A 72,089-nucleotide genomic window follows, 5' to 3' on the forward strand; every position below is an offset into this window, starting at 1 on the left:
ATTTGTATGTGGCATCTCTTGTTGCAAAACTACGGTACTTTGGTGCAGAGGGTAAATTTCGCAATCAAAATATTATATATGGAGATTAGTTACGACAATTTTTATTTTGTAATGAAATAAACTTCTATTTAAATGATTAATACCGTTATCTAGAATCGTAACCAAAGTTTTTAGCCTACCATCCGCCTTCCCTGTTAATGTTGTTATCAAGAGAAAAATAATTAAAACTTAATATGAAACAACTTGTAGAATTGAATTTTATGTGAGCATGCGCAGAAAGAAGTAAAAAAAAAATGTCGGCCAGTTAAAATGAACATTTTGCATTTCAACTTTCTAACATATGTCTGTACGCGTCATGTATCGATCAAAATAAAGATTTTACCTGTTATAAACGATCCTTCGTGTATAATTACTATTTCCTGTTAATTTTAGTGTTATGTGATCCGTAGTTTAAGAGTTTACCGGTTAAATATTTACACACACATACATCTACTGTTTTGTTTATATATGTACACACACACACACATATGATATATATATATATATATATATATATATATATAAACACAGACATCGAGATATAGATAAATATATATGCATATAAATACATTTGCAGTAGACCAATATATTAAATATGAACGTTGCTTCATATAAAAAATTATACAAGACCACACATCAAGATAGACTAACTATAAAAAGATATTTTGTCTGTAAACATTTAGTGATAAATTACCTTGCACTGTCGAAAACAACCATGTACAGGCGCACAGCCTTATTTATGATACTCTTTACGTAATTTAATACATGTTTCGAATAAAACACAAAAACAACGTACACTTGAGTGAAAAGGCTGTACTGTTTAGACGCAGTTTCAATACGTACAAACTATCGTCAGACAATAATCATCTTATATCTAAAAAGGAATGGATTGTATGATACGAAATACTAGTATTAAATCAATGTCTACACATGCGTACAAAAATAATAGAACTGGATATTAAAGGTAAATAAACGCAATTAGTTACAGTTACAGTGGATTTTTGATATGCATAAATATATATCTGTTTGAAATGTAAATTTTTATAGATAGCGAAAAATACGGTTTTTATCTCCGCTAAGGCGTAATGATGTTTTCGATTGAGTTTTCGAGTTTGTTTGTTTATATATATATATATATATATATATATATATATATATATATATATATATATATAAAATAAAAAGCTGAATGTGTGTGTGTGTCTGGTCACGAATAGGCTTCTATATGTTTGACTATTTTAAAAAAACTGATTACATATAATGATAGAAGATGTATCGAGACACAGGAATGGGCATGTTTGATCTGGAAGAATGGTGATTCATTAAAACTGTGGGGTCTACGTTCGCGCCTGGTCCACAAAGTATGGAAATAAAAAATTTAAAAAAAAAACGTTTACAAGTATTTTTATATAGATGTACATAAGAATGCTTTGATAAGTATGTTTTAACTTTAATAGGGATAGTATAATAAAATTGTGGGGTCTACGTTCACGCCTGGCCTCCATAGAATGGAAATAGGCACAAACTTTAATAAAGACTTTTCATATCTATCTGTGTAAGTATACTTTGATAATTATGTTTCAGTTTGAAGAAATATGGTATAATAAACTTATAGGGTATTCGTTCGCGCCTGACCTTCATAGACTGGAAATATGTCACAAGGTTTAACAAGGTGTTTTAATATAGATCCACGGAATATTGTGATAAGTGTTTCAGTGTGAACAGGTATGGTATAATAAATTATGGGGCTTATCTATTTTATTTTTACTTTCATCATATTTTGCTTTGGTTTTGATACCCCTAAATTCAACCCAAATTTACAACCCTTCCTTTTCATCATACTTTCATAAAAGAGTCCATTTTCTGTAGGCTGTTTTTGAACCAGTCAACGACGGGTACTTTTGCTAGTATATATATATATATATATATATATATATATATATATATATATATATATATATACACGCATTTAAGACCGGCGTATCCCGGGTGTTGGGGGGTGTATGTTGAGCATAAAAATAATTTTTAAAAAGTGATAGTCGGAAGGCAGACTCGAACCCGTACCGCGAAGGAGGAAAAAACGTGACGTCTTTGCTGTTACGACCACCGCCAAATTAATTAAGGCTAGACAATCGCACAGAGGGGATGACTTTCGACAATATCGCCGAAAAAAGCGACCCATCCCTGTAGAAAAGTGCCCAGTTGAAGGTGGAGATATTAATGTTTTTAGCCAATTTTTATATATTTATCGTCAGAAAGGTCGAGCTTAAAAACGATACTGATCTTGTGAAAATCCGTCGCCTCTGTCAAACGTTTTAGGCAGACATGCAAACATACATACATACATTTATATAATGGTAGCTAAAATTTTCGACCCAAACCGATTAAAAAGCTTGTCCTATCTCTGAATACTCTTTATGTGAAATTTAAAATGTTTAAACCAGAAATTGTCTGAGTAATTTGGTAGAGACTGCAGCTGTAAACTTTTTTTTAACTTTAACCCCTATTATGACCCCTTAACATTTATTTTTTGGGGCTCATGTCAAGTTATTAAGTTAGATCTATGTTCAAGGCACCTATATCTAAAATTTTAAGTGTTTAGACCAAAAATTGGCGGAGGAGTTTAGTAGAGTTCTCAAAGGTCAAATCGTTGAACTTTGACCCCTTAACAGCCAATTTTTCTGACTGAAAACGGATTACTAAGATTTTCTCAAATCCCAATACCAGATATATCAAATTTTGAATCTGTAGACTTAAAATTGACAGAGATATTGTGTAGGGAAATGTACACAGACAGACACACACAGACAGACAGACACTTTCACTTTTATATATATATATATATATATATGTATATATATGTTATAATTGATAGACCAATCGTAACAGTGGTTGGTCAAAATATTTGCCATACTAAGAACTGTTATTAGTCTAGATCTAAAGGTAGGTTATTGTTCAACCTGAGAACGGATTTAAACTCAGATTAAATAGCAAGATCGATAGTCTACCGAAGAATTTCTTTAACTTTAAGTCGAATAGTAATATTAAGTTTTCATTAAATTACAGGTCAAATTTCATGATCAACTTTCTACTGTAGAACTGTTTTAACCCTAAGTCAAATTGCTACAAGAAAAAGTTGCCCCCTTTTCCTGTAAATAATAAGAAGATTAGATCAGTGGAAAATGAGATTAGGATAAGCCGAGACTCAAACCTTGTAAGCAAGGTTTAGAATAGATTCAGAAATTGGAATGTTAGAATTTTGGAAATAGTTAGATATTGTTTGTATTGTAAAAAGAATTTAATTGTTCATTCTATTATGAAAACTGAATTAAAAAATAGATTAATTGAGAATTCCTGTTGTCGAAAGTGTGTTTGGAAAACGTGTGCTGAGCACGTGAGTTGGCCACGTTTTGGAATCACACATCTGACGTCATTGCAAAAAGGCAATTCTTAATAATAGGAGCTAGAATACGCAGATTAGAAGAGTCGAGAAGCCGGGCAGTCGGTCGGAAAGGGCGGAAATGGTTAGAGGAGGGTACCCTCAGAGGCGAAAGGGTAAAAGTTTTACCATGTAGAACCAATGTAAATTCCTGACGTCAAATCAGTCGACTGATGAAATGAAATAAAGAACATCATCGATTTTTGTAAATGTTGTCTTCGTGTCCTCATTCAACAATTGAAGGTAATGTGTCAATCATCTTAGTATGAACATTACGTAACCCTTCCAATAATAGGTATCTCTACTCCTCTCTATATGTGCTAAAAGAAATATAAGAACTGTGCATCTATCACCTTATCACCCGCGCTATATGTTTTCAGAAGAAACATTCCACAACTGTAATATTATAAACGTCTCTCTCATCATCGTCAATCCTGTATTACATGTACTTGATATATGATCACCAATATGAAACCCTGTTATACAACAAAAGTGCAAGGCTAATATTCTACTTTCGATTTGCTTTAACTCTAGCTCAAGTTGAAGTGTAAATGTTCTATTTAAAAATTAATTTAACTTTAGGTCGAATAGCAAAATAAGGTTCTAACATAGAACTGCTTTAATTCTAAGTCAAATATCATAGTCAATGTTTTACTAAAGAATTGTTTTAACTCAAAGTCAAATGGTAATAGTTATGTTCTAATTAAGAACTGATAAAACTTCATGTGAAATTTCAAGGTTAACATTCACCTTAGAACTACTTTAACTCTGGGTCAAATTTCAATGTCAATATTCTACTTAAGAACTGCTCTAACTTACGGTCAAATAACAAGGAGACTGTTCTACTACAGGACTGCTTAAAGTCCATGGCATATTGCAAGGTTGATGTTCTACATAAGACTTTTTAACTCAAGGCCAAATGGCAAGGATAATGAGGGTTGCTTGAAAGTCAAGGTCAAATGCAGGATCAATGTCACAGAAATAATAGCTTACCTTTTCTCTTTACTTCATCGATGAAAATTGCCAGGGAAACATATTGTATTTAATGAAATACCGCATCTTATATAAGATTGAGTTGGCCCTATAACTTGATCATCAAGAGTTCATTTATGAACGAACATTTTCTACTTCCGAATTATCTTAAATATGTACATGGACTTGGTGCTTTTGATATTGGAGTAACCACTGTGGAACGGTAAGGTTGGACCAGATAAATAGATTTTTTTTTCAATTTAACAATGCTTCACTGGCATTATTTCGATAATATTTTACGCTGTAAGGAATACTTTGACATACTCTTACATATCCAGGAAAGAGTATACCATCTTAAAACTGAGTTTTCTCATGTTACTATGAAAATATATTCACATTAACACTACATAAAAACTAGTTGAATGAAAGTAATATATACTCATAACTATCCGTATGTAAATGTGAATAAAAGAAGGAAAAATTCCTCCCTTCGCATTGCTTCTGTGTTTGACTGGTCCTTTCTAATAGTGCAAAGCAACAATATATCAGAAAATTGACTTGGGGATTGTACATTTGCTTGAAAAGTATTTCGTCGTTGGTTGCAGGCATAAACTTAGCAATTAACAGACGAGCAAAATCATTTGATCTGAGCTCACCATATTTAACAAGAAGCATCGTCAGAATGTTGGAAGTGTCTACTGCTATTACTACCTCTACAACTGCACAGGGACTTTCAAACTACTGGCAATAATTGCAAAAGGTGTTCATCGTCTTTCTCGGGAACAGAGGCCAATTAACATAGAGAAAATATAACCAACTTCTTAACAAAGTTCTTAATAAAGAAAAAAACGGTTGAAAAAACTATTTACAACGTTGATACCTCAAACAGCGAATATAAATAAACATCAATTCCATTCAAATACGCCCAATCAAAACTCGTTTTGCTATCTGCGTAAATTGAAGTTCGTATACATTGTGCAAAACTCCACATGCAATTAGTTGTATGCTTTTAAGACTTTAATAAGAGAAAATAAGTCTGTGCTGATAAGATGATCATTGCTAGTGGAATTTTGTTTGATTAACCTTATTATAGTTTGAAGAGGGGAAAATGATTGCGTTACATTAAGCAAGGAAAACGTCCACGTATCGCAGTTTAAAGTGAAACTCTTTCAGAATTGGTTGAAAGACAATGTAAAAACATCACTCCTTCTCCAAAAGGAACAAAAATAAATGGATTATTTAAATAAAGCACGAATTTCTTGTTTTTATTTGTCACGTGTTGAGCTAATATACACGGTCATTTACAAAACGCCTTGTAAATGGTTTTATATTATACAATTATATCGCATTAAAGAGAAAAGAGGATCGCCATATTGGAAACTTAAATTCAAGACGTCTCTGCTTAGGAGTTACTAGTGAGAATATCCGGTGGATTGTTGGTTCCTAATTACGAAAAAAAATCTTGAAACAGTTTGTATATTATTCGATCCGGACCATTAATATATTTTCACCACAAGAAAAGAAACACTACTTTAAGTATACAGCATTTTACCAAAATTATTCCATTATACATCTTTGTAGTTCTTACATTAAACCCTTTACGCTTCGTCATAAAACAGGCAATATTTGCCTTAGGTTTCGGGAATCTATAATCGATTATTTTATTATTCATTACACTCAAGAGACAAATATTTCCTCGAGTCATTCTTGGCTTTTTTAAATGGAGAATAGACACTGCATTGTGGATGCGTTGTCGGCAGCTCTCGTCACTCTCGCTTCTCTTAATGTCTCTGTCAGACCTCGTTTAGAACGAGTGATTTTTCTGACAAAGTTAGAAAAAAAGCTGTATTCTAAGTTGGTAGTATTTTTGCGAAAGCAGTTGCTTGAGATGTCAGAAATTTTCTATTTCCATTCTTGTAACCATGTCACCAAAATGGTGCTGAAGGTAGACGTTTTACTGGGCTGACGTTACCTGCCTAATAGTCAGGGACCAGAAACTTGGACTAACCACTAATGAGGCTGTAAAGTATTATAGCTGCTGTATTGACATTTGGTGAATAGATTAAGAACCATGCAGTAAGTTCTGATGGGGCTTCTCGATGCCATATTAGTGGGTAATTGTTACGACTTTATCTTATCATGGTCTGCAAAAAATATATTTCTTTATTACTTTTTCTCCCTTAATTTCCTTCTCTGTCCTGCTCTAAACAAGTCTGTCGACTTATTCCTCAAATCCTGACACTTCATCATGAAAAGTCTCCAGAAAAAATACAGGGTTAAAGCCAGACCCCCAACATCCAATTACAGTTGACCAAATAAGACCTATTCTTACAAAGCGAAACTGACATTTGACCGACTATTTCCCTAAATGAGATTATAATTAAAGGATATTCTACTTTAACATCCAAGTCTGACCCGCATGATCGCCACATGTATGGAATAGGTGCGTACATTAGAGATGGCGTTCCGTGTGGTAGAGATATCTCAGTAGAAGACCCTAAATTACCCTATATATCCTTTCGGATTGTACTTGCTCACACCATAGCGTTTATATTTGCCCTCTATCGCACCAATAACAATGGAGTCATTATCTTTAAGAGTACATGTCCAAAAAATTGACCACATCCTGTCCGCTCATCATTAGGCTAAGATCCACGTCTATGGAGACTTCAAAGTTACCAATGTGGAATGGTTAACCCACTCAAACAAGACAGCTGATGATGGTAAGTTCTGTCACGATTTCTCCATTGCTTATAACCTAACTCAGATTATTCACGAACCCACCCGTATGCCCAACACTAATGGTCAGTATAGGAGTCTCCTAGACCTTTTTCTCACAACCTGCCATAAGCTATGTTCATCATCCGTTTTGTTCCCACTGGGATCTTCCGACCACTTGGTTATATCAGTTAAGATAAAAAAATAAAATATAATAAGTTCTCCGACATACCTCTCTATTGTTCAGTCTATCGATACTCTATGGTTGACTGGGATATCTTTCATACATTTATATTAGACTTGCTTCTGCATTTAATGCTTAAAAAGAACGTGTCCTCTATAGTATCAAACCTGATGGAATAGTTAATTGTAGGTCTATACTTACAATAAACCATTCCATTCATACCCTCCAAAAACATTCCAGAAAAAAACTATAAACCAGCGATGGTTCTCCCAGAATGTGATGCTGCTATTGCGCACAGACTCACGTTTCCATTGCTTTCAAAGTAATCGGTGTACTGAAGCTAGAACCGCCTTAAGGACTGCCAGCAACCACTGTAAAATAGTAATGAATAACGCAAGAAAGTTGTATGATCAGTATTTAAAATCAATAGTAGCTGGGAAACAGCTTGGTTCCCGCCAATTTTGGCAAATTACAAACAGGGTGCTAAACAGAAATGTGTGCTCTATTCCAACCATCATCAATGGACCTGGGGTAATCTCGTCAGTATCGGACAAAGCCAAACTCTTTGCCAAAAACTATGCAGCTAATTCTACCCTATGCGATCAGGGCTGCCAATCCCCGGTATTTCCTACTGTATCTGAAAACACGCTATGCGACATACAAATATCAGTGCGTGATGTTGCCAAATTTTCACCCTAACTCTCGATTCCAATAAAGCAACTGGCTCCGACGGCATCCCTATTATAGTGTTGAAAAAGCTTTAACAATAACTAGCTCCCATACTTACAAAGATGTTTAAGCGTTATCTTTAGGAGAATTCCTTCTCAACACCCTGGAAAACCTCATCAGTATGTCTTGTATTTCAAATTTCAGGTGATCAGTTATCTCCCTCTCAATACAGACCGATCAGTCTCCTGTCCGCCATGAGTAAGTTGCTGGAACCTGTGTTAAATAGAGAAGTAGTCATCTATCTCAGCAAAAATAACCTTAATGGCATGCAAAATGGCTTCCTTTCTGCTAGATCAACAGCAGATGTGTTAAGTTGTATCTCATAGGATTAGCGAATCTCTCGATGGAGGCTTCCTTTCAAGGGCAATTGCTCTTGACATATGAAAAGTCTTTGATAGAGTATAGCATAAAGGTCTACTTCACAAAATCTCCAGCTACGGTACAGCTGGAAATGTCTTTTCAATTAAATCTTTCTTTCTGATAGGTTCATCATATGAGTAGTTTTGATAGGCAGAAATCAGTTCACACTATTAATGCTGGAGTTCTTCAGGGGTCCATCTTGGGGCCAACTCTATTCTTGATCTACATCAGATATCTCCCAAATCGCATCCTAAGACATTACGTAGACATTTATGCTGACGAGAATACCATCTTTGGAAAAACTGCCAAGGCCGTAATCGACCATGTTCTCTCTGATTCTCTCCTCTGGTCTTAATCACCTGGTGCAATGGGGAAAAAGGTGGCTGATTACTTTTAATGCATTTAAAATCTAGTTTCTATCTTTTCAATCATCTATACCCTGATCACAGTCTGGCATCAACTGAAATGAATGGCTCTCGTCTTGGAAAGGCCTCATATTTTGTTATCAGTTAAAAAAAGAGACTTCGTAACATAGTAAGCGATGCTCTTTTCTCTTCCCTGCAACACTTTTCCCACAGAAGAGACATTGTGAGGCAGTCTATGCTTTATCGCTATTTTACTGCAAGTGTTCGTCTGATCTCCACTCTATAGTCAACCCTGGCCTTTCACGAAAAACACCCGTCTATCTGAAACAACTATCAATAATTTCGCCCACTTATAATCTGTGCATAAACCGAAACGTAGATTCCATAAATTCAGCTTCTTTCTTAGAACTGCATGCTTGCGGAACTCTGTTCCGTTTGCCTGCTTTCCAACCGACTACAATATGGTTGTCTTTAAGTACAACGTGGAAAAGTAGTTGATTAGCTGCCCCCTTCTTTGTATATATATATATATATATATATATATATATATATATATATATATATATATATATATATATATATATAATATATATATATATATATATATATATATATATATATATATATATATATATAAATATATATATATATATATATATATATATATGCAAACGTTCTCGATCCTGTTTCGAGCAGAATAAAATTTGGCTCTAGCACTCGGACTTATGGTTAGTGCGTGCACCGACTTTAGTTGAAGGGTAAGGAACGTTAGTACCGAAGATGCGACCACTGACTGATTCGCTTTAGATATTTGATCCCTCGGTATCGAGACACTTAGCTGACTTCAGTTAGGTCAAGGCAAATACGGTGCTTTGCTTGTATTCCATTATAATCCTCCGTGCAAACGTTAAACTAACATAGCGAAAACAAAGAGAAGAGAGTCGACAATCCAGTAGGAAAGCGGAGACCAGCTCAAAGCAAAAGACACAAAATAGCAATAATAACTCAAAATCAAAATAATTAAATTGTCCTATTAATTTTTTTAATCCGAATTATTATTCTTTTTATAAAAGCAAATGACACTTGAACAGCGCTGAGATAAAAACATATAATCAACAGACAGAATAAGGATAAAATAAAATACCACAAGTATCAAACTGAAAGAGTCTTTCAGTTTTCCCTGGTCATTAGAAAGTCCGATCATGTTTAAGCATATAGAATTTTTCTCGACTGAACGTTCAATGGGAAAACACAATCGGTTCCCGGAAATATGGGAAAGATGAGGGTTTAAGCGCAGAGACGTTTTCTCGACTGAATATCCAGAATATCTGAATGTGACTTAACGAGCCCTTAAAGAATATTGCAAAGTTTTTTTTTTCCTTTTCACATGAGACGCAGAAAAGAATTTGACATGAATCTGCTAACCAAGGCTAGCAAAGAAAATATCATCGACCTGTTTCCTTTGACATAATCTGTTATCGTCTCGATATTCTGCGAAGATATGTTGGTTCGTTGTATAAAAGTTCCAGCTTACAGAGATTGTCACACATCTCTGATTCATCTTCGCCATAATATCCAATGAGGGACCTAGGGCGCCCAAAGGGCAGGAAGTAACCATCTATCATTGCTCCATGTTCGATCACCGCGATTAGTTACCTGGCTTTTCAATCACAAAAAAAAAAACGCGTCATTTCACGCCGACGTCAACTGAGCGAGAGAGAATATCTTTTTTTTCTTTTTTCCCTTTTTTGTTTTTCTTGATACCGATCGGCACGTGTATGACGTCATTTGCCTCTTGGCTTCAGTCGTGTATCATATTTTTTTTACACAGGAATTACCACTTATCGAGGCCCGGAGGTCACTCGAGGATAAGGGTTAATGGGTATACATTAGTCAATGTGATTATAGTGTAGTAAATATAAGTAGTGGGAATTTTGTAAATTACATTACTTGAGGGGACGGTTTATCAATAATTTGTTCATATTGGACTTGAAGACAATCAGGTTGTTGTCAGCCGCAAAGCAGGCGATCGGCAGAGAGTTCCACAGGCGTGCAGTTCTAATAAAGAAGCTTTGTTCATGGAATCTGCATAATGTCTGGCACCTGATAGATTTCTTGTTGCTTATGTTATCTCTAAGTCTGAGTTAATGACGACGCTTACGGCTGCCACATTAACTCAGGCAACCGCTTCGTCACTTCTTCCTTTCTCCGGTGTTGCTAAGGCCCTCTTCGTCACATCCTTTCCCTTTGAGGAAAGAAAATCACGGCGAGTTAACGAATTCTGACTTGTTTACCGTTAGCAGTTTTTTTTCTTTACAGATCTTATATCGCTTGTATATCTTCTCCATTCCACATCTTGTTCTCTGCCGAGCCTGTTTTCCAGGATACATCAGAAATTAATCCAGCGTATTCCTCCGTCTGCTTTACAGCTCCTTCAGGCTACTATCGTTTGTCTGCGCTTGTGTCAACTCCATTTGTGCCTTTATCATGAGATGGATCCTCTTCCTCTTCTCTCTATCTCTCTATCTCTCTCTCGCACTCTCTCTCTCTCTCTTGCTACTTAGTTCGACTTAGCAACTTGTAACCTCGCTCCGCAGCAATTCGCTTTTAGTTTAGTCCTTGCTTTTGTCCCCACCCTACTGCACCTTCTCTTAGAAGTAGCGGTTTTGTCTCCGGCATCATTTCTCAAAAGTAAGGATACTCCTTTAATTGGCAGTTGTTTCACGACCCCTAACTTGAATCTCCTAGGTCGATATCAACGTAATCCATTGTAGCTGTAATCTCATCACCTTCCAACAGACTCATGGCATTGCCAAATATCCGTCCGATAATCTCGCTCATCCCAGTGGCAATTTTTCTTTTAACAATAGGGATTGCGACGATCAAGTGTCCCTTAGCACTGTCACCTGTATTGCCTCTGGTTTTCCATTCTTAATAACTCTACTCCAGAGAAACGGTCAGTACACTTCCCTTTTCGAGCTTACCCTAACCGCTCCTTGTGGTTTGACCTCCGTTGCTTAGCTTGTCTCCGGTCCTCGCCTTGGCGACATCTGGATGCTATGTGACCCAATTTCCCGCATATATATATAATATCATCCGGCTACTCTTGACCGGGCGCCGTGTTTACCTTCTTCCTTCGTGGTAGGTTTTGTTGCGTAATTCCTTCGCCCTGCGGGGTTGACCCTGGTCTCCCGCCTTTATGTGGGATCACGTACTCGTCTGTTAATGCTGCTAGCTCGTAACCCGTTTCCATACTTTTCCACACATATACACCCGTGAATCCTCTGGTACCCCCATTAAGGATTTTTTCGATTAAGATCAGTTACTTGATTTTCTCTGCGTCGTTTTTCGCTCCCTTCGCGGTGCACCATTTTCTGAGCTGTCGTCCCTTATCTTTTGTGAATTCGATATAGGATTTTGTGTCTGTTTTCTGCTTGCTTCTGAATTTTTTGGCGAAAAGCCTCTGGTAACAATTCGATATTTCGCAGAATTGCCTTGTAAGCCTCGTCATAGTTCGAACAGTCGCCCGCTGTTAGTGTTGCATACACTTTCTGTTCTCTGCCTGTTAACATTGTCAGCAGCAACATCGTCCTATATCTCTTAGGTCACTTCAGATGTGTTGCCGTCCTATCAAAATGAGGGAAATATTCGTCTATATTCTCCTCTACAATTTTTAGTACCAGTCCGACCTGCTTTGTCAAGTCAAATTTCTCGCGTTTCACTTCTCGTTCCATGCTGATCAGTGTTAATTCTTGCACTCTGGTTTCCCGCTCTACTCGTGCTAATTCGATTTTGGCCTGAATCCTGATTTCCACGAGCTCTATCTGTTCAGCTGTCGAGATCGCCGCTTCCCCCGGTAATTCGTCAAAGATTTCAACCTCGAATACCTGCTTGTTCATCATGTGTTCTGCAATTGCTCTCATAAAAGCTCACTTTCTCATCAATTTTCTGACATTCAGCTCTAATTATTCGCCGATGATAAGTAGTTCGCTTTTCGTCATCGTTTCCATCTTCATCGACCTAGGTTCAATTAAAAAGTCAACTACTCCCTCCAGTCCTCACCTCTCTGCTTTGCCTTTAAAAGTAACTGTTTACTCAAGGGCCCGACTGTGTTTAGAAGCTTAAATACTTCAACAGAACAATAACTCATTGGGAATTATAAGCTGTTTCTATTTTAATTAAAATTGTAGCTTATGAGCCCGCGTATTACGTATTATCCCAGACAATAGCCCAATATTACATCCTCGATCCGGTTTCGTGGTTCAGAGTTAACTTTGGTCCAAGCACCGGCTTTTGTTGAAAGGTAATGAACTTTACTACCGAAGATGCGCCAAACGATTGATTCCTTTTAGATAATTGATCCTCGGGTATCGAGGCTCTTAGATGACTTCAGTCGGGTCTAGGCGTGTAGGTTGCTACGTGTGTTTTCCTTATCCTCCGTGCAAACGGTTACGCAAACATAGCGAAGATGAAAGAGCATAGAGTCGGCAATCCAGCAGAAAAACAAGGAGACAAAAACAAGAAGAAAGAGAAAATGGCAATGATAACTCAAAATCCAAATAATTAGATTGTCATATATTTTTGTAATTATTTATTTATGTTTTGGTCCGGATTTTATTTATTTATAAAAAGAAATCAACACTTGATCGGCGCTAAAATAAAAACATAATCAACAGAAAGAATAAAGATAAGATATAATGCCACGGGTATAAAACATTTCAGTTTTCCCCGGTAATTAGAAAGTTCGATCAGGTTTATGCATAAAGACGTTTTCTCGATTGAATGTTCAATGGGACAAACCGACGGGTCTCTGAAAATGGAGGAAAAATCAGGATTTAAGCACATAAAAGTCTTCTCGACTGACTACCCAGTGGATGACTTAACGGGCCTCGGCCATCTCCACGAGCCCTTAAAGAATATGTATTTTTTTTCCTTTTCACATGAGACGCGGGGAAAAGTATTTAACATTAATTTGATAATCAAGGCTGACAAGAGAAAATATCAATGACCTATTTCGTTTTGGCATAATCCATAATAACTTCGCTACTCTAGGAAGATATATTGATTCGTTGCATAAAAGTTCCAATTTACGGAGATAGTCACGGATCTCTGATTCCATTCTCGCCGTAATATCCAAGAAGGGAACTTGTGCTCCCCAGGGCATGAAATTGCCCTCTATCATTACTCCACGTGCGATTACCACCATTAATCCCCTGTTTTTTGGGGGGTTTTTAAGCACAAAAAACTGCGCTTATTCCCGCCAACGTCAACTGAGCGAGAGAAAAGAAATCTTTTTCCCGCATTTCTTTTTGTTTTTCCTGCTACTGATCGACACGTACATGACGTCATCCGTCCCTTGGTTTCAATTGTGAATCATATCTAAAAACAGAATGTCTTGCCTTCTGATAGATTTCCCTTTTCCCTACGTGATCTCTAAGTCTGAGTAAATGGCGACGTCCCTGGCTGCCACCTTGAGTCAGGACACCGGTGTATCGCTTATTCCTTTTTCCGGTGTTGCTCAGGCACCGATCGTTTTTTTTTTTTTTTTACAAAAGAGTCACCAATTATCAAGGCATGGAGTCCACTTGAGGATAAGGGTTAATAAGCATACAGTGGTCAATAGGACAACGTCGTAATAATTGTTAATATAGTGGAAATTTGGTAAATTGGATTACTTAAGGGGAACAGCTCATCAAGAACTTGTTTACGTTGGACTTGAATACGACCATATTATATATATATATATCTGTATATATATATATATATATATATATATATATATATGTGTGTGTGTGTGTGTGTGTATGTGTGTGTATGCGCGCGCGTTTGTTCATATGCTTATATATTTGTATATGTTATGTACACATTTTATTTTAAACTGATTAAACGATCATTATGAACTTTGTAAGACAACTTAAACGCGAAAATAATCACATATTTCACTATATTTAGTTTGAAAATAGAGAAAAGAGGTCGAAGCAGTTCGTGATAATTCAGATAATTCTTTTTTTCTACTGAAATACAAAAAATAAGTATTAGACGTCAATTAATAAATATTCGTCAACTTTTATTTTATCGTTGGAGTATTTAAAGATGTTAGGGGGCATAATGTGTAGAATCTTGTTCATGAAAGATAAAATATTTCAAAATTATATAAAATTTTAATTCTCATATAACCATTGTGCAACATTGTCTGCATTTCAGTTTCATTTTACGACGCCTTATGCGCAAGCCTAATATTGAGACAATCACTAGATTCAAAGTCAATTAATGATTTTGAATCAAAATTTAAAAAGAATGTATTGTGGAATGAACAAAGAAATTGTAATCTATATTCACATATAGTTAAGTTTTGCTCTCTCTCGTTCTGGCATCAATATTAAAAGTCTACGTAAAAAAAATATTGAAACAAGCTTCTATACTACATCATAGATATCCGACAACTCTATGAAAATTTTATATTTTTTCAAATTCCTATGATAAACTGAGCGTTCATTAATGAATTATTCATTTTGTATGCTTTCTTTTTAGATAATAGGTTTTATGTAAGTATTAGGTTTAATTATTTTAATGCATAGTTTTACATTGTGCATAATGGCGAAGAATTTAGAATGTAAACGTTCTAACAAACAAACATGATTACATATATAGATTATCTATAACATTGTTCTATATATATATATATATATATATATATATATATAACTACTTCATTTACTCACATAAAATTAATATACGAAAGTATAAATTCATGCGTAAACTTTAATTATTTACTTCAAAACTGCTCAATACGTCGGTAGAGCTAGTTAGTAAGTTATAAAATATATATGGCGATTAAGCTACACTGAATATTCCGCGTTTCATCCACTCTAGGACTCCTCAGGATAAAATATATATGGCGATTAAGCTACGTTAGATATTCCGCGTTTCATCCATTCTAGGACTCCATATATATTTTATAACTTGCTATATATATATATATATATATATATATATATATATATATATATATATATATGATTTATCAAAACATGACGAGACAGGTCACACTGCTTGATACGGTTAATAACAGGATGAAAACATGTTCAGATACATACTAACCTTCTATTTCTTTCAATAGGTCTGACGAGATGCCAACCTCCAAATTATTTTAACAAAAAGTTTAAAATTGTCTAGTTGATGTTGAAACAATTGTAATATTCGAAAAAACATATAAATACGATATGATCTTTTTTGTTGTTGTTTTGGTTTTTGCAAGTATATATGAATGATCGATTACAGAAAGGTAAATCATCTTGCTTAATATTTGAGTCAATTTACCTGGCTTAATTTTTATTGATATATGCACATTGCCTATGGCTAATAGATTTTAATATCTTAAACCTTTTGGGAAAATGTTCTAATATATATATATATATATATATATATATATATATATATATATATATAAAGTGAACTTGTTTGTGTGTGCCAAACATCTCTAACAAACTCTTCTCTTTAATCTACAGACATGAACATTGACATTTGGAGTATTCAGCCATTGTGAACACTTTTGATTATGATTTTAATTTTAATGATTTAAAACATAGCCGCTAATTGATCAAAATCGAAAACAAACAGTTGACCTTGAAGGAGTAAATCAGTTAATTTTGAAGCATGCGCACATATACATTTTTAGCTTAACGTCACTTAAATTTTGGCCTTTTTTATCTATCTGTTGATAGCTTAAACCGTAACGACAAAGGTTGAAGACTAAAACTGGAGCTCTGCATGCTAAGGTTACGATTTAAGCTGATGGCACTGTATTCCTTTTTTAAACTTTTAAAATCATTACTATATACATTAGGTATGATATAATAATCAATAGAGGATTTACTCTATAGTAATAAATATGAAATCTGCATATATTAAGACATTATAATATATTTTACGACCGGATAACAGTTGACGACCTGCTAATAAGATCTAAAATCTCAGCTTCAAAAAAACATAGGAAATGATTACATTTAACCGTTGCGCTACGATAATGATTTAATCATATAAATATTATAATAATGTCGCACTTATCCTCTGTCATAGCTGACGGAACCAAAGCAACATGGGAACAGAAGGTTCTTTCTTTTATATTAAGACGAAACACACGATGGCACATCTTTTATGAATGGCTGCGGAGATTGTGACTTAACCCTAGATTGAAATATGTTTCGAAACGTAGATTTAAATTCTCTTTTATGATGGACTAGCAGTTCAGCCCGGCTTTGCTCAGGTCCTATGTACTGTTCATAACGTGGCCTACGTGTGAATACACTCTATGTAAGTTTTCAAATGTTTAGACTAAAATTTGTTTGAGTAATTTCGTAGAGACCGCAGAGGTATTCTTTTTAACTTTGGCTCCAATTTTGAGCCCTCAACTTTTATTATTTTGGTCTCAAATCAAAATAAAAAGGTTTACCTATGTCCAAGTTGAATACAACTCAAATTTCAAGTCTTTAGACCAAAACTTGGCCGAGGGAATTTGATAGAATCTGCAAAGGTCAATATTTTCTACTTTGCCCTTTTGGCAGTCATATTTTCGTCCCAAAACTGAGGAAAATGCTTGCCGCATGTCTGAATACCCGTTATGTATAAATTTCGAGTGTTTAGACTAAATTGGCTGAGAAATTTGTTATAGACGTCAAAGGTCAAATCAACTTTGACCCCTTGCCAGCTCACATTTTCGACTCAAACCGATTAAAAAGCTTGCCCTATCTCTGAATACACTTTATGTAAACTTTCAAATGTTTAGACCAGAAATTCGCTGAGTAATTTGGTAGAGACAGCAGAGGTCGATTTTCTTAAGCTTCGACCACAATTTTGACCCCCTTAACATTTATGTTTTGGGCTCAAATAAAATTGAAAAGTGTGACTCATATCCAAGTAACCTACATTTAAAATTTCAAGTGTTTAGACCTAAAATTGGCGGAGGTGTTTTGTAAAGTTTTCAAAGGTCCAATCGTTAAACTTTGACCCCTTGACAGCCAAATTTCTGGCCGAAAACGATTTTCCCAAATCTCAATACCTATTATGTAAAATCTCGAGACTGTAGATCGAAAATTGACAGAGTAGTTTTGTAGAGACATAGACACACACACACACATTTTCACTTTTTATAGATTTAAGCGATGGTTGACGAAACGAGAACAATCTATCTAATGGGAATTAAATAAAGTGCTCAAGTAGAACTCCCGTATAAGTTTTCGAGTTCGGTAGAAAATTTCATGGTCCGAAAATATTCACCTGAAAATTTTCGAAGGTTACATCAGCTGACATCTTGAGTAAGTAACCATCAACATGAAAACATTCGACGAATAATCTAAGTAATTCGCAGTCTTAAACAAACATTAACAAAAGGTTGAAAAAAAATGCAATGATTAACCATAGCAAAAAGGTTAGATGTGTCGTTTTTTTTTTTGTTTTTGTTTTTTTAGCCTCTACTGTTGTACACGGCTTTTTATTATTACTCTTCGGCTACATACATAAACCGTTTCTATGGAAAGATTTTAGTCATAAAAAGTATTTATATGTCAATCAAATTTGCATTCATACATGTCCTGAGGCGCTGCACAATTTTTTTTCAAATATCTCACGGGTCGATTTTTGTATATTTTTGTGATGAGAATTAATAATTATTGTTGCATTATTTGGATTGTTTGGACTATTATTCTCATCTTGGTTGGGATGTTTCCATAACGTTTCGGCCAACGTTAACTCTGACCGTATTTAGCTGCATTCACACTGGATGCTATTTGTGAATGGTGAAAAAAGTTGGGGGGGGTCCCGACGAACATTTTTAATAAATAAAGATTGTTTCAATTTTACATTTTCTTACAAAAATTCCCATGTCTTAGTCAGATTGTGTTAAAAGTACAAGAAAATGTCGTAAAAATTAAAGAATGCATTTCAATTCAAATTTCTTCAGTTATTTTTTGAACACCCTGATTTATTATAAATTATTCCTATGAAATCATATCAAAACCTTCAATTGGTGGCTATTCATCTTGTCACGTATGGTTACTAAAAATAATGACAAAATGCAGTTAAGAGTCAATACGCTAAATCTACTTCCCCTAAGACAATAATATCGCATATGTTCTTTATTTTATTTTATTTAAATTTTTTACTTACATTCGCCCGCAAGGCATATCGCCATTTGGACATAATGGGCTACGATTTTGGACTATGCCTAGGAAAGCTTAACAAGATGTTGGTTTGCGTTACGTTTAAACTTCTGCATATCAGTACAGTCAGGGAAATAGGTAGCAAAAAGGGAATTCCAAAGTCGAGCTGTGTGAGGAAAAAACTATTAGAGTCGTAAGCTTTCTTACATTTAGGTACGTCAACACTGAAGGGGTGAAATTTTGTTGCTTAGTGGGTTTGTCGGGAATATATACGTTTGTTTTTATTCTCGTCCTCATTTGTCTCGGATCATTTGACTTGTTTACGCAGTGGTCTTTATGGGTTCACTTGTCTGATGTGATAAGGCTTTCCATTCAAACAGCTTTCTTTTATAGAACTGTGGACTTGCGGAATTATCTTCATGTTGACTGTTTTCCTCCGGCCATATAGGCTGTGTCGTTTTTGCATTTTTTCTCTGGGCGACAATCGTCCCTCTTTCTTTTTAGTGTCTTACAATTAGTGTCTTACAAGTATCTTGATACATTATCTGGGAAGATTTCCATAAAAGATGTGTGTCCGTAAAGTGGTAGCTTGCATTACTATTCAATAGAAAACCTGAAATGTACAACCAATTACGAAAAGAAATCTAAATGGCGTTTGATTGCATAGCTCGATATAAATCAAATTAAATAAAATTAATTTACGGCTTATCAGTGTGAATTGATGCTAGAATTTCTGTTAGGAAACTATTAGTTTATTTTGATTTGATTCTACACAATTTAATTTACTTTGGGCAAATAAGCAAATAGATTATTTAAAAATATATTGATGTCATAAAGCGCTACTTAATCCAATACAATTAATTAAACCTGCAAAGCAGATGCATTAGATGTTAAGTGGTTGAGTGCTGAGTTTTATCGCGACGTTCGGCTCTTTAAATATGAAACTCTCACTAATGCTGATCAAGTTAATTACATTTTTAGCCTGAAATCTATAAAAAAGCGTACTCAACTATAAACTACTCGTGAAATAAAATTAGTAATAATGGAAAAAGCACTAACTCTATGCGCGTTAAAACCGGCTTCCTTCAAAGGAGAAAGTTCCATGGGAGTATGAAATTCACAAGCGCTTCCCAGTTGCATGTATATTCCCGTTAAGGGCAACGACGACGTTAGGATTTTGCAACTCTTGCAGGAAGGACTCGACGTCCACCTAGATATAGCGCCTGGAATGTCAAAATTGGTTACCACTCTAAAAGCTACCAGGCTCAACGTTGCTTAACTTTGGTGATCTAAGGAGCACCGGTATGTCAACGTGATTATACCATAAAATTAGTACAAGCAGGTAACCAATACTTAAATGTCGCAGCAGATAAGAATTTATATAAAACAAAAAAATAATGTGTATACTATCCTCAAATGACCCCCTCCCCAATCTTGTACTGGCTAGGCTTACTGTTGCTTAATTTTGATGATCTAACAAATACCGGTGTGTTACTGTGATCATTTTTACCATATTGAAAATCACGCTTATCTCTTCCTGAATGTATGAAGCGTCCGGAGGTATTTTCTTAGACAGGGTTTCTTTGTAAAGACTTCTCGTCTATGAAACCCATTAGCGCGAAACTGCTTACCTACTGATTATGTCTTGGTTATTTTGAAGTTAACTGTAAATAGATATCCGCTTGCAACCACGTCATAAGTAGTAAGTTTATACCATTGATTAATGTTAGTCCTCTCATAGTTTTTCATATAAATTAGCCGATAATTATAATTATTTTAGGCTCGACTAGAAATTTAATGATAAGAAGAAACGTAATTGAAAACTAAAACTTTTGAATCTATAATAAGGCATTGAATACTTGCTTACCGCAATAATTTGATGACACCAGAGAGAAAAATAGAAAGAAAATATAAAGTTGAATGACAGTATGTGTGTGTGTCTGGTCACGAATAAGCTCCTATATGGTTGACTATTTAAAAAAAAAACTGATTACATATAATGATAGAAGATGTATCAAGATACAGGAATAGGTATGTTTGATCTGGCAGAACGGTGGTTCATTAAAATTGTGGGGTCTGCGTTCGCGCCTGGTCCACAAAGTATGGAAATAAAAAAAATTAAAAATTAAAATAAAAAAAACGTTTACGTGTTTTTGATATAGACGTACATAAGAACACTTTGATAAGTATGTTTTAACTTAAATAGGGATAGTATAATAAAATTGTGGGGTCTGCGTTCGCGTCTGGCCTCCATGGAATGGTAATAGGCAAAAACTTTAATAAAAACTTTTCATATCTATCTGCATAATTATACTTTGATAATTATGTTTCAGTTTAAAGAAATATGGTATAATAAAATTATGGCGTGTTCGTTCGCACCCGACCTCCATAGAATGGAAATATGTCACAAAGTTTAACAAGGTCTTTTAATATAGATCCAGAGAATAGTGTGATAAGTCTTTCAGTGTGAACAGGTATGGTATAATAAATTATGGGGTTAATGTATTTTATTTTTACTTTCATCATATTTTGCTTTGGTTTTTATACCCCCAAATTTGAAGCTATCTCTTTACAACCCTTCCTTTTCATAACCTATCATACTTTCATAAATCAAAGTTCATTTTCTGTAGGCTGTTTTTGAACCCAGTCAACGACGGGTACTTTTACTAGTATATATATATATATATATATATATATATATATATATATATATATATATATATATAAATTAATGTTTTGTTTGAAAAAAAAGGAGGGCTGATCATTTTCGGGCAAATTAGAATCTAACCACCGACTCAATGCAAAACATGGTCGAATCAAGTAAATTATACGACGTAACTACGATCAATTTGTTTTTATTTAAGAAGCTAATGTTAAATTTATTTGGGAATTTACATCTTCAGGATAGCTTGGAGTTAAAATCTACAATATAGCCAGCTTTTCTTTATGTATATAGCATTAACAATGAATGTTTTTAATTTAGGCAATTTTTAGTAGTTTTTTTTTTTTTCTGAAAATGTGACTTGTATTTTAATTTGGCATTTTTCCTGAATAATTTGCCTTTAGACATTTATTATTGTCTGGCAAAGAATGACTCCGCATTTATTTTTTAAAACCTTAATAAATGACCTTGAATGATTTTATTTTTATTCTATTTTATTTATTTATTTATTTTTTTGTTATTTCAGTATGATATGTAAGAAATGTTTCTTGGCTTTAATGACAAAGATGTGAGAACCGAGAAAATTTTAAATTTTGTAATTTTGCATTGTTCTTATTTTTCTTTGTTATTAAAAAGTTCGGCTTGAGTTTTAAATATTGCCCTTTTTGGACTTTTTTTTCTGAGAATGAGGTTAGGGTTACCAAAATATTTTTATTACCAAAATATTTTTATTACCAAAATGTTTTTATTATTACACTCAGAGATGAAACAGTGAAATATTCGTGTTACCCCCGCCCCCAAAAAAGAAGCGATACAAATCATTTATAAAGTCATTCTTAACATTGGCATGTGATGTAGTAACGTATCTTTATTAACAGTTTAATAGTAAACAGAAACACCGTACGTATTAAACTTTACGTTAAATTCGTTAAACAAAATATAAAAAAAAACGAGAAGGAACTGAGACATGTGCATGCGAATATTATTTTTTTTCAAAACAGTTCACTTCTTGTAAGTAAAAAAAATACAAATATCGAAACCAAAAACTAAAAAACGTAAGTAAAGTACGATAACCATTAGGCGATCTTGTCGCAATCTTTAAAAAGTGTTTTCAAATCTACTTTTCTTGACATAAAGAAGCTGCCATGTTAACGATCGTGAAACTGTTGACAAACAGATAAAAAATCCGATGAATCTCAAGTACTATTTTTCAATGTTAACACTTTAGCAGCCTATTTTTCCAGATAAAACGTATTAAAAAGTTTTCCACGCGTCTGAAGTTTTTCACACGTCTGAAAACCCTATATACCAAATTTCTATTTTTTCGATCAAAAATTCGTTAACTATATGGAGTGACAGTTGTTCTCACACACAGTCTCACTTTAATAGATATATAAATTGGTGATATGTATGTACAGAAATTATGTAATTATATTCTAATTTAAAGTTTTTTGTTTTATTTGATTACAGTATTTGAGTGTGATGTTGAGTATTAGTGTATGTTGTAGCAGTAATTTTAAAGTTTGGAATTATTAGTTGTATTTGTTCACTGAAGATATATATCTAGGAATTCAATACTTATAAGTACTTGTTTCATATATTTTTGTTTAATTTCGGTGTCCAATGGTCTTTAAGAATGTCTATTTGGTATCGATACAGGCAGTTGTTTTTCGAATATTTTAGAGAGGAATTTAAGTTTAGTTTTTTTATGAATAATCGTGTTAAATTTCTTTTCTAGTTGTCAATTAGAACATCAAGAAATTGGATTTTATTATTTACGTGTCATTCAAGGATGAATCTATGTGTTCTTTATTATAAGTTGACGTATGTTTTAATTGTTATGAGTTAGCGTATGTGTTCTTTATTATGAGTTAGTGTATGTGTTCATTATTATGTGTTAGTGTACGCGTTCATTATCATGAGTTAGTGCATGTGTTAATTATTATGAGTTAGTGGGTGTGTTTTTTATTAATTAGTTAGTGTGTGTCCTTTATTAATTAGTTATTGTATGTGTTCTTTATCATGAGTTAGTGTATGCGCTCATTATTATGAATTAGTGTATGTGTTAATTATTATGAGTTAGTGGGTGTATTTTTTATTAATTAGTTAGTGTGTGTCCTTTATTAATTAGTTAGTGTATGTTTTCTTTATCATGAGTTAGTGTGTGTGCTCATTATTATGAGTTAGTGTATGTGTTCTTTATTATGAGTTAGTTATGTGTTCATTATTATGCGTTATAATTAGATTAATCTCGATACAGCGAGCGTAAATGAGGGTGTAATCGCGTTATTAAATACATGGTTTTGAACGTCAGTCATATAGAATTCGCCAAAAGTCGGACCGATAAATGAATTCATTGAAACGTTGTTAATTTTAGTGTAAATGTTTCATCTGAATCATTGGTACAAATTAATAGTATCGTTTATAGCATGTTTTTTTTTACTGATTTTAAATGAAAGAAGTTATAAGATATATGTTAGTGATTATGATGTACAGTTCTCGTTTATAAGTACTTTATGTATACGCCAAGAGAAATAAAGATTACGTCGTCTAGTTATTTTTATTTGGGGATTTGTAATAATTCATTTGTTAACTTACCGCTAACTTACCTAGGTAGACACGGGCTTATAATTAAATTTAATCGTTTTGTTCATACGTTTAAGGTAGTCATTTGACATATGATGTCGGAGAGGAAAATTAAGTTTACGTACCTTTACAAGTCTATATAAACAATGAGGTTAGTAATCAGTAGGGCTAAGACAACAGCATATTCCTTTTATTGGTTTTACTCTCGAGGGTGTATCCGTTGGTATCTTATATGCTTTTATATGGAGCGATGTTGTTCTCGGTTGATTAACTGTGTCTGTGTTGGATATATACTCGAGAGTCAAAACAATGATAAGAATATTCTGTTGTCATGGCCCTATTAATCAACAATATTTTTGTAAACGGTGTTAATTAAAAATTCCTCTCTCCTAAGAATAACAGATATGTTCAAACTTCAATTTTTTCGTTGCTTTATACGGCCCTGAGCAACGCCGCGTGGGCCGTATAGTCAGCAATATTCTTGTAAAAGTTGGTAATTATTAGTTTGCGCATTATTTGCTGTGACGAATCTGCCAAATTTATTTGGATTAAATTTACTTGGATTGTAGTTAACTATTTTAAAGTTTTTTGTGGTTATTAAGAATTATTTAAAGTTTTGTTTGACAAGCAGATTTATTACGTGATATAAGTATGTTCGTTTGTTATATTGATATCTGAACAGTTGCAGAGTTCATGGACAACTCCATTGGATATTAGTAACGAATCAGACTGTTATTTTCATTATGCCGATTTTTTCTACCTTCTGCTTTTATAAGATCGCGTGTAGTAATTTTGTTTTCTGTTTCTATTTTAGTCATTTTCTCATATAGTAATTTTATTTTTTGCTTTTATATTTTAACAAGTGGGGGATTGGCCGGGTGTTTGGAGGTGTAAAAGAAAAAAACATTTTAGTAGGACGGTAGGATTGAACCCCGAAGCCTTGGCGCGAAGGTGGAAACGAAAGGGGGAAAAAGCCAGGCACCTAACCATCTCGACCACGAGGGGAGAGGAAATGATAAGCATGTTAAGTTATGGTTTATAAAGTGAAATCTACAGGTGTGAGGAAGTTACGTGGCGTGATGTTTGACCTAGTTTTCCACTGCAAGCCAGTTTCTGTTTCCCCCGCCCCATCATTCGCTTTACGAAGACGTGGCGATGATAAAATAGCTTGTATCAGTCGGGCAAATTAAATACATACGCAACCCCGTTGTTAAGACGTGTATATTACGATTTAGACGTGATATAAAACGTTTTAAGAAGTTTTGAGAAGGCCGACGAAAAAAACCCTTTGTAAAAATGCAGAAAAAGTGCACACACATACATACATTTTCGCTTTTATATCTATAGATGGTCAAATCGATTAAAAAGGCCGTTTTGCTTTCTATATCAGTATCAGTGCGATTAATATCAGTGTGGCAATAGTATTCGTATATCGTTGTTGGATGTCCATATATTGGTCATCGCAACCGTGGTTTAAAAGCTTACCTTCTATTTCATGTAGTTCTACAACATGTTTACAAATTAATCCTTGAGCGATGATAATCTGCCTTTTAATTTACTTTATTGAAAGTCCTAACCAGTAGAGTCATGTTTACCTACCGGGTTATTAAATTTAAATTCTGTTATTTGGGCAGTATTTTTTCACCTAACCTAACAATCTTGAAACGTAACAGAAATCACTGCTTAATTATAGCTTCAATTATGTTTATTGTAGAAGAGCAAATTTCTCTGGAATTATTCATTGTGTTTTAGATGCATATGGCTAGACATTCTTTTTCTTATAAGTTCGTATATTCGGTACCAAATGTTTTAAGTTATTTTATGCATCTTAATTCCTATATAAATTATATGTTAATTGAAGTATCACATACTAGTGCTTAAGTTCGATGTTTTATTATTATTAGTAGTAGTAGTAGTATAGTATAATTATTTATTTATTTATATATATCTATCTATCTATACTCCGATAAATGCGTTTTTCTTTTGTGCGTATTGATATTCATATTAAAAACCCTCCTTTCTATTTATTTAAAAAGAAAATACAATTTTCTTATATATGGCTTGTGGAATTGTATCTACTAACAAAAGATCTAGCTAATTTGCATATTCTTTTAAACATTCATTTTAGTTAATTCCCTATTAGTTTTTTCGGCTTTCTTATGTGATGATCATCTTCAGTTAACTATTACGTGTAATTATATTCATGTTGATATTCTACTTGATTTATACTTGCATAATATTTGCGTAAAAAGTTTACAGGAAACACAAAATTGTTTCCATATATATTTATGTATACGTATATATTTTTGTTTAATCTATTAGTCTATCTATCTATCTATCTATATATATATATATATATCTATATCTATATATATATAAACGTGAACGTGTCTGTGTGTATGTGTGTCTGTTTGCCTGTCTGTCTGCATTTCCCTACGCAATAACTCTGTCAATTTTTAGTCTACAGACTCGAAATTTGATATACGGGGTACTGAGATTTGGGAACATCGATGTGATCGGGTTTCGGCCAGAATTTTCGCTGTTAAGGGGTCAAAGTTCAACGATTTGAAACTTCTCCGACAACTTTTGGTCTAAACACTTAACATTTTAGATATAGGTTCCTTGGGCATGGATCTAACTTAATAACCTTGTTTGGAGCTCAAAACAATAAATGTTAAGGGGCCATAATAGAGGTCAAAGTTTAAAAAATTACCTTTTTTTTTTTTTTTTTTTTTTTTTGCTCAGCATACACCTCCAAACACCCGGGCAACTCCGGGCCGAAATGCTAGTTTATAGTATATATTTGAATGGGAATGAATTTAAATACTTGTGAATAAATGTGAGTTAGAGGTCATGATTAGCGGACATGAGAGTATTCACCAAACATCAAGTTGGAATGATGCAGATATGATAGCTATGGTATATATAGGAAGGTAAGGAATAATTAAAATAAACTATAAAATTTAAAATTGAATAGCTGTTAAATCTATATTTCTCCAGTGGGTAGTACCACTCCCGCAAAAACATACCGTAGAAATAACCCAGTTATAATTTGATTTCGCTAATATTTTAATAAAAAAGGTAATACAATATATATATATATATATATATATATATATATATATATATATATATATATATATATATATATACTAGCATTTCAGCCCGGCGTTGCTCGGGTATTTGGAGGTGTATGTTGAGCAAAAAAAAAAACAAAGCGGTCAATTTCAAATTGTTGAGAGGAGAGGCGCTAGCTCTTAAAGCCAAAGTCGTCCCTTTTGACTGGGCTCGAAACACTCAACCAGCCGTAATTATCCCTTCCCGCAGTGATGATAGCGTAGGCATAAAATATTAGTGTCTGTAGGTATGAAAAATTATTAATATTTATTTAAAATGTCAACGATTCATCTGTTATCTTATACACTATAACTGTCACTAAGTACATTTTTTGTATCTCTCCTGTACTTGGTTGATCGGGTATATTTTCCAAAAAGTTTTTGAAATTTATTTTCATGAGTCCAGTTGCTCATTTATTATTTTTTGTTTTGTTTTTGTTTTTGTTTTAACTTTCTATCAGTTTGTTCAAGCTGGGGATAGGGCATTTTACTGAATACCAAACATTCACCCGCTAAATCAGATATTTAAACTTAGAGATCTTTTTACGATTCTTACCGTCCATTTAAGTGCAATTGTTTGAATCACTCTTGCATTTGGTTCACCGGGTATGTTTGCCAGGTAGTTTTTTTGTGCTTGCTCATGCGTCCAGTTTCTCCTATAATTTCTGGAATGTGAGAGATTTTACTAAGATACAATTTTTTATGTCGTACATACGACCTTTATGTACTTGTGCGTGTATGTGTTCAACAGAGACTGCTCCTCTGTGAGAATATATACGCCGTCAGTCTATGTGCAATACGAGGTGCTAGTCGCTGTCGTTAAAAATCACATGGCTTAGCTACATGTCCGTTGATTTGATGTAATATAAATGCACATTATGTTATAAATATGTTAGTTGATAATAGCCTAGAGGTTGAATACCAATGTCGAAGCAAAGGTGATTTTGCATTAGGTTAGAATTCTTTGAATGAATATCATTTTCTGAACTAAAGATATCGTAACCATAAAACAAACAAATCTGCAAGCAAGCAACAAACCAACCAACCTCGGTAAATATCTTAACATGGTAAACTAGTTTCTAGAATACGTTTCATTGTATTTCCCCACAATAACGTTATACTTTAAAGGCCAAAAAATGTGTGTTATCCATCGACACAAGAGTGCAAATTGATTGTTAACCACTTAAATGTCTAAAATCTCTGTGTACAGGTTTTTCTATGATAAACATACATGAAGATACGTTTTCCTACAAGTAAACCCTGACTAAATATTCAAAATCATATAGTATTCATGGTCTAAATAAGATCTACTCAGTATGGCTAGCACATATCGTACTTTAGAGTAATTGCGCCAACGAGCTAAAAGTGCTCTTTTGGCCACCACGCATATAAAGAGCACTTTTTTTAAATTAGCGCAATAACCTCCGGATTTAGCGCAGTTATCCCAAAGTATGGAACTAGTTATTTATTTATTTATTTAGGAATTATACACCTTCTCTATGTAACAACACAGACGTGAATACCCACCAGACAAACAAGTTTTTGTCTTGAAATCCAGTAAGACGACGAAATCAGAAGAAAAGTTTACTATAACTTACTCTAACTTATTAAAAAGTTTACTATAACTTATTATAACTTATTAAAATGGTTAATTGTGGGGACGAAAATTATATTCCCAACTTCTTTTGTATTGACTTCTTTGAACAGGTAAATAAATGTATACTAGTTCATTCTGCAATTAACCTTCTATTATATATATCTATATCTCTATCACTACAATTATATAAATGCAACTTTGTCTCTGTGTGAGTTCGTTCTTTATAGACTCTCAAACGGCTGAACATTTTTTTTAATTTACTGAACTTTAGTGTATAAGTCTGGGAGTGACGTTAGTTAAGTTTTGTTTGGAAATACCCCCGAGAATTATCTCTAATCGATAATCGAAACCGTTATTTTAATTTATCTATCATCGGTAAAGCCATTATTTATTATTTCGTCGCTTAGCAGAAATGATAGAACCACGGGCCGTGAAATTTCTGCTACGGGTAAGTTGATAGCGTGTTTTTGTTTTGTTTTTATTTGGTTTGTTTTCATTGTTTGTTTCTTTTTGTTGTTGTTTTTGTTGTTGTTTTTTGCATGATTTGTGTGTAGAATCAAACTCCACACTTAAATTTCTTCTTTTTTTTTTCATTAACTGCAAAGAATTTTATAAGACTTGTAAATTTACGGGTATTTTAGCAGTGCAAAAGTAAATTATGTTCCTGTTTTTGAACGTCCATTGAATAAGCAACTGATCCTGAAGAAATCGCAAAACAGTCTACACAAATATTTAGTGAAAATGTGATTCAGAGGTTTCTTATATGTCAGTTTAACAAAACATAGGCCCCAACAACCAAGTACAATAGTATGCCTGATACGGAACTTTTCGACACAGTTGACTAAGTGTAGAACGTTTCAGCGACAACCACATAAATTCTAACGACGAACAGATAGTCGGTGCTGATTCTGTAGTTTTCTTTCGCATACGAATCAAGAAATTATGACCCTAAAAACGTCGCCTCCCGCACAGTTTATGCAACGTGTCAGCAACAATCCAATTTTTTGATTTGCCCCCTTTGCAGCTATTCTTCCAGCTCCAAACCAACTACTTTGGCGACGTTAATAAGTAGGGTAATAATTCCACGCACTTGGTCTAGGGGTCGCATATCACTGTGCTAACCACGTTGATGGGAAATTATATGTAATGGTGGTCTATCGGCCTTCAGCGCCCTGTCCAAACAATGACGTAATACCACCATCAATTGTCAATACGTAAGTAGAGCTATGTAGTATGAAAAATACGTAAGTAGAGCTATGTAGTATGAAAAATGTGTATCAAGTGCACAGCATCTTTAGCGTTTTTGCCTGACCATTCCTTATTGGGCTGAAAAGCGACAAATTTTGTGTAGCTTAATTGCTACATATTTTTAAGATTTATACATATTTTCATTGAATTGTTTAAGGAAATATCAATGAAATTTTTTAATTTCTCGGAAATTTATAAAATAATATTCTAAGTCATGTAATGTTAGCACGTACGTTATCACCATTTACACACATTAGAAATTATGATAATCTCATTAAAAAATATGTTGATTTACGATACATCTGATATCATTAGTGTTAAATAAATATGATTGTATCTACTTTAAAATGAATTGTTTCAAAATCCAAGTCAGTTTCTTTTGCCAATTAAAAATATACAATCTATCTATATATCTATGAAAGTGAAAATGTCTCTCTGTGTGTGTCTGCCTGTCTGTCTGTCTGTCTGTGTACTCTTCCCTACCAAATAACTATAAATTTTCGGTCTACAGACTCGAGATTTGATATAAGGAGTACTGAGATAAGGAAAAATATTTTAATTAGTTTTCGGCCAGGAATTTGGCTGTTAAACGGTAAAATTTCAACGATGTGACCTTTGAGAACTCTCCCAAAATCGCTAATCTTGGGTCGTTACGCCTGAAATATAAAATATAGGTTACTTGGACAGGGATTGACATTTATAATTTAATTTAAGTTCAAAACAATAACTGTTAAGGAGTCGAAATTGGGGTCAAAGTTAAAAAAAATTGTATGTTTGCGGTCTCTACTAACTTATCTCGATGGTAGTTAAGGAAACCTATTATATAGAAAGGCATTACCGTAAATAGTCACACTTTTTAATATAGACATATGCAGATAAAGGTACGAACAGTACATAGGGCTCGAGCAACGCCTGGCAGAACGGCTAGTATATCTATAAAAGTGAAAATGTGTGTGTGTGTGTGTGTGTGTGTCTGTGTCCATTTTCCTACCACAAAACTCTATCAATTTTCGGAATAGAGATTCTAGATTTCACATAAGGAGTATTGAGATTTGGAAAAATCTTTTTGTCTGATTCTCAAACAGCAATTTGGCTATCCAGGGGTCAAAGTTCCACGATTTGACTTTTGAGAACTCTATCAAACACCTCCGCCAATTTTGGGTCTAAACACTGGAAATTATAAATGTAGGTTACTAAGACATGGATCAAACTTTATAATTTGAGTTGAGCCCAAAACAATAAAGGTTAAGGGGTCAAAACGAGGGTAACAGTTTTTTTTTTAAATTGATCTCTGCGGTCTCTACCAAATTACTCAGCGGATTTCTGGTCTAAACCTTTGAAATTTTACGTAAAGTGTATTAAAACATAGGTCAAGCTTTTTGGGGATCGAAAATGTGAGCTGCTAAGGGGTACAAATTCAAAAGATTTTACCTCTAAAAACTCTACCAAACACCTCCGCCAATTTTAGGTCTAAACAGTTTAAATTGTAAATGTAGGTTACTTGGAAATGGATTAAACTTTATAATTTAAGTTCAGCCCAAACCAATAAAGGTTAAGGGGTACAAATTAAAAAAAAATGATCTCTGCGGTCTCCAGCATATTACTAGGCGAATTTCTGGACTAAGCATTTGAACTTTTCCCTAAATTGTATTCAGCGATAGTGCAAGCTTTTTAATCGGTTTGGGTCGAAAAGGTGAGCTGCCAAGGAGTCAAAGTTCAAATGATTTGACCTTTGTGGTGTTTAACAAACTACTCAGCGAATTTTAGGTCTAAGCATTTGAAATTTATACATAACCGGTATTCAGACATGCGGCAAGCATATTTTTTTCTTTTTTGTCATTCTCGATCGATAATGTCGAATGACGAAGACAGGCGACCACAAGTTCTTTTTTTGTATAAAACAAATTGTATTAACATTTATTTCAAAAGTACACACACGGTATATATATATATATATATATATATATATATATATATATATATATATATATATATATATATATATACTAGCTGTACCGTGCCACGCGTTGCTGTGGCTTAATTTCGTGTAATGGAAAATTCTAATAAAAAGAGAAAATGCATGTTTCTTATATTCTTAGTACAGCAATCCACTCCAAAAAGTTAAAAAAAAAAAGTCGAAAATGAAAAAAAATATGGTATTCTTGCAGAATTGGATCCGGATCCTCGGGAGTTACCATCAATCATGGCTTGGGCTCGACCAACATTCAGTGGATTAAGCCGAAAGTTGCTTAACCATTGAAACGCTAAATAGTTTTCTTTTTTATTGTACTAAAAAATGTGAGTTTTTAATTAATATTTGGGTAAGCAGGGGTGTTACTATACACAGATTCGAAACAGTTGTTCAAAAACGAATAAATGAAAGCAAAGGAAAGGTAAATTACGTTTCTATCTAACTGCATAATTTTTTAGTGTTTTTATTTAATGTAAAATGTTTAATCGGCTCAAAAACGCAGTGTTTATCCATGTATTTGAAAAAGACGAATGGTCGCGGACTCTGTTGCATTCGTTAAGTTTGGGAAAATCAGTTTAAAACTATACAAAACAATGTCAGACACCTACTGATTATATGTTATTGTGACATAGGCTGACATATTCGGTGGGTTTCTAATAGTATTTTGTATAATTTTTTTAGTTTTAAATCATTTTCTCAAACTTAACTTCATCAACAGTGTCCATCACCGTTTGTATTTTTCAAATACACTGATAAACATTGTTCTTCGAGCCGACTAAACGTTATAGTAAATAAAACGGGTTTGTATTACTAAAGACTGAAACAAAAAAGTTGTTGAAAAATAAATATAACAAATGAATGTTATCAAAGGCAAGATAAGTTACTTTTCTACCTAACTGGATAAGATTTTGGTGTTTTTATTTAGTGTAAAATGTTTAATCGGTTTGAAAAAATGTAGTGTTTATCTGTTGGCAGACTGTTGAACACATTAACTTTGGGAAAATGAGTTAAAACTAAAAAATTATACAAAATACTGTCAGGAACTCACTCAATATATGTTACTGTGACATAGGCAGACATGTATTCAGTGGTTTTTAACAGTATTTTGTATAGTTTTTTTAGTTTTAACTCATTTTCCCAAACCTAATGTGTTAACACAGTCTGCCGCCATTTGTAATTTTCAAATATAACAGTAAACGCTGTGTTTTTTGAGCCGAATAAAAATTTTGCATTACAAAAAAAAAAAAAAATTATCCATTTCGGTAATAAAGTAACATATCTTGCCTTTGATGATATTTGTTATACATTTATGTTTTGACAAATTTTTAGAATCTATATGTACAGTAGTACAAACCCAATAAAAACACTAAAAATTATCCAATTAGGTAGAAAAGTAACTTATCTTGCCTTTGAAAATATTTACTTGTTATATATTTGTTTTGTTGACAACTTTTTCAAGTCTTTGTGCAAGTACAAACCCAAAGGTGTATTTTTCTGTCTAATTTTATTTTTGTTACCGCGCTTAAATTTAAATTTCACGATATCTTTTTGGGGGGAGGGTATTTTTTTTTACATTAGGTCCACCTCCACAATTTTCGACTATGCTGAATAAGAAAATCTCATTTAAAATTTGCAGAGGCCATTAGTTTCCGAGATATAAAGACCTGTACTATGCACTATAATTCACTGACAGCCATGAATAAACACTCCCAACCTCCACATATTAAGAACGGCTTTCGGAAAAAAACAACACCCACGCCTAACCGCATATTTTAACCTTTTACATGTCTTTCGTCTTTTATAAACGGCTTTTGGAATAAATACCACCATTCTCCCCATGTTAAGAACGGCTTTCAGAATAAACACCCCCAACCTACCCATGTTAAAAATTGTGGAGGTGGACCTAATGTGAAAATTTACCTTTTGTTTTTTTAATAAATTGTTAGTTGAAAGCACAGAATAGTGACAAAACATCATCCCCCCCTTGGTAAGAATAGCAACAAAAAAAATAATGGTTTTCTTGGTAGAAACTTTTCTGTATTTTACCTAGCAATTTCTGGTGCTAATGAACTTACTAATCCGCGCCATTTTTTAAATCGAATTTCCAAGTTTAATTAAGGTTAAAGTACAGAATAGATACAAAACACTCTCCCCTCCCTATGTTAAGAATGGCTTTTTAATAATAACGTTATTATTTCAACACGGATCACTCTCTACATGAGTACCTAATATTTTTTTCAGTCATTCTTATCATAGAGAGGGGATGGTGTCGTGTAACTATTCTGTGCTTTTTTAACTAACAATTTATTATTAAAAAAAGATTTTGTGTAATCATAAAAAAATAAAAAGATATTGTGAAAGTTGAATTTAACTGGCAATAAGGTCACGTGAGTCGATTAATGGGTGCTAATGCACTTACTGATCCGCGCTATTTTTTTTTTTAAATTGTATTTCCAAGCTTATTTAAAGTTTTATGTTTTTTTGGTATTTTTTTTAGATTAGGTCCACCTCCACAATGTTCTTTTAAATTACGACTTTTAAAGGTTTCCGACTATGCTGAATACAGAAATCGCATTGAAATTTTGCAGAAATTAGTAGTTATTGCGATATAGATAGTTGGTTTATGCATTGTATTCTTTAGAAGCCATCTTTGTTACGCACGTAGATTTGTTTATGACACGCGCAAGCGTGTAAAAAGACGGCTGCCAGAGATTACAATGCATTTTACAATTTTTTAATATCTCGATAACTACTTATTTCTGCAAGATTTACCTGCGATTTCCGTATTCAGCATAGTCGAAAACCTGAAAAAGTCGTCATTTGAAAGAAAATTGTGGAGGTGGACCTAATTCAAAAATTTACCGTTTTTTTCATTCAATTATAAGGTTAAAGTACAGAATAGGTACAAAACACCCTCTTCTCCCAATGTTAAGAATGGCTTTTTAAATAATAACGTTATTATTTCAGCACGGATCAATAAGTGCACGAGTACCCAATTTCTTTATAGGCATTCATATTTTCTTGTATAAAAACAACTTCTGTAAAAAAAAGAAAAAACGTGCACTTTAAATCTTGGTTAAAAAAAAGGTTTTCTTGAAAAAAAAAAACAAAAAAATACGGTAAAAAAGCAAAAAACAAAACGTTAATCGGTATTCATGCAGAGAGTGGCCCGTGCTGAAATAATAACGTTATTATTTAAAAAGCCATTCTTAACATGGGGAGGGGAGGGGGTTTGTACCTAATCTGTACTTTAACCTTACAATTGAATAAAAAACATATCATAAAACTTTAATTAAACGTGGAAATACGATTTAAAAAATAGCGCGGATCACTCTCTGCATTAGGACCGAAAGTACAGAATAGTTAGAAAACATCCTCCCTCCCCATGTTAAGAATGGCTTTCTAAATAATGTTAATGCTTCAGTACTGTTCCTTGTCTGCTTAAGTTTAATTTTTGTTTATTAAAATGTTTGGTGAAAGTCCAGAATAGTTACAAAACACCCTCTTCTCCCCATGTTAAGAATGGCTTTTTAAATAATAACGTTATTATTTCAGCACGGATCAATAAGTGCACGAGTACCCAATTTCTTTAATAAAGAAAAAGCTTTCATATTTTCTTATGTAAAAACAACTTCTGTAAAAAAAATTTTTTTTAAATAAAACGTGTACTTTCAATGTTTGTTAAAAAATGTTTTCTTGTAAAAAAACAAAAAAATACGGTAAAAAAAGCAAAGAACAAAACGTTAATCGGTATTCATGCAGAGTGATCCGTGCTGAAATAATAACGTTTTTATTTAAAAAGCCATTATTAACATGGGGAGGGGGTTTTGTACCTATTCTGTACTTTAACCTTACAATTGAATAAAAAACATATCATAAAACTTTAATTAAACGTGGAAATGCGATTTAAAAAATAGCGCAGATCACTCTCTGCATTAGCACCGAAAGCACAGAATAGTTAGAAAACATCCTCCCTCCCCATGTTAAGAATGGCTTTCTAAATAATGTTAATGATCCAGTACTGTTCCTTTCTGCTTAAGTTTAACTTTTGTTTATTAAATTGTTAGGTGAAAGTCCAGAATAGTTACAAAACATCCCTATCCCCATGTTAAGAATGGCTTTTTAAATAATAACGTCATTATTTCAGCGGGGTAGCTTCTCTGCATAAGTAGCATGTTTTGTTTTTAAATTGTTAGGTGAAAAGACAGAATTGTTACAAAATACCATCCCCATGTTAAGAATGTCTTTCTAAATAACATTATTTCAACACGGTATTTTCTATGCATACGTACTATCTATTTTTGTTTATTAAATTGTTAGGTGAAAGTATAGAATAGATGCAAAACTCCCTCCCCATGTTAAGAATAGCTTTCTAAATAACGGTATTATTTCAGCACGGTACCTTCTCTGCATAAGTATTATCTTTTGTTTATTAAACTGTTAGGTGAAAATATAAAATAGTTACAGAACACTCTCCATTTCATATGTTAAGAATGACTTTCTTAATAAAAAAAGTTACTGCAAAAGCTGAAACGTCGTATCATGTCAGGAAAACCAGCGTATAAAGTTGCTGATATATCTTTGGCTGAAAGTGGTCGTTTAGCCATTACGCTTGCAGAGCAAGAAATGCCTGGTTTGATGCAAATGAGGAAACGCTATGGTCCGCAAAAGATCCTCAAAGGTGCACGCATTGCTGGTTGCCTACACATGACCGTACAGACTGCTGTCCTTATTGAAACCCTAGTAGAACTTGGTGCAGAGATTCATCTGCCTTACTTTTAATGCTAGGTTTATTTATGGTGTCTTTTAAATTCAATAAAAACCCTCCTAAATTTGCTGATGAGGAGACCTTGCTTACCAAAAAACTATATATAATTATTCTACATAACTTGATGTATACCACAATAGAAAGCATTGTTTTCCGAAACGATCGTACAGATAATTGATTTTGTTGTTCCTTTTTATGAAACTGATTTTTAATTTAATTAAAATTTGATTTTTAAATTTTAAATTATAAATCACATTACTTAATATATATATATATATATATATATATATATATATATATATATATATATATATATAACTAGTGCAGTGATCTCAAAGATAATCTTAAAAATCCCCGGATTTTTTTCTTAAATGAAGAAAAAGATTGTAATTCCAGCGTATTAGGTTCATAAGTAATCAAGCTATATCCTAAAACAAACGGATCAAGCCATAAAAAATGATTTTCCTCAATACTATTAAAAGCCCGACGTCTTAAACTGACATCTGAAATATCCAACTACTTATTAATACTAGTAATATTAGTATTACTAGTGGGGCCTGTAGAAATTCAACAGGGGGCTCATTTATCTGTAATATATTGATGTCAGCATTTTGTAGATGTTCGATATAAATGGAGACGATCTGTAGCTTTTTTTTAAACTGCAAAAGTATTTATCTAAGCTAGCACAAAGCCCGGTTGCAAAGTACGCTTAAATATGATATTTTCATCTTTTCAGATTTCGTATATACTATTATAGAGTTCATGTTTTATCGATTTCTATATATTATAAAGTTGTGATTTCAAAAATAATATATATATATATATATATTCATATGATATCGATGCATTAGATTGATTCGAAACCGAAATAAAAACTCATGAATATATATATATATGTAACTTGTGTTTCTTCAACCATAATCGAAACCGAAACCAAAAGTTATGAAGAATTCTTGGTAAAAGTATTTATAACAAGAAATGGAAGTACATATCAATCAAACGACCTTGATGTAAGCGTGACAGAGAAAGTAACAAATACGGTATCGTATTAATGTATAGATAATTGTAATATTAGTAATACTCGTCATATTTTAAATAATAAGATTTTTTTTGTTTTTAATTATTTTTTCCTAATTTTTTTAACGTATCTTGGTTTAAATTCAAAACATTTTTCCTAATTATTATTAAAATTATTAATGATCATTAAATAAATCGACTGAAGCCAAATCGTCTTTCCGTCCCCATATGGTGATTTTGTTTTTCTGATTGGGCTTTTCTCACACATTTCTATTACTCACATCTATTTTATTATATTGTCGAGTTTAGTTCTATTAATTTCTGAACTTGTGTATCAAGTTTCATGTCCCCCCCTTTTTTATTATCATCAAATGGACGCTATCTATTTGGTCTTTCCGGCACGCATGTCGACGATATTTCAACATGATTCCACGTATCGCATTTGATACTTGATCATAGCAGCTCAAGGATGAATGTAAGTGACATGGCGGTGGGTATATATGAAGGGCGCTATTAGAAACGTATCCGGATGCGGTTATCGCATTTTAACACGTATGTCATCGAGTATTGGTTACTAATTCACACACAGGCATTCGCATACACTAACAAACACTTACCCAAAGACACGTATTTTTTTATTTACACATTCGCACAGTAATGTCATTAGTTTAAAGCTCATTTAGATAGAGATGGATAGAGAAAAAAAAGACAGATAGAGAAGTTATAAATAAGAAAAGGCAGAGAGGGGAGAGAGAAAGAGAGAGGGGACAGAAAGGCAGCAATAGTTACAGAGAACTGGCAGAGAGAAAGAGAGAGAGAGGAGTAATAGATTGATACAAAGTTAAAAATGACGACTAGAGAGAGAGAGAGAGAGAGAGAGAGAGAAAGCGTGTGAGAAAGAGATAAGGAGGTAAAAAATAGACAGAAAGAGGTATACGAAAGACTGATTGAAAAAGAGTGAGGGGGTTATAGAGGATAACTAACCGGGAGAGAGTGAGATATAGAAAAAGAGAAGAAGAAAGAGAGACATAGAAGGCAGGTTACCAAAATCAGTTTTACACAGGAAAACTAACCGAGAAGATATGCGCGAGAGAAACGGATGCGACAGATAAACAAACAAACAAAAAGAGTTAGACGACAATTACCGAAGAGAGAAGGTGATGGAAAGAGAAAGAAGTAGAGAGAGACGGAGAAATGTAGCATGAGATGCAGTTGAAATAAATGTTTGTTATTCGAGTAGGAAAGGTGACAAAACGACACATGGTACATTCTCAATCGAAACATTGCATTAATGTCCGAATGAAAATGACGCCATTTAATGCGCCGGCTACCGGTGAATGGGAGGTGAGCTTGAGTTCCAAACAGACGCACAGAGAATTAGATGAGGGAAGCGATAGAGAAGAGACGGTGTTAAAAAGATATTTGCATGTACGATTTGCACAATCTCTGCAAAAACTGGACAAATTTCTAATCTGGATTATCACAAACGAACATTTATTATATTGCCATTTTCTACCCATATCTATCTCTTTCTTTCGTTCTTGTTTTCTCTTTCCCTCTCTCTTTCTCTCTCTCTCTCTCTCTTTCTCTCGCCACACATTGTCTCAAGTACTACTTTGTCAGTATTAAATAATAAAAGTACAACTCCCGATAATTTGTAATACACGACAATAATAATAATAATAATAATAATAATAATAATAATGAAGAAAATCAAATAATACCTATAATAGTAGGAGCACTAGGAAAAATCCCAAAAAACTTTGAAAAAGAATGAGAGAAATTGGAATCAGAGGAATGACTGGAATAATACAACGAACAACAACAATGAAAACAGCAGAAATATTAAGAAACCCCCTTGAATGTGGAAACTAACACACAGGAGCAACAAGCGCGGGCCAGACAATCTTCTGCAAAGGTAAAACATGAAACACTACATGGAACCAAACCAAGAACACTGAATCGCATATCAATAAGTTCTCTAACCCAACCCTACCCCCATTGCCACATCACGGCTCCCTCCCCAAAAACTTACCAGACATCAGCCGAATAAGTGCGAAGAGAACTGGGACCTTGGGAAAGCTTATTGTCAGTTAAATCCCAGCAAAGACCAATAGATGCTGACAACGAGAAATCAATGGCAATTAGCTGTTGCGATGATGCAAATTTATTTGCAAATATAATCAAAAAAGGTGGAGAGTACTGGAAATCTGGGGAGAGTGTTATCACTCAGCTTCCAGGCAACACGACAATCTGTTTTCAGGGGAAAATCTCTGAAAACCTGTGTAAAAGCACCTTGTGACCTCATAATAATAATAATAATAATAATAATAATAATAATAATAATAATAATAATCACAAGATCTTATGCGACATGGATATACTAACGGATAAACTCATCCAAGCAAGACGACGGGATGTCATAATAGTTAACAAGAAGGAAATGTCCTGCCACATGATTAATGTTGCCGTTCACCGGACGATAAAGTGAAGATCAAAGAAACAGAGCAAATACATGGAACTGGTCAATGTGCTCAAAGTGCTCTGGAAAAGGAAAAAAAGTAAAGATAACACTACCAATAGTAGGAACAACGACTAGGATATTAGCCCTTGCGAGCCCAGCATTATTTGTAACTTTGTAGCTTCAAGAATTCCCCGCAAACTACACGTGTGAAATGTGTTTACTGTCTATTCTTGGTGGCTGTAAGTTGCCCATGATTCGCTGCCGTGAAGAAGGATGCTATTAATAATATTAATAATTCTGATTTCGTTTATCAACATCTCTCATATGATTCATTTCCAGAGGATTTCCCTCAATCCCGGCTCCCAACCAAGAGCTCCAAAGATCCAATCCACTACACCCTGCTGCAAGGTGCGCAATTGCCTATGAGGTCTTACCACGCATCCAGCATTCTGTCGCAACCTCCTCTCCTAAACTACTTTTTGAACAGTCGTGTCGCTAATTCCTGCTCTTGTGTTGCACAAACAAAAGTTCAGTGCTCTTAGCAAGATACCCAGCTCTAAGCCATTGCTATTATCTTTCATCAGCCACTTCTGCTATATCCTGGAAGAAATTTCCGTGCATTTTCTTCATAGCAGTTCCTCTTCCCTTTCTGTATCTATACGTTTCACATACTCAGATTTGGTCTCACATACCCCCACTTCATTGGCCACAACCTTACGAATCCACTCCTCACTACTAACCACATGCTTCTTAAACCACATCTCCTCAGTTCTAACACAATATTTTATACTTTTCAATCCTCTCCCACCGTCTTTTCTCTTCTGATACAGCCTCGCTACGCTACTTTGAATGTGGAATATACCAAACACTGCTAAAACTTTTCTAGTGTTGATATCCCTGGTATATAACTCCTTGTCAGACCATTCTAAAATTCCCGCACTGAGTGCCATGCATTCACCGCTTTCATTAGGTTCTCTCCATATAATTTCGACTTCGAAATTAGTTTCATTCTTCTAAAATACTCCTTCCTGACTTTCTCTTTCATCTCTCTGTTCATGATGCCTACACTCTCTAACACTCCCAAATACCTATACTCTATATCTTCTATTTCCTTCATAATTTTCGATTTGGCAGCACTATTTCATTCGCATGAACATTTACTCCACTTTTCATCACCAGCACCACACATTTACTAATCCCAAACTCCATCCCGATGTCTTCCGAGTATGTCCTTACGAGCTCTACCAGTCTCTCCATTTCCTTCTCATTTCTACCGAATATCTTCAAATCATCCATAAACAGTAGATAGTTGAGGCGTCTGCCACCAGATCCAAAGTTTTACCCCCAGCTTCTCTCTCTTCAAGAGGATGCTCAGTGGCATCATTATCATTACAAAAAGAAGTGAAGATAACGAATCTCCTTAGAATATTCCACGTGTAATGCCAATATGTCCCAGCACCTCTGTGTTTGCTGTCAGCACCGTTTTCCATTGAGTCGTACTTGTTTCAAAAAACCCTATCACATTCCCAGCAGCCTTCTCATGAACAGTGTTTCACGGATACATGAATGAGGAACCATATCGTAAGCTACACTCAGATTTCTCTTCTTCCTCTTTGCGTCCTGCATTACTGCCTTATTAATCATTCGTTGCTCCTTGGTACCCCTCGACCCTTTCCGACACACTTTCTGTTCATCGGGGAAAACACCATTACTCTCAAGATGTCTATAAACTTTTTTTCTGCAAAGATTCCGGTTAACATCTTTCACATTAGTGGTAGACATATAATTGGTCTGTAGTTGCTGGCAGCTGTTCCCTTTGCAGGATCCTTCCAAATCAGTGTCGTCTTACTCTTAACAAGCCAATCAGGGACATCTCCCAACTCTACGATCCTTTGCAGGGCAGAATCTATAGGTGAATAAAGGCATTGGAACTGTTTGAACTAGAAGCCCATCAATCCATCTGGGCCAGCTGCCTTCCAGTTTGTCATCCCTCGTATGCCAGCCTTCACGTTATCAATGGTTATCTCAACGTTCTTCATCTGCTACATTCCTGATAGCCTTGCTCTGACCTCTCCCAACCAGCTAGCCTTCTCATTATATCGCCCTTCGACAAACCAAATCCCACTCCAGCACTTCCTGGCATCATCTGTAGTTGGAGTGTTATTTCCCGCCTGTTTACTACCATTTACTTTTTTATACAGCTGAAACTGATTGTTCCGGAAAAGGTTGTTTTGCCGAGACGCAACACTTTTCCCAACAAAGTTCTTAATTTTCATACCACCAGTGTGGACATTCTATTTCAATATTGTTAGAACGGTCATCGTTCCCTTTTCCAGCAATCTATACCGCCTTTCAAGCTCGTCCTTGGTTTTCTGTCTTAGTTTAACTCTTTTTCTTATTTCTTCAATCCTACAATTGTCTTTCCAACACCGTTTAAGATTTCCTCAAGCCACCTCTGCCAGTATGGCCTTCTATCCTTAATTTCCCTCTTTATCTTCTGTATTAACCCAAGACGATTCGCAGCAACGTATGACGCTGCATACAGGAGCCGGTTAAGTTCCGTAATCGATATGTTTTTTTTCTTATGATGTTGTGAATTACTCCTTGAATTATTTTTACCTCGCTTTTCACCTTCCGCCTATCACTACTATTAATGTTTGGAATATCTATGATCTCATCTCTAAGAAGAATCTCTCTTAACTTCTGAAGTGCTTCTTTTTCCACGAAAGTCAAAGCTTCATAACCACTTCTCCCTACAGCTGCTCCTTCCACAGGTTCCATTGTCTCAGAGTCATTGATCTCATCTGCCTTATATACTTCTAACTCCTTCTCATCGCTTCTCATAACCATAGGATTACAATTCCTCCTCAATTGTCCATCTCACATCATCGCTTACATTTCTCTTCAGCACTTCCAATTTCTCAGTTCTTTCATCACAGTTTCATCCAGTTTGCTTTCGTTAATCATTTCATTCGCTAATCCATTCAATCACTTCCTTTGCAATCACTAAATGTAGGTTGTTATTGTTAAACTATTTTAACTGAGATACCAAACTTACGACACTATTAGATCATCCTCCTCTAGATTCCCACTCTTCTTCAATAATAATAATAATAATAATAATAATAATAATAATAATGATAATAATAATAATAATAATAACAACAATAACAACAACAATAACAATAATGGAACCAAGAACACTGAAATCGCATTATCTATAACTTCTCTAACTCAACGCTACCCTCATTGCCACATCACTGCCCCCCACACACAAAAGAGTGAGACCAAATAACCAAGTCGGCTGGACTGACCAGACCTCAGCCGAATAAATGTGAAGAGAACTGGGACCTTGGGGAGGATCATTGCCATCTTAATCCGAGCAAAGACCAATAGCTGCTTCCACCGAGAAATCAATTGCAAGCAGATGTTGCGATAATGCAAATTATGTTGCAAATGTTATTGAAAGAGGTGGAGAGTACTGGAAAACTGGGGAGACTTGTTGTCACTCAGCTTCCGAGCAACACCACAGGCTGTATTCAGGGAACATCTCTGAAGACCTGTGTGAAACCTCCTTTGCTGCTGCTGCTGACGACGACGACGACGACGACGACGACGACGACGACCACCACCACCACCACCACCACCACCACCACCACCACCACCACAACAACAACAATAATAATAATAATAATAATAATAATAATAATAATAATAATAATAATAATTATGAAAGTTTCCACAAAGATCATCATCAGAATTTGCTCACTGACAGAAACAATTATTATTCCTTAGAGACGGCGTAGTTATAAGTGTCTTAGGATTTCCAGTACTCTTCCCCTCTTTCGATAACCATTGGAAATTAATTTGTGTTATCAAAATAGCAACTTGCCATGGATTTCTTGTCGGTAATAACCATTGGTATTCACTGGAATTTGGTGGCAATAAGCCTTCCAAAGGTCCCAGTTTCCTTCGCATTCTTTCAGTGGCGGTGTAGTTAGTGCTTTCTCTTTTCGTTCTCATTGTCTTCAACCCTTTTTCGAATATCCCATATGGTGCTAGTCGATGCAGGCACTACACTTTATTTATTTTATTTTAGGTGAGGACGAAGTTAATTTAACACTTTCGCGGTTTCGAGTTTCTTGCTTCGCTTTGGTCATATTTTGTTTTTTGTTCACTTGCAGTATTCAAGTTGCTGGTGAATGTTCGTAATATATGTGGGTATGGTTTCCACATTCCATGGTTTTTAATTAAGATTACAGTCGTCTTCATTATAAGAATCCGTTGTATTTTCAAGGTCTTTGATCCCGAATCCAATGCCTATTATATTTTTTTTTCATTTTTTTTCGAGATTGATCCCAGTACTCATATGGTTATCAGTGTTATCTTGAGTGTTTTATGTTTCGTATCTTTTCCAGGGTTCTGGCCAGTTCTGTGTTATCATTAATTTTATTATTATCATTATTTATTATTATTATTATTATTATTATTATTATTATTATTATTATTATTGGCTCACAAGGAGCTTTCACACAGGTCTTCAGAGATGTTTCCCTGAAAACAGCCTGTGGTGTTGCCTGGAAGCTGAATGACAACAAGTCTCCCCAGGTTCCCAGTACTGTCTACCTCTTTCGATAACATTTGCAACTAAATTTGCATTATCGAAACAGCTACTTGCTATTGATTTCTCGTTGGCAGCAGCTGTTAGTCTTCGCTGGAATTTGAGTGGCAATAAGCCTCGCCACGGTCCCAGTTCAGTTCGCACTTATTCGGCTGAGGTATAGTCAGTTCATCGGTCTTCACTTCCTCCTTGACTCTACTTGGTTATTTGGTCTCGCTCTTTTTTTTTTGGGGGGGGGGGGTTAGTGATATGGCAATGGGGGTAGGGTTGGGTTAGAGAACTTATAGATATGCGGTTACAGTGTTCTTGGTTCCATGTAGTGTTTCATGTTTTGCCTTTGCAGATGTGTGTCTGGCCCGCGCTTGTTGCTCCCGTGTGTTAGTTTCCACATTCAAGGGTTTTTTTCTTAATATTTCAGCTGTTTTCATAATTGCTGTTCTTTGTATTTTTCCAGACTTTCCTTTGATTCCAATTACTCCCATTCGTTTTCAAAGTTTTTCGGAATTGTTATTAGAGCTCCTACTATTAAAGGTATTATTTTGATTTTCTTCATCTTCCATGCCCCTTTCAGTCCTCTGGCTAGCTCTGTGTATTTGCTCCCTTCCTCTTTTTCTTTGATATTCACGATGTTGTCAGCTGGGGCAGCAAAGTCTACGATTTGACGGGATTTGTGTTTCTTGTTAACTATTACGAAAGCCAGTCTTCTTTCTTGGATGGGTTTATCAGTTTGTATGTCCATGTCCCATAGGACATTGTGATTCTTGTTTTCAAGTACAATTGCCGGCTTATGTTTGTACCACTTGTTCGTGCGTTCGAAATGCAGTTGTTTGCATAATTCCCAGTGTACTACTCTTTCCACTTGGTCTTTTCTGTTCTTGTGTTCCTTTCGGGCCAGTTTGCTGCATTCACTTATTATATGGTTTATCGTCTCGTCTCTTTGTCCACAGAGTAGCATTTGCTGTTTTCTTGCGTTTTGTCGATTTTTGCATTGATGTGGTTGGTTTTTATCAAGTTGTCTTCTGCAGCAGTTATTATTATTATTATTATTATTATTATTATTATTATTATTATTATTATTATTAGTGTTATACAGGAGTTTTCACAGGTAATCATCAACGATTTTTCTTTAAAAGCAACCTGTGTAGTTTTCTGGAATCTGAGTGACATTAAGTCTCCCATAATTCCAAGTACTCCCTTTCTCTCGATTACCATTACGAATGAATTTGAGTTATCGCAACAGACGTTTACCATTGATTTCTCGTTGGTACGGATTATTGGTCTTCACTGGAATTTGGGTGGCAATAAGCATCCCCAAAAATCGCATTCCTTTTCGCACTCATAGAATGAAGGGTTGGTTTGTGCGTTTCCTTTGCGATTTTTCCATCCTCCTTGACCCTTCGACTATTTGGTGTCGTACCGGTCGAGCTGACTCACAAGTTTATTGGGTGTTGTTTTTTTTTCTTTTTCGGGAGATTTGCAATTTACAATTTTACGGTTTGTTTCATAGTTCCAGTCTTTATGTTTATTCCTATTTTTTTATTAAGTTTTATCATTTTTTGATGGGACTGCTCCTAGTGTTCCTACAATTATTGGTATTATATTGATTTTCTTCTGGTGTCATATGCCGTTATTGCCTTAGAAAAGCTCCTCACATTTGTTTCGATTTTCTTTGTCTTTGATCTTCATACTTTGGACTGCTAGGACAGCAGAATTTACAATTTGTCAGTTTCTTTTCTTCTTGTTAATTATTATGGCGCCTGGTCTTATTGCTTGGATGAGTTTATCTGTATCTATTTCTATTTCCGAAAGGATTTTTGTGGTTTGTGTTTTCCATTATTGTCTTCGGTGAACGTTTGAAGAATTTGTTTACATGTTCGAGATGTAGTCACTGCATTCCCCATGCAGTCGTGCCAGTCTTTATATTCCTTCTGAGCACGTTTGCTACATTCTCTTGTGATTTGTTTACTGTTTTGTCTCTTTTCATAGTCTACATTTACTGTTTCTTGGGTTTTATCTGTTTTCGTTTTAATGTGGTTGGCCATAATCGCGTTGTTATGTTCATCTATCAGCAGGGTTTCTGTTTTTCTAGTCATGTGTCATTTTCTTAGCCACACCCATGCGTTTTCACAGTTCCTTTCTTTTATTATTCTGTATAATCGTCTATGTAGCTCTTCATCTTCCCACTGTTTTATTGTTATCTTTTTGTTTCTGATTTTATCGTTTCCTGTATATTTCGAGGTAGTGTTCTCGCTGCGGTGATCAAGCTTTCTGTGTTCTTAATTATGTACTTTTCTAAGTCTTTTTGTGCTTTCCACGCAGTCTTCTACGTTTATCATTACTCTTCATTCTTCGTTCCTGTTCACATACTCAGTCAGTACGTTCTTTTGGGCGTAATACAGTGCGCATTGTCAGTAGTTTCCTCGTCCACTGATCGAAGTGTCTAAATTATTCTTACGTCCATGCCATGAGCGATCTAGAGTACATTATAAGCGGTACTGCTTTTGGTTAGTTCCATACTTTCTGATGTTTCTAGTTTTCCCGTTTTCATCTCCAGTAATACGCATTTTTCCATTCTAAATTCCATCCCAATGTCCTGCCCGAATATTCTAGTTATTTTTATCAGCTTCTCTAGTTAATTTTTGCTTTTGAAAACAGTACTGGGTCATCCATATACATGAGATTGTTTATTCCGTACTGTGTCTATAAACTTGTATCCGGCATTACATTTCCTCAGTATGTATTTGGGTCGGATTCTTATTCAGATGCTATCCTCAAGCTGTCACTTCCACTCTTCATGTATCCATTGCTTGCGTAATAATATTAATAATCTTGTTGGATAGCTTGTACATTCTTGGACATTTAACTATCTATGCTTCTGTGATTTTGCCGTAGGCTTTTATTTTAACCAATTCATGCAATGGCAATGGTTCTAGCTATTATGTTTTTTACCTCTCTCAATATTTGTTTTTTTTTTATCTATGTATAGTAAGTTCGGTGGCCCTTCTTTTTCCAACATCCTTTTTATCCACGATTGTCCGATAGAAATAAATCTTTTCATTCAGCTGTGCCGTTAAAATTTTTCACATTGTCGGTAAGCAGGTAATCGGACTGTAATGACTTGGGGTAATCCTTTTTCAGTGTCTTTTTGTATTAACGTAGTTCGTCTATTGGTCATCCAGTCTGGTACTTTTGTTTTGCATATTATGTCCCCAGACTTTGCAGAAGACTATCCTATAGTGTCGTGAACTTTTAAAAGCATAATGCATGTATCCCATTACGACTTGGTGTTTTCCAATTTGCCGTTTTCCTTAGAATCGTCTTGAGCGCTTTTTCATTATATTCTGTTTCTCTCTCTCTTCTTCAATTTCCTGGAGTTAATTGTTTATATTGTTCAGCTAGTTTGTGTTTTCTTGTTGTCTTGTGGCTGCCCCCATATTTGGCTCCAGAAGTGTTGTTTCTGTTGCTGGATATTGAGGGATGCTTTTTTCCACTCACAATCAGGAGAAGCAACGTGTTGTTATAAGAGAAAAATCAATGGTATACAGCTCCTCCAATAACGTAAAAAAAATTACTAATAGGTGTTGTCTCTCAGTCTTGTGGAAACATAGCTGTTTATTATTATTGCGGAATCACTCATATTTATAAATGAAAAATGAGGAAAAAGGAGAAGTATAATAATAATAAAAAGAAAAAAGAAATAGTATAAGAAAAAGAAGTAAAAAAAAGGAAGCAGAAGAAAAGAAAAATAAGAAACAATAAAAAAGAAAATGAAGAAAACACGAGAATAAAAAAGGAAATTAAAGAGAAGTGAAAGGTGAGCGAGAAGGAGAATGGATCGAAAGGAAAACAGAAAAAGAATCAGTAGTATAAATGGGAGGAGCCACAAAAGAGAATGGCAAGAAGAAGAAAGGGAAAAGAAGAAACGATGGGAAGAGAAGGAGCAGAAACACTTGTCTCAAAAGTTGCAGAAAAAAAATACTACATCGATTTTCCCACACAAATTCAAAATGAGGATTCTGTAAATATTTATCTAATGATGGCAAATGCGACATCCAGACTTTTACTGAAGGACATGGTCATATCTACAATGTTTGGATAGTTGCTAATGTGTAACGGCCTTACATGCGGCTTCCTTGACTATGAAATATTTCTGTTTTATATCAAACGTTTCCTTCATGTTTTATCATTTGAACGTGATTCGATGTAGTATGTATGTACTATTTATGTATCGTTTTTGATTTGGGGGTTAAAAATTATCAGGAAAATAAAAATAAAAAAAACTAAACTATTGTAATTAAGAAGAAACTTGTGTTTACAAGATTTGATAAAATACAAGGTGGCGCAAATGCCAATGAGGGGTCACAGTATGCCCTCATTTCGCCATTTTTAATGTTTTATTCACATGTGTTGCGAATAAGACGTTGGAAATTTATTATGAAGAAATACAGGATATCACAAAGAACTCAAGCGGTAAAATTATTTTATCAAAATGAGGAATCAATTATCAAACCTCAAAATGAGCGTAGACATAATTTTCGCGTAAGTGGGAATTCACTTAGATGTATGTGATTAGGCCTTTATCTATTCAAGAATTGAAAGTTACCAGAATGCAAATTAGAGAGATAAACTAACGCCAGCAGATTCTTCAGGAAGTCATAAGTAATTTATTTTGGATACCATCTCAAAGATGTGATTTTTTTTATGTGCAAAATCTTCTGAGATCATTTCTTTAACCTCTGTGAATAAATCTCCCACATCGTCTCTATATTGTGTTTTTATTATCTGGCTTTAGGTGACAATATAAAACGCAGTATTGCAAAACAAATCCTCTCAGGGAATATTGCGCCACACTCTGGCTTTAGTAGAGTGCATTCCAATTCCCTTTGTAGCTGTTCATTTGTACCTGAAATCATAAAAATTGGTCAGTCATCTTATAAGATGTATAGCAATAAAATACTGGATTTTCAAGAGTCCGCGGTAATTTTAAATGCCTATACGAAAAGCCTGGATCCTTATAGACGAGATAATGAATGGCACGTATTATTTCGCTGTGATAGAATGATGAGTTCTTATTGAATAATAAACGAAGTCGTACACAATTGTATTATCCTTAGGAAAATTTAACAACAAAACAAGAATCATCAATAAGGCAATACAAATCACATGCATTTAATGCAAGCTGTTCTATAAAAAATATGCAAATGACATTGAACAATAAAACTTCAATAATAGAAAATCTCATGTATTAAATTCAGTTTATTCACTTTAATAGATTTTGTCACATATCGAGAAGGTCCATGTGAAAATCGGTATTTTCGCTCCACAAAAGGTGTACGCGCAATAGCTCGTGTGATCGTTTATACAATACTTTTTATGGTCATTGTTTAATCTGGTGCTGAAGTTTGACAAGGGAAACCAGACTTCTGGACCACCCTGCACATTTTTGGAGTAAGTCAATCCACGAATAAACATGCAAGTCCATGTCTATCAGAAAACTTTTAGACCACCCTGTATAATACACATAGATGTTAAATTTTGGAAACTCGAGTCAATCAATGTAAATATTTCGTCGGTTTGATACACTGTTTAAATAAATTTAGCATTTTCTATTTGCAAAAGTGCTTTTTTATCAAAAGTTCTAAATGGAATTTTAATAGGCAATTTAATCGCTGCGAAATGATTTATATGACTTATAAAAACAAATAACTTGTGTATTCTTATAAGCTTTCACCAACTAGGTGATATATATATATATATATATATATATATATATATATTTATATATATATATATATATATTTCTGTAGATATATATTTTTATAATATATATCAATCCTTATTTAAGAAGCTCAATGTAATTACAGAGTAACATAGAGAATACATGACAAAAAGTGTATATTCTAAAATTCATGATGTTGACCATCTTATAATTTATTGCTTTAATTCAGTTGACTTATACAATTCTTGACAGTATCTGTTTCGTAACGCAAAATCAATCACTTAATTATTATATCAATCAGTGAATCTATTATGCCCTTAAGTTATCAGAAGAAATAGAAACAATCAATCCGACAAAAAGAATTGAAGTGCGATTTGACATGATTAAAATCTGAAAATTTGAAGAGAGACTGTAAATACCTTTTTATTTTTCCATTACGCCATATTAATTTTTTTTTCAATTTTAATCATGCCAAATCACACTTCAATTCCTTTTGACGGATTGAGTGTTGCTATTTCTTCTGATGAGTTTAGGGCATAATAGATTCTCTGATTGATATAATAATTAAGAGATTGATTTTGCACTACGAAACATACTGTAAAGAATTGTATAAGTCAACTGAATTAAAGGAATAAATTGAAAGATGGTCAACATCATGAATTTTAGAATATAACTTTTTGTTATGTATTCTCTCTCTATATATATATGTATGTATATATATGTATATATATATGTATGTATATATGTATATTTATGTCTATGCATGTATATATATATGCATGTATATATATGTATGTGTATATGTATGTATATATATGCATATATATGTATATATATGCATATGAATGTATATATATGTATATATATGTATACATATGTATGGATGTATATATATGTATGTATATATGTATATATATGTATGTAATATATGTATGTGTATATATATATATATATATATATGTTTATATATATTTGAACAAATAAATTATTAAAAAATGTTAAAAAACATCTTAAAAACATATTTAATTTTAAAAAGGAAGCACAAGATAAGTGGATAGTCCTTAATCCGCGGAGTTTCGAAGAAATACTCTCCTTCTGATCAGAGGGCAGGAATTAGCAAAATGCGGGATCGGATTTTGCATGTAAAAGTATTTAATGAAACCACAAGTAAGTCACAGATCTTACTTGGTTAAAAAAAGGGTGAGGTAAGGGGAATAGCAGGTAAAAGAAAAAATGATAAAAAGATTTCACATGAATGGATAGTCCGGTGAAGGATAAAAAATCCAAGAATGGTAAAATCCAAACACGGTCGAATTAAAAACTTCAATCCAACAGGTTAGTTCCAAAGTTTATATATATATATATATATATATATATGTGTGTGTGTGTGTGTGTGTGTGTGTGTGTGTGTGTGTGTGTGTGTGTGTGTGTGTGTGTGTGGCGAAATTCAAATTTCATAGATTTTTGATTCATACAAAATATAACAGTTCCAAACAAATGATATGTTTTATGTTCAGCTAAAAATATATATTTTCCGTTCGGGAAAATCTCACCAAAGTGAAAAGAATTTCCAAACTGAAGGCACCTATAGTGTGTGTGAGGCTTGGGTTCTACATGTGTGCGCATAGTGGTGAATACGAAATCTAATTAATTATAGCTTCATGACATGGAATATTTGACATTTGGGCATTGTGATTCACGCAGGTATTCATGAGTTTTGATCGTTAGAATACTCTCTTGTTTGAATTCACGTTTAAAATGAAAAAGTCAAGTATCATTGTGCAATTGTGCTTTAAGCAGATACCTTCATTTCGAACGCGCCCCTGCCATATCAAATACCTTCTGTTAGTTTTATATGTCGAGCCTTTCGGCTTGTGTGATAATAAAACTTCTCGGGTGCACTTTTGATGTTAGGCGTTAGCTTTAGTCCAATCGCTTCTTTCTTCTTTCATCGGAATTTTTAAATAATCGATACTTATAGAAGACATTCGATGAAAAACCTATCAATAACTACTGCCAGGTACATAAGTAGCTTTGTGGAAAATTCCATAAAAATCGGCTCAGCCGTTTTCGAGTTCATAGGGAACGAACTCACAGACACATAGACACTCAGACAATGTTTCTTTTATATAATACTAGATTTGTGTGAGTGTGCCTGCATATGATTGCCATATATATATATATATATATATATATATATATATATGTGTGTGTGTGTGTGTGTGTGTGTGTGTGTGTGTGTGCTGTATAAATGCATATCTTACACTTTACTAGTAAGCTCTATTTACGAATTTAGCACTGTTCACGTAAATACTGGCAATCTCACACAATATATCATCTCATAATAGTATACGCTTTACATTGAATAATAAAACTTGCATTTATAAGTCTGTGTGAAAGAGAATAAACAATCCCGAATATCATCCTTAATCCAGGTTATAAAACACTTTGAACATCGTAGATAGTATGACACACAGACACTATAATAAATAAAGGTAATTATTGTAAGCATTATAACATGCCTTACAAAAGTACTGAACAGAAGTTTAAATTAAAAACAAACAGTAAGCCAACCCAAAAACCGAATGCCAGAGGCTTAAAATAATTATACTAAAAAGTATCAGTCACTAGTAAAATAAGTTTTCTGATGAAAACAGTTTTCTACATTTATTTTCTTTTTTATTAAGATTTAAATCTGTATATAAATATATCATAACTTATGTATAGAATCCTTCATCGATTTCTGATCAAAAAGCATTATATGATGCCTATTATAAAAAAAAAACAATCTAAACGGCTTAGGATTAAGGGTCTGTAAAAAACAGAATTTAGGAAAATTTACCTTATTAATAGTCAGAGCTTAATTAATTTTTTAATAGATCCTGTAATACAAAGTATACACGCATACATAACTTTAGATTAATACTAAAAGAATATTCGTTCAAAATAAATTACCAATAATATTTACAGCTTTGTAATATGTTATAGCTTCTAACGTAAATTACAATCACGATAGTTTTGTACTTCCCACCTTACAGATAACAATAGATTTCTCACATATTATAAAGACTGCGAACATATGATTCTCGGCGTTATATAGCAGTAATCCACACCTGTCTGCCTGACGGGTGTATAACCATAAATTTACTTCCTTGTATTTGCTTTTCTGTTCAATATATTTCGTTTCAATTAAATACTATTTTCTATTTTGTTTTCCGGAAATTCACCGGTTCAAAAACGATATAATACAATTATAACTTATGTCTTGAATATTTATTCAAATATTGTATGAAAATCAATTACATTATATTTATTCCTATTTATTTATTTTTAATCTAAGCCTTGAGCTTTTGACATTCGTTGAAGTTTAATAGATTAGCGTCTAATATTTCGCTACCAAATTCAATGCAAATCTAATAAATTCAAATATACGGATCAATTTAGTTTTAAGAATACCAGAAAATACGCAACTGATTTGCTCACACTGTAAACAAACAGATCATAAACCTGAGATGTTTTGTTTTTCGTTAAAAATAAACTTTTTTTTTATATAGGGGCTGTTTCTTTTCGATAGGCATCACCACTTATCAAGGTCCAGAAGCTAATCGAGGATAAGAGTTAAAGAGTGTACAGTAGTATAGTAATCGTTAGTAATGGAAATTCGGAAAATTTGTTAAGTCGAACGGCTCATCAAGAACTTGTTTATGTTGGACTTGAAGACAACCATATTGAAGTCAGCTGAAAAGCAAGAAAACGGAAGACAGTTCCACAGGCGTGTAGTTCTAAGAAAAAAGCTTTGTTCATGGAATCTACGTTTAGGTTTAGGCAGAGATAAAGTGTGGAGGAAATTATTGATAGTGTTTACAGCTAGACGAGTGTTTCTTGTGAAAGTCTGGCAAGGGAGGGCATAGATTGATGCTCAGTTGTGCACTTGACATGAAAATAACGATAAAGTAGAGACAAACTCGCAACATCTTTTCTGTGAGAAAGAGGTTGCAGGGAAGAGAAAAGGACATCTTCTACTAGGCTACAAAGTCTATTTTGAACTCTATCAAGGCAGGACAAGTCCTTTCTAGCAGCTCCTGCACAGATGTGGCAACAGTACTTCATATTTGAACGTACCTGGCTCTTATATAGATAGAGAATTGCATCACAAGTGAGATATCTACTGGATCGATAAAAGGATCCCACCATTTTTCCAGCAGATTTATTTTAATAATAAAGGATACTAAATTCTTATTATTTTTGCTGTGGTGTTTGTTTTTGTTTAATTTACAAGATGCTTTAATAAACAGACGAGTTGATGTTTTTTTTTAATTAAATTCATAGCATTTTATAATCACTTCTTAATGCTGCAATATTTTAAGTTAAAAATTTATTAAATTTTTACCAGAATATATTGTCATTTTCTTTTCCAGTTTTAATAACTAGTCCTTTACTTTTCCATGTTTAAGCCTAACCATGTTGCTTTTAATGCTCGCATTTTTCTATTGTAATTTCAAAATAGTTCAGTTTATCGATATAAACTTTATTATTATTTCTTGTCAACACTCAACATTTATAAACCAGGGTTGAAATCAAGCAATTTCCACGTAATAAGCAATTATTCCATTTCTACAATTGTAATTAATTCCGGTTGCATTAGCCGTAGTAATATGAACATTGCGATCCACTGCTTCATTCGCATTTTTATTGTATCCTATTATAATGCCAGCTATTTACGTATTGGTTGATGGAACGAGAATAATCTACACCCGTAAATTAAATAAACCATTTGGCTAGAAATTCAAAAGAAGATTCCGAAGTTCGTTAGCATATTCCGGAAGTAGACAAGATGCAGCCATAGAAGTTATTTATATTTCTCTTTAGGTTGGCTGATGTGACACAAGGGCCGGAAAGTGGGATTTGAAAGGCACCACTTCAGTGTAAGAGAATCTCAGTCTGCAAAAATGTATGGACTGTCCTATAGGCATTCCTAGACGATTAGCAACAATCTATCCCATTCTCAAAGGGAGAAGAAAAGTCTGGGAGTGTAGATTTTCTAGACATGCACAATACCAGAGACATTTGATGCCGGGCGAAGATCACAATCAAGGTAAAAATAATAGTCCGATTAATAAAGCAGTAGTAATTAGTCTATGCTGTTTCTCATTAAAATTTCTCGCCGTTCATAAAAAATGTTTTACTGGCAATATTCAATATATTGTATTTGCTCTTTTGTTTAATAAATTTCGTTTTCACTAAATACTGGCTTGTCTTTTTTTCGCTAACTCACCTGTCCAAAAACGATATAATCCAATTATAACATGTCTAGAATTCTTATTAAAATCTTGATAAAAATCAATTCCATGATATTTATTCCAAAATAAATCTTGTAAAATCCAAGACTTGAGCTTAATAATTTTTGAAAAATTTCTACATTCGGAGAAGTTTATATAATTAGTTGTTGTTGTTGTTGTTATTGTTATTGTTATTGTTGTTGTTATTGTTATTGTTGTTGTTATTGTTATTGTTGTTGTTATTATTATTATTATTATTATTATTATTATTATTATTATTATTATTATTATTATTATTATTATTATTATTATTATTATTATTATTATTATTATTATTATTATTATTATTATTATTATTATTATTATTATTATTATTATTATTATTATTATTATTATTATTATTATTATTATTATTATTATTATTATTATTATTATTATTATTATTATTATTATTATTATTATTATTATTATTATTATTATTATTATTATTATTATTATTATTATTATTATTATTATTATTATTATTATTATTATTATTATTATTATTATTATTATTATTATTATTATTATTATTATTATTTATCAAATTCCATGCGAATTTAATAACTTTAAATATTCCGGTCAATTTTGTTTCCAGGGTTCCCGAGATACGTAAATAATTTGCATATGCTGTAAACTAATGGATGGAAACCAGAGTTACGATGAATGATTTTCTCTTGAATCAAAGTGATTGTAAGTCTACTCATTATTCGTGAGGTCTATGATTTTTTTCTTACTCTTGCGTTCACAGGTCGTTTCATAGTCACTCAATCACTTCGGGAAAGCCAGCGATTTTGGTGCTATTTTCTTTAGGGAAAAAATACATGTTATAATCTATATATCGTCAACATAATGCTTGTGAAGTTTGCAAACCTGATGTATCTAAGCGTCTGTTCGGTTATATCTGGAACCTTACAGAAATCGTCGATCATCAAAGAGATCAGCCAATCAAAATCAGAATTGATTACTCAATAAAAAAAGCTACTCAATAGAACCAGACAGTTTTAGCATAAACATCAAAAGAGAATAAAAAAAATAGCCGTTACCTCTAAATGATGATTCATATCACTGCAATATATCTACCGGTTCACCTCGAACAGAAAAACTGAAAAAATGAACTAGACGGCTCTTCATTAGACGCCCAAGCAAATTTTTTTTTTCTAAAATTGAAAACAAATAACGTTATTTGTTAATACAAACAACGGGTACATGAATACATGAAAAAACGTGTTCTATTAATTTCACTTTATTATACATCTATAAAATAAATGTTTCATTTCTCTTGCATGTATTTTAAAGGATAGAAAGTTATTAACAGAACAAATGGCAAAACACAAAAGAAAGGTTTATCCCCTCCCAACAAAAAAGTCTTGAAACAAAAAATAAAAAATAAAATAAAACATGTTACGATTTAGTACCAACTACTTTTAAAATCCAGGAAAAAAAGATGTTTTAATAATTAATGAAAAAAAAACATTTTATGTATGAAAAATAAATTTAAAAAATTGATTGAAAGTTATTCCTGACAAAAAATAAAAAATAAAAATGAGACAATATTACGATAGGTCGTTGTTTTTGGTTTTGTTTTTATTAAGTTTTCCATTTCTTTCTTATTGATGTTCTTACCCGATGAATTTTGCTATTATCTGTTTTCCAAGATTTGCGTATTGACGCTCGGTATAATTCGGCGTTTTCCGTCAGGTTCCGGGTAAACCCGAGCAGAGACTTAAATACGGTCGGTTCGCAAACTGCACTAATCTCGTCAGAATGTATAAATCCGTCTTCATGAACTGTACTTTTATTTCGAGTTGATTTTTATTTTTTAAGTTTTTTTTTTTATATTAACTTAATTTTACACATTGCTATTTATTTACTCGAATTGATTTCTACACTTAGATGGTTCCATCCAGTATACCACCTGTTTCCTCACTAAGTTTCGTATGCTGCCAATCATACTGCTTATTCCATTAATGTTGTCAATACAATTATTAATTATCATCATTATTATAACTATATACACCTACTTGTGAGCAGAGGTGTGTGCGAAAGAAACTGAGAACGAGTAGATGAGAGAGAGAGAGAGAGAGAGAGAGAGAGAGAGCATAATATTCATGTATGAATGTATATTCATTAAGAATAAGTAAAAGATACCACATAATTTGGATACAAACATAGGACAACATAATTTAATAATGACAGAAATAGAGAATGCACCTTGGACAATATTATCATAAGAATGTTTACGCAGAATAAACGTTTAGCATAATAATCACTATTTATACTGCCATGATTGGCTGTCTACGAGGGCAACCGGAAGGTTAACTCTTTACTTTGGCTACGTCTCCGATATGTAGATTAGAAGGCCCCCCTTTCCATTAATTGATCCATTTGTTTTTGATGCACAGCTTATATGTCTGGATGTGTAGCAGGTTTACATCACTTGACATCAAACTCATATCCGAACACTAATCACCCCGTTAATTGCTTTCGATAATGAATAAAACTTAAATCGTGTTAGGGAATGAGATTTGAAATTTTTTTAAATTCATATTCTTGTTTTTTTTTTTTTCCTAAAATATACAAGTCATACGCAATCAAAAAAACAATCGAAGAAATGTATCAGTGTAACGCATGATATTTGTACAAGGTGATCCGATATATTATATCCTGATTTAAATGCTCACAAAATTCAATAGTGAATTGAATATCAAATGGGAGTAAATATCATTTATATGTTAAAGATGTATCAATATATAAAAGTTGTGGCCGTTTTGTGTAAGAGTCATTGGAAATAGGGTAATTTATTTTATGCATATTATTGTTAAGTGCATCATCACGATTATTCTCCTTACCTGGCTACCTGAGAATTAAAAAAAAACATTTAATGGCCTTAGTTTAGCATCACGAGATGAGCTTAAATATGGTTGGTTGGTTGTTTTGTTTTACGGCATATCAACCCTTTTCAGGTTATTTAATGCCGAATCTGGTGATTTTGAAGAAAGATTTTTTTAATATAGTATATTTGTTTTTAAACTCGTATTCTATTTAGCCGATATTTGGGACCCTAACAGGTGCTACCACTCCGGGTCAGAGTGGACCTGGGAGCAATGGCAATTAAAGGGTGGCTCTACACTCCCTAAGGCCTGCAAGCTGGGGCTTCAACATCGGATATAGTTTAAGGTCATATCCAGGACTGAGCTTAAATATGACTTTTATTTATATTCATATCAAAACCTTTAAAGTTTCACAAGCGAGGCATTTATATGCGTGGTGATAGACGGTTTTAAGTAATAGAGAGCAAAGCTGACTCCTATGAGTAAGGATTTTAAAACAGTTTTCTTTTTTATGTAAAATTTCAAATTGGAAAAAATTATATAGAGATATAGTCTAAAGAAGCTTTGAGTAAAATAATGTAAACACTAAAAATAAATAATTCAGTTTAAATTATCAGTAATGAAAAAAACAATAGCAGATTTAGTGCCTACATAATCCGACTTCTAAAAGTTTATAATCATAAAAGAGAATTCAATTATATATGAATGAAAAAAACCTTAACTAAAGTTGTTGAATATAAACAGACTTAGCACGTGCATTTCGCAAAAGTCTTCAGTCATAAAATAGAATTCAACTATATAAGGATGAAAAAAGGAAACCTGAACTAAAACTTTATAAACAGAAAGCGGGGATCCTCATCTGCTTACCGTGTAGCTGTTTCGAAGATTTAAAAATGGGACACCTATTACATACATGGCTCTCCAGTAGATAATACCACTTCCCTAATAAGAAAATGTACAATAATACGGTTACTATTTACACTAATATTTAAAAAAAATCTAAAAATATAAACTATTATTAATTATATTTAATAAGATTACAACATCTATTCTGCGACATGTTAACTAGCATATACATGCAATGAGAATAAAATGCACAAAAGCTTAAGTACTTTTGGTATTAGAAAGGCAAATAGATAAGAGGAAGGTAACCTAATCATACATATCTAAAAACCCAATATATAGTCTAAAGAAGCTTTGCGTAAAACAACATGTAAAAATAAAAAAAAATAATGCAGTCTAAATTCCCGAATAAAAAAATAAATTTAAACTATCGCAGACTTAACACTTACATAATCCGACTTCTAAAATGTTTATAATTACAAAAGAGAATTCATTTATATAAGGATGATAAAAAGCCTTAGTAAGATTGTTGAATAGAAATAGATTTAGCATATATATATATATATATATATATATATATATATATATATATATATATATATATAATATATATATATATATAATATATATATATATATATAATATATATATATATATATATATATAGTAAGTTATAAAATATGTTTGGCATTTAAGCTACACAGAATATTCCGCGTTTCATCCAGGCTAGCCTGATAAATCCTAGCGTGGATGAAACGCGGAATATTCTGTGTAGCTTAATCGCCATATATATTTTATAATTACTACCTAGCTCTACCCACGTATTTAGCACTGTTGAAGTAAATACTTAAAGTTTACGCTTAAATTTATATTTTCGTATATTAATTTATGTGAGTAAATTTAGTAATCATTATATATATATATATATATATATACACACACACACATATATATATATATATATATATATATATATATATATATATATATATATATATATATATATATATATATACGGCGTGGAACGAATAAATTGTTGTCCTTGAAAAGACGACATGATTCCATATCCGTTTGATGAAAACCGGTTTTATTTTTTTATTGCATGTCACCTACTAGTTGGCCGGTTGTGTACAAATCTCAAGGGCGATAGGAGCTTTCTATCATGTCTGAAAGTGGCACAATGTTCAACGAGCGAGATCGGAGATGCGCCGCTGTACAACTCATGCTCTCTATTGATCCACGTGATGATAACAAGACCATTACTAGCACCCTCAAAATGCAAGTCCGCACGGTTCAATTCTTGAGGGCACACGGTTACGATCTTTGTTGTTTCAAGTGAGGGCCACATCATGCCACCTCACATCTTCGAACTCGGCTTGATAGGCAACACCAAGGTGTACCTGGATGTGCTGAAAAATGTAGTGATCCCCTGGTGCAATCAAGTGGCCACTTACAGACCCTGGATGTGGCAGAAGGACTCGACGCCGGCCCACAAGTTCAAAGACACATAGGCTTGGTTTCAGGAGTGCTACGACATTGTACTCATCTCACTGGCGCCCCTCCTTCCCTGACCTGGACTACTTCGTTTGGTCATACGTCGAGAAATCACTATCATGACCTCCCACAAGCCAAAGCCAGCCTGATCGCCGACATCCGTCGAGTATTCGCCAAGTATATGCCGAGTACTCACCGAGCTTCCGCCGGCGTTTGTGGCAAAGGCATGCTCCCAGTTTTTGACCCGCATCGAGGCGGTGATTGGGGTTGAAGACGACTACTTCGAATAGATCTGAAGCTCTACTTCATCATCAAGTTATCTGAATTGATTTTTTTTTCAATAAAAGTTTTAAAATAAAGCTGTAGTCTTGTTTATTGAGCGACTTAATTAATTGTTCCACCCTGTATATGTTCACATCTACATTTTTCTTATCGTTCTATTTAATTATACAGCGTATTGCTCTCAATTTCGATATTATTCTCACAACATCCAACGTATATAACGGCAAACGTATTTTGTAAGATTCGGAAATATGTATGCTGTATTAAAATATTTGTAAGTAAATTTAAAAGGTAAAGAAAACCCTTTATTTTATTCGAAGAAGTAGCTTTTCTTTATTCCATAAACCATGAGTGAATAAAAGTCTCACGTCATCCTTAAGCGTGTTCTTAGTGTCGCACGTACTATTGATTTAACTTTCAACATGTAAAAGACTCGCTTAGAGTATTTAGCACTTTTTGTGCGTTATTCTACGGACATTCTATTTGTTTGATTTGACTAAAAATATACAAACATTTCTTTATTGGCTGTAGGCAATAAGCATTTTACATCATATAGTATTACACGAGTCTAAAAAGACTCGAAATACTGTCTAAACGTATGGTGAATATGTTCTTAAATGGTTTACAACATCCACAAATGAGGAGTTGTCATTTCAAATTGAAGATTAATCACTAGGTTAAGTTTAGTTTGATACTTGTAGCACCAATTACAGAAACCTCTGTATTACCAGTGAAATAATTCGATATATTAAAGGTCTTTGACGGGGCTGGAACACAGTTATGTCACAAAAGTCTTGGCTATTTAATACGTCAGTGCGTCTTTTGAACAACCGAATCCTTGCTCTTTGATAAGTATATAACAGTAATTGTTTATGGGCTGAAGTCGGAAGCATATCGTATAAACGCTTGTGTACGTCACCGATTTATTCTACGCTCAACGATCTTGCTTTTAAACAGTAATGATCTTTCAAAATTTATTCTCGGATTATTTGTTCATATTGATGTGACATGACTCGCTATGTTACCATATGAAAGTGCAATGGTATTCAAAATGTTGGCAATTCTTTCTTTTCTGGACTAAAGGATATAGTGCAATAGAAAAAAGTAGTTTATTACTTGCAACATCTCTAAAACCAAGCTTCTCAACTTTCATCCACAGATTCGTGTTTTTTTTCTCTATTTAAAATCAACTACGCCCGTAGTTTTGAGAAGTTATAAGTGTCAGTAATCGAAGATTATGACGAAGATAGTGGAGCCTTATAGATAAGGGCAAAAAGTGTGAAGTAAAAAAATATCGCGTGGCCGTTTTGTTTTTGTTTTTTTTTCTTTTAGCCTGCCGACACCTGTAATGAACGAACAGAGATGCGTCGCTATCCCCGTTAGCCACCTCTAGGAGGTCACATAGTGTAGCTAAAAGTTGTTGGAACGCTAAATGTTTGGGGTTTCGATTCTAGCTGATGGCACACTCCTCGCCACCCCCCCACGTTAGTTTACAAAATAAATACCTATATCTGGCATTATCTGGACGGGGTGCATCTCCGGGATTGGATTCATTTAAGTGGTATGAACGTACTAAAGATGAAAACAACAACAATAAACTTTAGCGCGTGTTTATTTTATTTTTGTGTCTATCACACGTAAACAAATCTACAAATCAGGAGGAAGCATAGCTTCTATTACTTTCAAGCTCAACTGAGTCGGTCCGATCCATAATTGAATAAAGTGAGTTGGTTTCCTTAGTAGTAAAAGAAAAACGGAACGATTTTTTAAATATTTATCCAAACATTACTTCAGCGACTACGTTCGAATGAGACATGAATACACGTTTCAAAAACATGTTACCGATTCATCAGAAACCGGAACCAAAAATAGCGGACGTTGGAAATCGAAGAGAAGTTGGTGATTTTCCAATATTTAAAATATGATACCATTTTTTTGTAAATCAGGATTTTGATGTGATTAAAGGACAAGAATTTACGGATAAAAGAATTTTAAACGCAATCAGGAAACGACGTTGAGATGTAGAGTACAACATTACCAATGAATTAATAGATGCCGTGTTTTGATAGGATTGAGTCCCCAGTCCTCCAGGAAATTTCACAGATACGAGCGTAAAAAACTGAAAAAAAAAAAAAAGCGAAACCGACTTTATAAATTTTACTCTAAGATGAACATATACAGGGTGTCTAAAAGTCACTGAAGAGTTTTATAATTAAATAGATTCTTTATTCTTGATAATATCTTTCTGTAATTTTTGGCAATCTGACTAAGACATTGGAAAGAAATTTTTAAATGCAAAATTCAAACAATTTTTATTTATTAAAAAATAATATATTTTAAATGTTTCCTATTTTCAGCTTCGCATAATTATGCTTTTTTATAAAACATTATTCATGACAGATTACAGAATCTCTGGATTGCAATTTTACTCCCCTATTTCGTTCCTACGCTTTCCTTGAATTCTTGCAGAGGTTGCGGTTTGTTTACGTAGACTCTTTCTTTTAGATATCCCAAGAAAAAGTCGGGGCTAGTCAAGTCTGGGTAACGTGGTGACCACCTGACATTGCCATAGAGAGAGAGAATGTTGTCGCCAAAGAATTGCCTGTTTTTGGTCAAACGATTTCACAACTTGCGTGCCTTGTGCTATGCTATACTTATCCATAATTAATTTCCAAAATATTATCTGTAAAATGTCTGAAATAGAGGGGGAAAATAATCATTAATGGTAAAAGGACAAAGATTTTAAACCCTTCAGTGACTTTTAGGATATCATGTATTTGCAACTTATGGAGTACAGGTTAAAAAAAAGTTAAGCTGATGTACCTATTTTAGGAATAATAGACTTAAGACAGAGTATAAATACACCGGTTTCCCCCCCATTCGTTTGGGGCTGCGATGTGCTTGTGAGATGGCCTGGACGATCAATTTGGCAGAAACTGAATCTTATCGATGGTCTTTTTTTTTCTCTTTTTTTCTTTTTTTTTTTTTGCAGGTTAGGACATCATTCTTGGTAGTCCCTCGCCTTGCCTTTCATTTTTCAGGTGGATTAATTTTATTGCTTACTACCTGAAGCGTCTTTTCCGGGCAATGCCAACTGAGCGGCATAGGAACTTTTTAAAAGCGAGAGTGTTCCTCGTTTGAGGAGCTGGCTTTATTTTCACCATCTTCTGGCATGTCATATCTTCCTGCGATAGCAATAAGTAAATATCTGTAGTATGACCTTCAAAATCGTGGTGTGTATTTCAGTAACGCATATATGCTTATACTCTTTCTTTTTTATACGACTTTTTTTGTCTTGCTTGTTACCAGCCCTCAGATTATAACAAATTGAAATCGCGTTGAACTAAATTAAGTGTTGATTTCAACCCGGATTTCAATAACTAATCAATTGACACCTAGAACAAAAAAAAACTTATCCTGTGAGAAAGGGCAATATTACAGTATAGAATTGTAAATACACTGGTGATTTTATCGGTCGACCTGGAAAATATCCACAGGGTTTATATTATACGGCGTAGTTGAAAGGCTTTCACACGCAGACAGTTGACAGAATATTGCTTGATTATATGAAATACGCGGTGATTTTATCTAGTAATGAGAGGACGTGTTTATATTTTTAAAAGAATCTTACAATATTCATAATTGTGTTCGAGTTTTTCTTGAGTCTGATGATAGGTTTCGACGCAGTTGAAACTGAAAATCATAATACATTTCATTTCGAAAAAAATAATATGATAATTACCTATTCATTAAAACGTACCGTGGAGAATGTATTAACAAGTCTTGCTTTTTAAAAAAAAAAAGCAATAATTATTTCCGACGGGTGTCGTATAAGTTCAACTAACTTTTTATTTTTTATTTATTTGTTTTTTGTTTCACAATCATCATTTTAAAAATTCAGATATTTCATTTCAGATGAAGAACATACTAAGCACTGATATTAATTTCGTTTGTCTCTCGTCTTTTCTGATTATATCCCGATTCAGGATAAAAGGGCTTTCGTTGAATCTAAATGAAGAACTATAAAATGCACTGGACCAGCACATAAGATTTTTGCAATGTCATCTTTTAGTGTAGGTCTTTTTTTTTTAAATAGAGTGGAGAGATCAAATTTTACAATATCTGGTTTTAATCAAAAACAACAGTACTTAATTATACTGTCCAAAATATCAAAGAATTAGTAAAATTAATCGAGTAGAAACAACTGCTATTGTGTTTTTATTCAAATAAATCTATCGCTATAGGTCGCAAATGTTGGTAGGCATTAAAGTGGCGAAAAATAAAGAGGTATATATGTTTCCTGTATTCGCAATCCTGAAAATGTTCACATCTAGGGAAAATGAAATTCCCATCTATTATCTTAAAATAAAAATAATTTTTCTATGGATTTTCGCGATTTTTTTTTAAATATATCATTATTTTCAATATGACGAGTAAGTACGAACTATTGCTTTTGTTTAAAAATATTCGATCTGTTAACTCAAGCACAAAAATATTATTCCAGTTTACGACGTCCATGTATTTATCTAATTAATTTCCCTCGGGTTAAAAGTATACATTAGTTTCAGATCGGCTTAAAATACACGTACTATGCATTCTAGCAATCAGCGGGAAAACAAATATTTTAGTATCTATAGAACGTAAAACGATTGTGCAAATAAAAGGTCAGAGTATTCATTATCAAAGGATGTTACGGCATTTTTGGAAAGGCACATCATAAAGGTGTAACTCAGGGAACAATAACTTCTTCAATCAGTTGGCATAGACAACAGGACATTATTCACAAATTTCATGCAGTTATCAATAATAAGTATGCATGCATTTAGTAAATTATGTTTATCGCTACCTGTATTTATTCCTCTGTATATATATATATATATATATATATATATATATATATATATGTATATATATGTGTGTGTATATATATGCACATGTAAATATATACATATATATAAATTCATATATACAAATATAACATATAAAGACATATATAATTATAGATGTATACATATATACACGTATACATACATATCTATATGAATATATATACATATACATATATGCATATATATACATATATATATACATATGTATATATATATACATATATGCGTACATATATTTATATATATACATATGTATACATATATATAGGCACATATAAATACACGTATATATATATACACATATATATACGTATATATACACACGTATATATATACATATATATACAGATATATATATATATATACGCATATATATACGCATATATATACACACATATATATACATATGTATACACACACATATATATATATACCTATATATATATATATATGTGTGTGTGTGTGTATGTGTGTGTGTATGAATATATATTTATATCATTATTCTTTGTGGGGTGCCGAATTTATAGCAATTATGAAGGTAAGACAGTTATTATTCATGATTAAAAGCATTTTACAGTAAAGCAAAAGAGGTGAACAAGGGGAGAGAAAGAAAGGGGAGAATCAGCCGAGCGGTTTCGCCTTCGATTTCACAAAACTGTATCGAGAGATTCTTTTTTTAATAGGGTGAATAAAAATATGTACAATTTAAAATAAAATTACGTTGTGTTTCGTTATGTGGCGGGGAAGGAAAAATCACGCTCAACTCCAAGAGATATTCCTTCTGTTTGCAGAGAAAACGAATTCCTCGATACAGCTTTGCAAAAGCGAGATCGAAACCGGTCAGCTGACCCTCCCCCATTTTTTCCTCCCTTGTTCGCACTTTTTTTTACTTTATTTTAAAACGCTTTTAATCGTGTATTATAAGAGTCTTCCCTTCATGATTGCGATATATATATATCCCCTCATTTTTTTCTACCGCCCCCACCTAACGTAACACAACGTAATTTTATTTTTTAATCGTACATATTTTCAATCCCTCCCCTTTTAAAAAAAATATCCCTCGATACAATTTTGTGAAAGCGAGGGTTAAACCGCTCAGCTAACTCTCCCCCTTTTCTCTTCCCTTGGTCACCCCTTATATATATATATATATATATATATATATATATATATATATATATATATATATATATATTTGTTTACAGAATGTTTTTAGAAGTCATTGAAACCAACGATACCAATAACTCGTCTCATCTAAAAACTTTCTCTAAACAAATATATATATATATATATATATATATATATATATATATATATATATATATATATATATATATATATATATATATATATATACGCTCTATTTTCGGATTTTCCTTATAATTGAGCACTCTGATGAATTTCTTTTTTCCAAAATAACTATATATATATATACATATATATATATATATATATATAAAATAAAGATAACTAATGAAGTTTAACGAGGTTTATACAAGAGTTCTCAATACCAAAGTAGGGCAAAATATAATTTCTATTTGGTTTTACATAAACAGCAATATGTTGTTACACATTCATGAACATGTTTCAGTCAGCTTGCTACTAGACACTAGAGACCACTTCAAGCGATACAGCTTATACGAAAGCAAAGAATGCTTAGCTTCAATGGAGATTAACAATCCAATATTAGTCAGCCATCATAACTACATCATAGCTATCTGATACCAGTCTCAATCTTCTCGAATCTTGACTGAATCTCTGACCGTACTCATCATTCATAGATCCCAGGAAATAGGTCCATATGTGAAAATAGTGTATCTTATCGCTTATATTGCAGCACAGTTTTCTGAAAGCAATGTTGTTAACATTTTCTGCGTAGTTTCTGCCCTTATTGCTGCTAAGAAACGTTTTCACTACCAGTATAAATGTCTTCCATGCTTGCAGCTTCATTTCTTTCATTGAGTTTTCGAAGTTCAGCGTGTTGATTATAGTTGTGATATTTGACACGCCTCTGCCTAGGACCTCAAAACTCGTGCGAGCCAAGCCTCTGCTCATCTATGCAGAGTTGACGGACTGAACGTAAAACAGTGCTACGTTTCATAAAACTCTTTTGTAGTAAATGCTGACAGTCCTAAAGGTGGCTTTTTTTTCGGCACATTTGTTTTTGAAACCGATTTTCAGTAGTTATTTATGTGTTCAATGACAGCGACACATTTAGGGGTGTACACCGGTTGACTATTTGCTTTCCCATAGAATTCATTGAAGAATGTATAACCAATTATTTTTCCAGAACTATAGAGACCACATTCTTTTTTAAACATGATGAGCCAGGCAATTCTGATATGAATGTTCAGGAGCTATTCTGGTTTGCCATTAGCGTATATATGCATTAAATGATTTAGAATGACATCAAAGGTTCCGTTTATGCTTTGTGTTTATCTTAATTGAGACAACCGAATGATCGGAAGATTCTAGCGGAGACAAAAAGAGTGTATGAGTACCATTCAGAGTAAGCTGTCAGAAGAGATCTAAATGGAAAAGCTATCCGCCATCTTATGTTTATTAAAGACGCAAATGTATCGTGAATTTTCTAATAAACTTTTTTTAAGTATTTTCCCAAGGTTATACGGTTCAACAATATATATTTAAAATTCAATTATATTAAAATAAATATATATTGTCTATCATAAGCTAGTTACGGCTACAATACGAAAAAAGACATTTCCTATTCTTAGAGACATTAATTCGTGTTTCTTCAGTTAAAAAGTGGAGCTTCATCGGTATTTTCGCTGAAATTACTCTCACCTTCGTTAATTACCTTATGTATTTTAGCAGTATTTGAACCTATTATAGGTTTAGATAAAGTAATAGATGTTGAGAAGAATAATATTACTGTGTTTTTGTTAACGCAGAAAAAAACATAATTCTAACGACTGTTTTACATATTATTCCTATTTCCATAATGTTTATGTGAAGTTCTTAGTTTATTAGGATCAAAGATACTTGTGTTTATTATATTGCAGGTTACGTATTATTATATTGTATGTGAATGTGTACGTATTATTATATGATATAACGTGGGATGGCTGTCCTTCTCCCCTTGGTTCATTAGGTTCATATATATATATATATATATATATATATATGTGTGTGTGTGTGTGTGTATATATATATATATATATATATATATATATATATATATATATATATATATATATATATATATATATATATATATATATTAATGGCCGGCAAGGCCACGGAGAGAAAATCAAGCAAAATATACCCTAAGTAAAATTGATCTAAAGTAGCAATACTTAAGCTAGCCTGCCAAAACTCTATATATACAAATGTAGACAAGTTTAGGCATATTTTATTGGGTGAAAAATGTAGGGGATTTTTTTACCAATTGTCATAAAATTTTAATTATAAAATGCTATTATAATCCTCCAAAGTTCGAAATCGCAGCGACTCTTGATCAGAATTAAACAAATGACGGCTCTTTGGAAAGGTAATGTCGTGAATTGTGTAGTAGGCTATGTGACATTTTCTGTTAAGGTCCCACATTAAGGGGATCCTCCATCATTCCGGGCCTATATTTGGCACTGTTTTACAGCCATAAAATGTCTCAATAATAGTCATTTGTTTACCTAGTTTTGCATATGAATTACAAAATATTTTATATGTCCCCAAAACCTAGCACCTTGATGGAAAAGAGACGAAAACTGTCTGCTATGGTTTCAAAGGATCTGAAATAACAGCAACTAGAAACTTGATTCCAAATATTTCTCATGCGTTATATCTCTCCTTCCATTAGTTTTCATATATAAAATAAATTTGTAAAGATATTTTGATACTGGAGATATTCATAATCGTACCTTATTTCCAAAAGAGGAGAAATATTTGGAATCAAGTCTCCTCTTTGCGGTTATTGCAGATCATTTGAAACCACAGAGAAAGTTTTAGTCTCCTCTTCATCAAAGTCAGTGAGTTGGGGATATATATATATATATATATGGGGGTGTAAGTATGAAAGACAGAGGAGGAGACAAAGTCAGAGAGGGAGAGAGAGAGATAAGGGAAAGCAAGAGAGTGAAAATACGTTTTTATATATACGTAAATGTCGTATCCTTTGTCTATGATATGGCTGTTTCAACGTATCATTACGCTATCTCGTGTCTACCATATACATTGCCTTAAACGTAATTCAAGCGAAGAACATATCACTTTTCTTCTTTTGTTTTTTTATTGACGTAAACCTGGCGCAAAATAATAGGAAGATAGAGAAGTGTTCTCAAAATAAAAAGTAAAAAAACAACAGATCAACAAGTACACATTTTATGACTCATTTGAGATGTTTGAAGATAAGAAGGAAAACAAATTAAGACTGCATCTGTTTTTATAAAAGAAACGACGATTCTAACATATTCAGTCGTGCTTAAAATGACGTGAAAATGACATCCTGTAAACGTTACGAAAAAAACAAAATATGTTTAATGAGAAATAATGTGAGTGTAGACAAATTAATAAAAACAATGAAATGAAGAAGAAACAGTTACGGAGGAGACATAGATTCTCAAAGTAAAAAGCTGGAAAAAATGATTTACTGTATAATAAACAGCAATGGTAATTTATATATATGTAAACACACACACACACATACACACACACACTATATATATATATATATATATATATATATATATATATATATATGTATTAATCAACAAAGAGATTGTTTCACTGTATCACATCTTTTCAGTGCGGCTAGACAATTTCATATTCTATCTTGATGATCTTGACTATTGCTAAGACAGATAAAATCACAATGATGAACATTGTCAAATCCCATTCGTTAACACTGAGAGCATGACATTATTCTCTAGTAAGTGTTTATTATTTCACCTTTGTGTGTGTTCAACTCAAGAAAAGGAGCATATATATATATATATATATATATATATATATATATATATATATATATATATATATATATAATGCAGCGGCTATTTTATGCTATGGTCACAGATAAAATTTACATATTAACATTAGTCCCAATTCGTAACAGTAGCTTATCGGCAAGAATTGCGAAACTGCCAAATACATTGTAAGCGATGTCTGAGATGATTTCAAGAGGGGTTGACCTGGCGACATCGGGCGGCAATGAAGCCCGTTATATGTGCTATGATTGTTTATAAATGTTATTGATGAACGAGTCTACAGCGTCTGCCATTTATAATAAACATAATGCTTCGTCCCGTGATTTCCTTAATGTTATAATAATACCAATTATAGTAATTCTTTTAAAATAATGTCTCCATTGATAAAGTTAAAAGTAAAGAAAGACTTCTTGTATAAGGAAGAACCACATACAATTAATCGATATAGTAAGTAGAAAGACAAATACATAAAACGTCTCATTATGGAAATAGAGTAGAGGATAAAGAAGAAACATTAGTAGAATTTAATGTCCCCAATGATGCTGGGTTAAGCAGAACTGGATAGGAAAAGATAACGAAATACTAAGGTTTTATCTTCAACATGAAAAGAAACGGGAATCTTAGGAAGATCTCAACCATTCCAGTAATTATAGGATCAACTTAAGTCATAGTAAATGATTTAATTGAACTTAAACTTAAAAAAAACGGTTAGAATCTTAAACAGATCTATTAATTGGAATATATGGTTTTGGTTTG

Source organism: Euprymna scolopes, chromosome 8 (genome assembly GCF_053919585.1).
Source record: "Euprymna scolopes isolate OS-2025 chromosome 8, ASM5391958v1, whole genome shotgun sequence".
In the NCBI taxonomy this organism is placed as follows: domain Eukaryota; kingdom Metazoa; phylum Mollusca; class Cephalopoda; order Sepiida; family Sepiolidae; genus Euprymna; species Euprymna scolopes.